At 42.5% G+C, this 72089-nt stretch overlaps 1 protein-coding gene across 2 annotated transcripts; it reads left to right on the top strand.

Annotated features, from left to right (window-relative positions):
* The first annotated feature begins 12607 nt into the window (after nt 1-12607).
* LOC147429060 (altered inheritance of mitochondria protein) lies at nt 12608-50829 on the top strand. 2 transcript variants are annotated; one of them, XM_086495331.1, is made up of 5 exons: nt 12608-12826; nt 13068-13249; nt 49719-49782; nt 50215-50292; nt 50571-50789. In XM_086495331.1, the coding sequence occupies exons 1-5, from the start codon at nt 12694-12696 to the stop codon at nt 50651-50653; spliced, it is 540 nt and encodes a 179-aa protein (XP_086351457.1). In that variant the 5' UTR covers nt 12608-12693; the 3' UTR covers nt 50654-50789. The 2 variants fall into 2 exon arrangements, with proteins under 2 accessions (XP_086351457.1, XP_086351456.1); XM_086495330.1 differs by having other exon boundaries at nt 12609-12826; nt 50215-50299; nt 50571-50829.
* The last annotated feature ends 21260 nt before the right edge of the window (nt 50830-72089 follow it).

The following is a 72089-nucleotide window of genomic DNA, read 5'->3' as shown; positions in this document are numbered from 1 at the left end:
TTAAGTAGTAAGGGACTTTTGGATCTTCCCTCTTAACTCTGAAAGGTGCTTTCCCCATAGAAGTATATACAATGTCATTGTACGCATACTCTATAAGAGGTAGATACTTCTCTCATTGAGAACGTTGATCTACTTCCATGACATAGGCTTTTAGTAGATTCAAGAATCGTTAGATTAGTTATTTCACATCAGTCATCCATTTGTGGATGATAGGCCGAAAGAGAAATGTTCCTAGATTCTCAAAGAGACCCTTCTAGAAATTACTGGTCATTCTAGGATCTTTGTCCGACAGTATGGATGTTGGCAAGCCATGATACTTGAAAATTTAAGATCTATATAGGGTTGACATTTGATGTGCCTTAATAGTCTTTTTGACATGCATAGAGTGTGTTTTCTTGCTAAGCATGTCGATTGAGACAATCCAAGTTGCTTCCCTCAATCAAATTTCAATTTTTGGTATACCACGCATTTTGAAACTTACTCTTGTATGTTTAATTTTCATGGTAGACCAGCAAAAATATGTTTCTACTCCTCAAAGAGTAGATTATGGAATCCTTCTTTGCCTTGCATAATGAGAAGCATGGGATTCATACATGACTTTCTTATTGTATGGGTGAGTAACACATAGCCTATTTCCGTTTGGAAGATAACCATCCTCCAAGGTGAATGGTTCTTTTCTTTTCTTCCCTAATGCAAAGGCTATAGTTATGTACTTAAAGTCTCGGTCAGTAGCATACTCATCTATCATAAAAGATAGATCATTATGAGTTGTTATAGACAACAGATTTACACTTGGCCATTGTGAAAGTGCATCGACCACTTGATTGTGCTTGCCAAGCAATATGAGCGATATGAAATTTAAATTACAAAAGAAAATTTGCCCACCTCATTTGTTTTTCAAAAAGCTTGGTTTGCATCATGAAGTTCTTGAGGCTTTGTGATCCATTCGTTGGATGAATGGAGCGCCCAAGAGATAGTGCTTCCATGTGTCTAGGACATGTAGAACAACTAAAAGCTCTTTTTCGTATATGCCCAAGACCCGTTCATCAGCATTGAGCCTTTGGCTTTCATATGCTATGGCATGCCCTTCTTGAAGCAAAACTGCTCCAAGGCAATCACTACAAGCATCACATTGGACCTCAAATGGCTTTGAGAGATCCGAAAGCATAAGGACTGGTTGGGAGGTAAGCTTTTCTTTGAGCTTGTCAAAAGCATTTTGTTCTTTAGCAGTCCATGAGTACTCAACGTTCTTCTTTGTTAAGTCATGCAATGGTCCTGCTATTTGAGAGAATTTTTCTATGAAGTGTCTATAGTATGCAGACTTACCAATAAAGCTTCTTAGCTCATGTAGATTCCTTGAATTAGGCCATGCTTTTATTACCTCCAACTTTGATGGATTCATACATATACCATCTTGACAGATAATGTGACCTAAATATTAAATCTCTTGTAGGAAAAATTCACTTTCCTTTTTATTAATGAAAACCTTATTCTCTCTCACAACTTGAAAGATTACCTGGAGGTGTCACTTATTCTTCTCAAGAGAATTTGAGTGGCCTGAAGATTTTTGTCCATCAGGAGTTTGAATGCGGCTGGAGCATTTGTTAGGCCAAAACTTGTAACTTATCAAATAGATCTTCTAGCCGCGAGACGAGAAATCTTTTCTTAATAGTGAGCATATTTAATGCTCTATAGTCGACACGCATGTGATATGTGCCATCTTTCTTTTGCACTATAAATAATGGTGAGCAGAATGGAGAGGAGCTAGGCCTCACCATCCGCTTTTCCACCAATTCATGCAATTGCCTCATGATCTCCTCTTGTTGAGCTTGTGAAACTCAATAAGCATGTTTATTAGGCGGTGAGCTTCCTAGTAGAAGCTCTATGGCATGGTCATCATCCCCTCGTTTTGGAGGTAGCTCACTAGGGATGTCATCAATGAAAACATATTGGAATCCATTTAGGAAATTAAACAACTCTAATTACTCTTGATTCCCTTTATTGCTACTTGTGAAAACATTAGAATCATTTACAGATTCTCTAACAAAAATCATATACGCAAAAATAGAGCTCTTCATTGACTTATCAAAAACAAGCGTGTTCCCCGAAGCATTAGCATCTATGTACATGCTCTTTTTCTTGTAGGTGAAATAGATTCTCCTTTGAGGGAACTTCATGTTGGCAGCCATGCAATTAAACCATGGTGCCCCTAGGATAACATCCTCATGTTGGAGAGGACAGATTTAAAAAAAAGTCTTCTTTGTCGACATAGATTTGGACATGATGCCTCAACTTCCCAATCAAGGGAGTAATGGAGGCTTGCTATCCCTTGAAAGCTGTCAGCATTTACAATATCTCCCATCTCAAAACCTTGAATGCCCAACCTAGTGGCCAAATCCGTTGATATGAAGTTGTGAGAATAAGGACATCATGCTCCCTTACTTTTTCCCAAGCATAGGAGAGGGATGAGCCTTTTCAATGAGTATCCTCTTCTGGAGCTTCAACCATGGAAGCTCTAGAAATGTCATTGCGTACATTTCTTTTGGGGCAAGAACAATAACCATTACTCCCAATCAAGGGAGTAATGGAGGCTTGCTATCCCTTGAAAGTTGTCAGCATTTACAATATCCCCCATCTCAAAACCTTGAATGCCCAACCTAGTGGCCAAATCCGTTGATGTGAAGTTGTGAGAATAAGGGCATCATGCTCCCTTACTTTTTCCCAAGCATAGGAGAGGGATGAGCCTTTTCAACGAGTATCCTCTTTTGGAGCTTCAACCATGGAAGCTCTAGAAATGTCATAGCGTACATTTCTTTTGGGGCAAGAACAATAACCATGTCCTTGCTCCCCACACTTAAATCATTTATTGTCTTCATGAAAGGCCTCTAATTCTTCAAGAGAGAGCTTATTTTTTACCTTTGTAAGATCATGTCTCCTTGGCCTTGTTGTTGTTGGTGTTGGTGTTGCCTTGGGAAGAGTTTTGAGCATTGCTCTTCCCTTTAGCTTCAATTTGATCCTTGTTTTCCATGGGCTTGAAATTGCTTGTGGAAATTGATCCTTAAAGCAACCATAGTGTGGTGGATGACTTCGTTGATAGTGCTAGGCCATTGTGAGTTGACATACTCGACCATTTCTTTAGGTAATACCACACAAAATTGTTTCTTTTCTTCAGCAAAGTCTATTCTTTGAAAGGTTGTACCTTTGAGATGTAAGTCCCAAAAGTTGTTTACATATTTATGGCTAGACTCATTGAAGAGCAGCTTCAAACTTCGCCATTTGGTGAGAAATTTGTCCTTGGCATCGCTTGCAAGGAATTTCTTCATGATGGAAACTCGTAGAGTTTTCCATATCTTTGGGGCCTTGCCATTGCCACGCTAGCCCACGATTGATGAGTAGATTTTTGAAAGTGCATAGCTACATGGTGTAGCTTGGAGGACTCCATGAAGCCCTCGTCTCCAAAGGCCGCATCAAATTGTTGGATGAAGGCCAATGCTTTGTATGTGGCACCAAAGTTGCCATCATAGGTGAGAAAAGAGATACTATTTCCTCCCTCTTTGAATTTCTTGAGCATTTGGGACCTTCGCCATGCAGGGTAAGTTTTGCAATGTCATCTCCTCTTGTATTCTCTAGGAGAATAAGTATTGCTTTTGATGGAAGAGGAGGAAGGTGAAGAAGAAGGAGAAGAGGGTGACCTCTTTCTTGCCTTTTTCTTCCTTTGTTTCCTCTCTTCCCTTTTGGAATGGCGAGGAGAAGGACTATGGGTTGACCATTTCCTCTTGGGAGGAGTTGGCGACAGTCTAGACTGCCGTCTTTATGGAGCCACATCTTTAGAGGGACTTACGGATTAAGTTCTTTCTTGTTCTTTGGATTCCTCCTCTCTTATAGGAGAGAGTCTTATTTTGGGAGTCTCATCAAGAGGCCTCCTAGACTCTTTCTCCTCTAGGAGAGGAAGGAAAATCCCATAAGCACGAAGCTGTTGGGTAACTTCGGCTTGGTGATGCTATAAAGATGGAAAGCTTCATGCATCACAAGAATAACATAAACTTTTCAAAAAGCATTAACTATCCCAAGCCTTAGTCCCAAGGCCTCAAACACCTTCGAAGGTGGAGAGAGCTAGCGGGGAATGAGGGTAGGGAAGAGGAAGAAGAATCATTCATAGGAGAAAGAAATAGTTTCTCACTTATCATCACTCTTCTTGCTTAGCATAGCATGAAAGCATAGTAATGAAGATGAAGAAGATGGCAAGCTTAAGCATTGAAGCATGGCTCTTGGTTGGATTTGCATTCCATAGCCAAGAGTGTTGGTGTAGGCTCTCCACCTCTCAACAAGCTTGGAGAAGGAGATGGAGCTCTTGCACTTTGCACTCCACACAATGAGAGAATGTGTATGTGTGTGGGAGAGTATAACCCCCCTCTCATGCCTGGTCCACCTCTCTCTCTCTCTCTTATTATTTAATTATTTCATTTGGATATGTATCCTCTTTTTCCTCTTTGAGAGAAAGAAATTAATTAGTTATTTTAATGTATCTAAATTCTCATTGGACCCCTTTAAAACCTATCCATAGGTTTCAAGCACATCATGAGGGCCACATGTGGAGGCTTATTTGAACATGTGTCTTTTATGCTTATTAAGTCCGACTGTTTCTTTTTGGACCCCTATGCAACCATTTCTGCTTTTGGTCCCCTGTTGAGATAGGTATAGAAGCACATACCTATATCCTAACTGTTGTTCCCCTTTTATCTTGCCATATTAAATGATCAGTTTAATATGAGAAAATCATTTGGTAAAGTTAGATATTACATTTTATGGCATAAACCCTTTGCAGTAGTCTTGCCCATAATCATAAAGAAAATGGACTCATCGAGGTGTTGGCGAATGGTCATCATAGCACGAGCATCAAGCTCCTCCCACTAATTATCAGTGTAAACACCCTCTCTACGCTCTTTCAATGGCGGTGCAAGGCCCTTATTGACCAAGACATCAATCATATGTTGCTTCCATAATGTGAAGTCTATGCCGTCAAACTTCTTGATATAATTCTCTTCTTTTTCATAAGATCTAGCCATAACTGAGAGAAAATGCAAGAGAGTAAGAAAAAAAAGATTTATGGCGATTTTTTGTGGAAATTTTGGCAAAGTTTCCTTTGCAAGAGGAGCAAAATATCAAACCGAAAACAAGAAAATCAACACATATACCATAAAACATTACTAACAAGGCATCAAATCACATATACTGCTCAAAAATCACTGTCAAAAGACTACCAACTAGGCGTAAGAAGTACCTGCACACCTCTATACATGTCTTATGGGGAGGCCACAAGTAGGGGGATCTCCAACAACTTGTATCACCAAAGATGTCTTATACATCTGAGAACACCCCAACTCAATAAAACCTCATGTAGGGCCCTCCAAAGGTGTAGGAGACTCAAGACTAGCCACAGTCTCAGAAAGAGCTCTTCCGGACCAAGTCTCAAAAATAGATGGGTAACTGCCAAATCAAGCCAAATTAGGCTTGACAATGGTGTACATAGGTAGTATCTGCAACACAATGTGCATGAGCCATATAGATCATTGCAAGATACAAGAAATGTGCTTAAACAAACGCCAATAGATATGCAAGCAACGAAATCACTATCTCATCAGGGATCCACTCTCAAAAGAGCTCACAACACTAAACCCATGCCATCACATGCAAAACGCTATACGCATGAAACTTCCACTGGAATCGAGATGATGTAACAATTTGTGTCAACTTGCTGTAGACCTTGTGAGTGTAAGAGAGCTGCAAATTTGGAGATATAGAGATTGCAATCTCAAAAGTAAACCACAAGTGTATACATCATGTCCAAAACGCATATGGCATAACAAAATCATTGTCACACCAAGAGATAATCGTGCATCACTGAAGCACAACTTGTATGTGTGTGTTCCTGCATCTATCTTTGACATCATATAATGAGGCCGTAGAGCTATACACGCTCTCTCTATGTGTAGTTGCAACCGAAGAGCTATACCCTCGCTACATTAAAGTCGTTGATGTCGAAAGTGTTCGAGAGTTTAATCTAGAGAGAGTCCTATCCTCTCTCTCTCTCTCTCTCTCTCTCTCTCTATATATATATATATATATATCCCATTGCTCAATTGTGTGTGTCCTCGAGGCCTTCAATCTCCCATTGCTCAATTGTGTGTGTCCTCGAGGCCTTCAATCTCCCATTGCTCAATTGTGTGTGTCCTTGAGGCCTTCAATCTTGAACTTGAGATGAAGCTATCTCTTTCTCTCTCTTACTCAACTCGAATACACATTTTTTATTTTTGGTCATACCTACACTCCAAATCAGCTGATAACCTCTTCTACAAAGTCGTAAAGCTCAAAGAGAGCTTCATTTTCATAAAATTTATTTTTTAGTCCGAGTTTTTAAGCTTAAGGTATGACAAAAATAGTAACCTGTTGTCAATCTGCCCTCACTGAGTGAGTTTTTGAATCCGATTTTTTTGTGATCAAACTAGTTTGCCTTGATTGCTTCACTAAGTATATGGTAAGAAGTAAAATAGTGATAGTGGTGTGGATTTTACCGCATGGCATAGCTCGTGATGATGGCTCCATAGCATCTCCTCCTTGAAGCTTTCCGCCAAAAGCTCTATGACCCCGCATCACAAATGAGATTTTGCATGAAAAGATGTATGAATGTAAACATTTCCACATTATAATAAAACCAAAACGAGATGCAATTTGTGCATTTGCGATACTTGTGCTCATTATTTAAAAAAAACCCATATATATGTATGTTGTGGAGTTGGCACCGTTCTCCACATTTATAAGAATACCGTAGGGAACGTGCCCTTCCCCACCACTTTTATCCCCTCTAGTGTTGAAGGGGGACTTATGCTTCTCCTCCCGTGTGTTGGAGGGACTTTTTATTGTAAAAATACTATAATTGTACAAGGAAGAACTCATTATCGATGTTTTATAGAGACATGTATCATTCCACGTGGCCATAGCTTGGTGTATTGTCCGTGTGTCCCTTTGTTGGGCATAAGAAGTCCTTGTCACCTTCATTTGAAATATTTTCAATAAAGATGATATAAATTTATCGCTTTAATCAATACACGAAATATAAGTGTACCTTTGCTATTGGTTGTCTGCATTGAAGCACACTGTTGGATGGATTAGCTGTTAGACCTCCCTTGTATTGTTGCATCACCTTCCCACCTATATGTGTTGTGTCATCGTTATCCCTTCCGCGACTTTTGCCAACATGTCGACTGTCACATTTACTTTTTCTATTATGCCTACCGTTACCTGCATTGGTAGGTTGAATCTGTTGGATTGTCCGTTTGTAAGCTCACATATATACACATACACATACACAAACTACCCCATCTTGCATACATATCGATCAAAGCACGATCAAGCATGACATCTTTCTCCAAGAACCCTTGATTCACATATGTTGAAAACAACCTAGAGGTTTCTGGCATTGCCCTCGTGCAGAAAATCCTGCAACCAATCAGGAAAGAGGCCATCGTTTCGCATATGCCGAAAACTGCCCCAATCCTGCAATCAGTGCATTCTAGCTCCGAACGGAAAGCTTTTCGAGAAGTTCAGGTGCTCTCTAAATTGCACCACATTTAGCAAACATGTCAATTAAGGCATTGCCAAGCACATCATTTTCAACAACCCCTGCATAATAATATTAGCGTGAATTTTTATGCTCATACCAACATCTTGCATAGAGCCACATGCTTTCAAGATGCACGCGTACGTGATTGCGCCAGGAGAGAGGCCCTCAATTTGCATCGGCTGAAATTAAACTAAAGATTTTTGCCCTCCTCGTCTTGTGCATATCTTGCAATCAATACACTTCGAGAGACGAAGTTCTAGACATGAAGCTCCTCAAGCACTTTCTGTGCTTTCTGAAGTGCACAACATTTGGCATATATATCGACCAAGGCATTGCCAAGCACGACATTTTTTGCAACAACCCTCAGACTAACAATATCAAAAGTGAATTTTTAAAGTGCACCACATTTAGCAAACATGTCATCCATGGCATTCCCAAGCATGACGTCTTTATCAACATTCCTTGACTAACAATATCAATGTAAATTTTTATGCACATATCAACATCTTGCGTAGAGCCACATGCCTTCAAGATGCACGCGTATGTGATTGCATTTGGAGAGAGGCCATTGCTTTGCATCCGCTAAAAACAAGCTAGAGATTTTTGGTCCTGCTCATGTTGCACATATCTTGTAATCAATGCACTCTAGGAGAAGACATTACAGGCAGGAATGTCCTCAAGAACTTGTTGTGCTCCCTACAGTACATTAAATTTACCCTACATATCGGCCAAGGCATTGCAAAGCACGATAGTTTTTTGCAACCCAAGACTAACCGTATCAGAGTGAATTTTGAAGCCCATATTGGCATCATGCATAGAGCCACATGCCTTCAAGATGCACGCATAGGTGATTTCATCTGGACATAGGCCCTCACTTCGTATTCGCTGAAAAAAACCTAGAGCTTTTTGGCCCTGCTCTTGTTGTGCGTAACCCGCAATCAGTGCTTGGCATACATATCGATTGAGGCAAAGCGAAGTACAACATCTTTTCAATAGTCTTTAACTAGCAATAGAATTGTGATTTTTTGTGCCCACATCAGCATCTTGTGTAGAGACACGTGCTTTCAAGATGCATACGTAGGTGATTGCATCTAGAGAGAGACCCTCGCTTCGCATCTGTTGAAAACATGTTGGAGCTTTTTGGCCCTACCCCTGTGTGGCAAATCCTTCAATCAGTTCTGTGTGGCAAATCCTTCAATCAGTGCATTCGAAGTGTCCACACTCCGAAAAAAAAGCTCCTCAAGCACTTTTTATGCTCTCTTAAGGGCACCACATTTAGCAAACATGTCAACCAAGGCATTGTCAAGCACAATACCCTTTTTCGACATCCCTGACTAACAATATCAACACAATTTTTTATGCCCATATCAGTTTCTTGCTAAGAGCCACATGCCTTCAAGATGCATGCGTATATGATTGCACGTGGAGAGAAGTCCTCGCTTTGCATTTGCTGCACTGAAATCAACCTGAAGCTCTCTGGCCATGCTTCTATTGAGCATATCCTACAACCAACGCACTCCAAGAGATGACATTCTAGACAGAAGGTCCTCAAGAAATTTTTGTGCTTTACAAAGCTCACCACATTTGGCATACATATCGACCAAGGCATTGCCAAGCACAACAATCTTTTGCAACAGCCCCTCACTAGTAGTATCAAAGTAAATTTTAAGCCCATATCAATATCTTGCGTAGAGTCACATGCCTTCAAGATGCATATGGACAGAGGCCCTTGCTTCACATCAGCATTTTGCGTAGAGCCATATGAATTCATATGTAGGTGATTGCATCTAGAGAGAGGCCCTCGCTTCGCATCTGTTGAAAATAGATTGGTACAGAAGGTCAAGATGCATGCGTGTGTGATTGCACCTAGAGAGAGACCCTTGATTTGCATCCATTGAAAATAGCCTTGAGCTTTTTGGCTTGCTCTTGTTGCACGCATCCCACAATCAATGCACTCCAAGAGAAAACATTCCAGATAAAAAGCTCCTCAAGCACTCTTCGTGCTTTCTGAAGTGTACCATTGGCATACATATCAACCAAGGCATAGCAAATCACAAAAGTTTTTGGAAATAGCAATGCATTCTAAGAGATGCTATTCCAAATAAAAGGCTCCTCAAGAACTATTTGTGCTTTCTCAAGTGCACCACATTCTCTGCTGGGCATATCCTACAATCAATGCGTTCCACAAGATGACATCCCACACAGTAAGCTAGTCGAAGACTTGCTGTGCATTAACAGGTGCACTGCACTTGACATACATACTGACCAACATTTTTCCAAGTATGCATTCTTTTCAAGTTATCCACTATCATCATGAATCCTACAGCCTTGGTACAAAACCTTCTCCTTAGCATAGTCTTTAAGTGAGCTCACAAAAGAAAGACTCGTTCTCTTTCTTGTCTGCGAAGCTGTGTGTGTGCCAATTCCTTCTCTTCTCTCTCTCTCTCTCTCTCTCTCTCTCTCTCTCTCTCTCTCTCTCTCTCTCTCTCTCTCAAACTATCTCTACGCAGTCGACGGGGACGGGTGCATTATATGCTTTGGTGTTAGATTTAGGCTGATGCTCTCATTGCGACTGATTTAGGGGGGTCCTTTCATCCACTTTTTTTTAACCATTGTTTTTCCCACTTTCTATGTACACCAATGATTTTCCTAGTGTCTCTGTCCAATCAAGGGAAGACACTGTCCAATCGAGGGAAGCCAAGTGGCACTGCTCTCTTTGCTCATTTCTTCAAATCAATTTTAGAGAATCAAGGTAAACAGTGACCTGTTGTCAATCTACCATGAATTGAGCGACCTACTTCTCTCTCTCTTTGAGCTCACAAAAATTTCAATCTCTCTTCCCTTGTGGCTTGTGGAGTTCAATCCCTTGCCACCTTGATACGTGAGCTCCATGTGCCAGGCTCACAATGCCTCCATAGCCATAGATCTACAAGCTTCGATCCATTGCCGATATGAAGCTTGTTGGGAAGAGAGAAACTTCGGGAGAGGAGTAGCATCACAACCTTTTGGCTCTGATACCACTCGAAGAGTGCACGTGCACGGATGCGTGAGTGTAGTGCTGTGTGAGGATGGAGAGCACGGAGTGGGTGAAGCAGAGAGAGTGAGTTATCCCCTCACGCTCCTTATTCTATAATCAAGTAAATAATAAGTGACTTAGTAATGATGGGTTAGTAATGGTCGTTTGACTAGTTGTCCTGAGTCCCAACAATATATAGATATAAATAAATAAATATATCTAGAGAGAAACTTCCGTGCAATGCCCTTACAGAGCTGCAACAAGAGTCCTACTCGCTCCCCCAATCTTCAACTTTCGTTTTGTGTACCGTTGTTGCATTTTAGCTCGCGAGACTAACTTTACAAACGTAAATCTAATAAGTTTTATTTTTCACTTAACAGGGTGGGTGTGTAGTGGCCTCCACCTAGCTGTTTGCTATCCCCATAGGTCGTAGGTTTGCAAGCTCTTGAACCAATAGCAAATTCTTGAGAGTAGCACCAGTACCTTGTTTGTTTTTCATCATGTCTAGGTTGCCTTTGCCCCACAACCCACTTTGTGGTGCACTCTGTCTCCACCCCAGCTGGATGTTGACCTTGCCACCTTGTTTGGTGCTTGGACACTCAAAGAACTTGGTTGTATCGATGGCCTCATGCAATATAGAGGAACTAGCTTGGAGACACTCCCCAATCTTGAAAGCCAGTAGCAATGAACCTTGCAAGCAAAGGGCCCTCCCTACATTGAGTCACCCTTGCTGGTCTTCGTAGAGGTGCAAAAGTCGTTCAACTTGGCGAATCTCTAGTGAAAACTAATGGACGCGGTTGCTTTTCTTTTTGTTTGTTTGTTTGCCACCTTGTTTTTGTGCTCGATTTTTTGGTTTCTTTAAGCTTCCATAACCTTGCTCTAGTCTGTGTGCACGTGCGGGAGTCTGTGTGTGTAGAGCTTGCTTTTGCATTGCTTTGTTTTCCTCATGCTCTTAAAACTAGCTTTTCAGGGGTGTTTGTGTGTGTATATGGGTGGGTGCGTGAGTGTGGGTGAAGTTTGTTTTTATAGTGAGTGTGGGTGAAGTTTGTTGTTAGAGCATGTTTTTCATTTGATTTCATTGGTTTCTTTATTTTGCTATTTTCTTTTATTGTGTTCCTTGATTTGTTGTGTTCTTTGCTTTAGGTTGTTTGGGTTTGAGGGCTCACTGCTCTAATCTACTGTCTCTACCATGATTCTGCAAGTTGTTCACATGGTTGTTGTCATCAAAGCCTCCTTCAATGTCTACTTGGAGTTCCCTCCCCAACTTTGGTTGTAGGGAGCCACCTTTAGCAAGTGGACTGATCACTACACTGGCTGATAGCTCCTCGTCTACTCCAGTGCAACGCTGTGCTACTCACCTTGTGGCCTCCTCATGCACTCTCTTGGTGATGTCAGTCGTTTCTTCTTTCTCATCTTTGTCTCATCGACTACTCTCTCCCTTCTGTTTATCCATTGCTTTTTTCTATCAGATGATCCTAGTTCTCAAATGTTCCTTGTCCTTTCCATCGTGGTGACCTACCAAAACTAATGTTAGATCATTTTTCAGAAGGACTTGTGCTCACTATGTTAGGCCCCTTTATTGTCACCTTGTGTAATTCGCCCTTGAGGTGAGAGTGTTTATCTCAAGATCCACCCTCTTCAAGAGCTCATAGCTATTGTAAAATTTGGTACATGTTTGGTGACCCATATGAGCCGATTGCGTCGGCAGTCCTCCAAGGGCATGAAATGTTCAAGTGTGCTTTGGAATGATGAAGCACCAACTCCATAAGCCGATAATTTGTCTACACGTGTCAACGCATGCCTCAGATTGTTCTAATGTTAAATAGAATATAGTTTAGGTCTTGGCCATCGATAATCATATTTTGGTTCTATTTCCTTAATCCCAATCAAAATTATTCATTCATTTTTGATATTCCACAATAAGGTTATCAAGTGTTGCTATTGGAATGTAATAGACCTACAATAGAAAGGTTTATTGAGAGAGAGAGAGAGATAGAGAGAGAGGGAGGATCTATGCGTCTGTGCACAGAAGGCGCGTGGCAATCGGTGATGCGAGATGGTGAAAGAGGCAACTGCGGAACCTTCTTCAGGAACTGCTGAGGGCACTTGCTGCTCGGGCCTACTTTACTATTCGACTGGCCTTGCCAAGAAGAGTAAACGGCCCCTTTGCGTAGGCGTGACCCGTCCAGGTTGCGCCCTCTTCCGATTTTGTATATTATGTGAGATCATTGTTACGATGGGTATGTTGGCTGTCTTTGTGCGCGCGCGCGCACACACACACACACACACACACACACACAGAGAGAGAGAGAGAGAGAGAGAGAGAGAGAGAGAGAGAGAGAGAGAGAGAGAGGTGCAATTTTTTTGCTTCCTTGTTCATGTCAAAACACGCCATGGAAGCTGACATTTCTTTTCTTTGAGTTCGTGTAGTGAACTTGGCCTATCGCAACCCGGTAGAAAGAAATAATGAAGCGAAAAATGGTCAGGCTCTGCGCGATTTTAAATTTGCATGCATGGGCCAGTCCATGTATCGTAACAACACACGAGTCGTGAAACAGCTACCTGATGGCTCCATCCAAGGAGTGGATTTGCCTTCTTGTGAAGGCCTAGCGGTAGGTTTTCATAGTTCTTTTTTTTGTGGAAACAAATTGACATGAAAGCTCACATTTATGATATTGCAAGTTTTTATAAAGTCATGTTAAAAAATACTTGAGAGTAATTTGACATATTCTTGACTTATACAATTGAAACAAGGTGTTTTTTATGGAAGTGCGTGTGTATGCATATACATATATATGCATATCGTGTTGCAAGTGTGCGGTCTAGACTCTACTATGTTTGGAGTGTAAAGAGATAAGGGTAATAGGTTGTGGTGCTTGGTGATTTAAAGAGCTAACATTGTTTTGTGAATAATGAGTAAATCTGTGGAAGTGGAAGCAGAAAAGGTGAATCGGATGATCAACGGGGTTGCAATCGGTGATGACAACTCTCCTTAGATACAGACAACATTATGAACTTGACGACTTTATGTTGACTTCACCTCACCCCTAATCAATCTAAACAATGAATACATGCACCTTGGTCAATATCTTTTTCAAGGGATGCAATGGATAGCCTGGAGAGAAAATTTATATCACATGTGGTATGCGCGAATGATGATCTTCACCTCATCTCCAACTAGCTAGAGAACAAAAACGCGAGGAGAATAGACGCGCGAGAGAGAGAGAGAGAGAGAGAGAGAGAGAGAGAGAGAGAGAGAGAGAGAGAGAGAGAGAGAGAGAGAGAGAGAGAGAGAGAGAGAGAGAGAGAGAGTGGATGCATACTCTTTGTAGCTAGTGGGACACATCAATAGGCTCTTCAAGGGTTTGTTCATTGGAGGTGAAGTTGCTCCTTATCATGGATTCTGATGGTTTATTGATTATTGTGGTCAACCTCTTTCACAATTGAGTGGCCATACTAGAGGCATGTTGCTTGGTTTGCAAAGTCGAGAAAGGTTGGACTTCCTTGGAGCCGTCTTTCTCTTTGAGTCTTGAATGCCACATGCGCATTTCCTTGCGTCACGTGTACAAGCTATTGCTACATGTTAGCGTCAGTCTTATATAGCTTAGAATCTAGCCGGACACTTTGTGAGCCTCTAGAAAGACATGCATGATTAGTTAGGTCACTTAGTCAGAAGGCATATGGAAAGTCTCGCTCACAAACGGGAGCGCAAAACATACTACTTCAGATATGCACAAATGGGAGCACATAACAATATCAAACATACTACTTCGATCATGTTTGTTAGCTCTCATTCTTTTACTGCAATGCCTTTATTTATGTTGCACTGATACCATTTATGACCCATGGGACAAAAAAAAAAGCATAGATATGGTGTATCCTTTCGCATAAAGGAGAGGGGGAATGGTTGATACAATTAGCGAAGGGGGGCTTGAGGGTTTACAAGATTGGGTGATACACGGGGGCTCGATGAAGCAACCTTAGGGAGATAAAAAAGAGGGGTCGAAGGGGGGGGGGGGGACTAGGAGGGGTGGGCGGTGTGTGGTGCAATGCTGGGGGGCCTAGGAGTCCGAAACTCTTGGATGATGGCTTGCCCGTCGTGATAGGTTGCTCACTTACCCTTTGCATGAGCCTTTGCCACCTTTTCGAGCTCTTCCTTTGTTTCTCAGTTGTGAGAGGTTATGTTCTTCTACAATCTATACATTGGTATCCTTGAGGAGGCAAGATTATAGAAGTAAACAAAGGCGGGCCGCTCAGGATGGGCTCGTTGTGTTGGTGGCTGTTGGTGCTGACGCTTGACAAGTTGTTGGCGTGGTCGTATTTTTGGAATAGTATGTGTAACAGGAGCACACCAAGTGACAAGCGAAAAAAAGAAAACTCGAATAGACTTTTAGCACTTCATAACAATTGATGAGAGAGAAGTCCACATGGTAGACACAGGCGGAGTTCCACTCCTTGAGCATTGGCCTTAAAACCCTTGCGCACCTTGTGATATTTCTTTTATATTGTTTCACAAAGGTACAACTATTAGGGAGATCTGTCCTCTTCTTCGGCACACGCGAGAACACCAGAGTGAGGCCCCAATGCTCATATTTAAAGGCCCTTGGCCCAAAAGCATATTACATGAAAAGTTGTCTCTCCAAAAGCTCTCAGGTCTAAAACAGGACGTCCAAAAGGTGTTCCACAAATTGCGGGCCATCTATAGAGCTTCTACCCCGACAACATGAATCTCCGCAAAACGCGGGCTAGGTCGTACTAGTTGCCATGTCAGCAGTTTTTAGGGTTTGGGTTTGTATGGCATCCATAGTTGGGGTCCTTTAATTGCTCTAAACCCCCTAGAATATATGCCACATCACCAACTTGTGACACCTCTTGAAAGAGGAATAAGCGTTTGCGATTAGACTCTCAAAACCCAAGCAAACACTGCCTTTATGCATACATGCCAATGCCCATCATTGCGAGACATTCTCTAGCATGCATTACACCATACAATTTTACAATCAGTTTTTTGATCCAGTCATCTCCTCCATATCAGAGCTCTTGATATTCCAACGTAGCAATATATCACACTCGGACCCTGTTAGTCCTATTAAGGGGTGTCTCGATGTACTAAGCTCACATGCCTAGTCAACCTCATCCGATTTGGAACTATTGATGCACCATATTCATGTGTCACAAAATGCTTTACTTATGTAATGCAAGGGCACCACGTGCTATAATCACTTTCGACGAGTGATGGAACGGAAACAGAGAGATAAATGCAATCTACACACTTGGCAAGACTTTTAGTACTTCAATATACTTGAATAAAAGAGAGAAAAGATGACCCAACTCAACGAAATTCCGAGGCTAGATGCGTTAGCCCCAAAGACTGACGCCCCTTTTGGTATTTCTTTATTATTGACTTGCAAAGGTACAACTCTTGATGGGTCCAACTCTTCAAGCTCTGCGTCTAGATGCCTCAAAGACTTGCCCATGAGGCACTTATAAAGAGTACAAGGGTTGCTAAAAACTCTTGATGGATATTTCTTTGTTATTGACTTGCAAAGGTACACTCCTGATCGGTCCAACTCTTCAAGCTCTACGTCCAGATGCCTCTGCCCATTAGGCACTTATAAAGAGTACAAGGTACAACTCCTGATGGGTCCAGCTCTTCAAGCTCTGCGTCCAGATGCCCCTCAAAGATTGGCCCATGAGGCAGTTATAAAGAGTACAAGGGCTGCTAAAAACAGAGCCCCAAAAGCATCATGTCCAAAAGCACTTAATCTTAAAAGCAACTGCTCTCAAAAGCTAGCTCTAAAAGTTGTCTAAATCAACCAGCGCAATTTATGAAATTCTGTACAGCTTGCCACATCATCACCAGCAATGCCAAACGCTTAGTAGTGCCATGTGGCATGTCAGCATGATTTACGAAAATAAGTTTCAACGATCAAGCCTTTGACTTGGGTTTTAGGTTCCTCGGCCAGGGCTCCATAAGGTGGTGGTACCTCGTCACGGACTTGTCACATACTATTGCTAAATGGACTATTTTCTTATTTTTTGAGTAATTTTTATTTATTGAAATTAGGATTTTAAAATGTTTGAACCGTAAGGTTAGGAACTATAGATCTACTGAAATACTATTGCTAAATGGACTATTTTCTTATTTTTCTGAGTAATTTTTATTGATTGAAATTAGGATATTTAAAATGTCTTCACTTGATTTGTAAGGTTAGGAAATGTAGATCTACTGGAATTATTAAAAGCCATCAAAGACGAACGACTTTGATGTGTCGTATGATGGGTGACATTAAGCATCACGAAGGGGTTGTATCGTTAGTCGGTAGGAGAGATCGAGACACGGATATTCCTGATGCGTCATGTGGTGGGTGACGGGAGCATTAGAAAGGGAAATCCAAACTGGAAAAAGGAATACGCATAAGACACAAGCACAAGAATAAAGATGGGTATTGAGAAGCCTTTAATAAAAAGCGGAGTATTTTTAAGAGCTTTTTGGAAGAGCAAGTGCTTCCCCACAAGGAATCCGTGTTTGCATTGCATCCATGTGCCTAAGAACTGCATTCGGGGTCGCTTGGAATGTGCTTGTGTAGCATCAATTTTCAGCTCACTCAGTTTTATTTAGTTTTGTTGAGGTTCACACTTTTCTTAGAAAGAGACTAGTTGCCCACTTAAAATAAAACAAGGAATAATAATAAAAAGCCCAGCGATCTCTTCTTATGGCTGCAACAAAAACCAACGCTCACTCTCTCTCCTCCCTCTAAATTTGCTGCAAGGTCTTTCTAACCTCCGGCTATTCCTAGCGTCCCTATGGGATTTGCCATTCCCGTTGGAGATCAGCTGGCTATTCCTACCACGGCAAGGAAGCTATAAAAGCACCATACCCCCCCTCTTTGCTCTCAGAGGTTGCCAATGCTAGCAAGGAGAGACTCTGCCGCCTTGAGAACGCAAGCGTTTGTGTGAAGGAAGAGCACGAAGGTCGTTTCTCTTTTTCCGTGCAAGGAGCGACAGGTATCGATTGTGAATACGCTCTACGAGTTGTTCGTTTGTGTGTTTGCTTTTTGCAGGTACTCCATCGCGTAGAAGGAGCAAGAAGGCTGTTGCTAAATGGACTATATTCTTATTTTCTTATTTTTTGGGTAATTTCTTTTAATTGAAATTAGTATATTTAATTGTGTGCACTTGAGCCGTAAGGTTAGGAACTGTACATCTACGGGAATTATTAAAAGCTATCAGGAATGGACGATTCTGATGTGTCATATGATGGGTGACATTAAGCATTGCAAAGGGGTTGTACCATTCGTTCGATCAAAAAACGGATATTCTTGATGCGTCACGTGATGGGTGACGGGAGCATCAGAAAGGGAATATTCCATTGGTCGGGCAAGAAATCCGAACTGGAAAAAGGAATATGCGTAAAGATGCAAGCACAAGGATAAAGATGGGTTTTCAGAAGCTTTTCCTAAAAAAGGGAATATTTTAAGTGCTTTTTGGAAAAAGCTGACGCTTTCCCGCGTAGAATCTGTGTTTGCATAGCATCTGTGCCTAAGAACTGCACCTAGGGACGCCGGGAATGTGATTGCAAGCATCAATTTTCAGCTCACTTGGTTTTATTGAGTTTTGGCCAGGTTCACATTTTAAAAAAGAAAGAAGGAAGTGACCGGTCGTCACTTAATAAGTGGGCAGCCCACTAAAATTATAAAGCATGGCTATTAAAAAAACCAATGCTGGCTGAAAAACAATGATCCCTCTCTCTCTGCATTGGCCAAACACAGCGGCAACTCCTCCTCCCTCTAGTGCTATCTATTCCTCCGATTTCAGCCGGCTCCGCACCGGCTATTCTTGCCAGATGCGGGAGCCTATAATAGTAGCCTACCCTCTCTCGTAGTCTGTAATAGATTTTGCGAGCGCTAGCTTGGGAAAAGACTTTGTTGGGAAGGAGACACAAGTGATCACGAGACTACGAAGCACGGATGTCGTTTTCCCGTGCAAGGAGCGTCTGGTATCAATTGTGAATTTGCCATACACATTGTTGTCTCGTGTTCGTGTTTTTGCAGGTACTCGATCTCAGAGAAGAAGCAATAAGGCCTCGGCCTATGCTCAGAGATTCTGGGAACTGAATCGGGAACGGTCTGTAGAGCTTTTACGCTCTAGGAAGAGACGGAAATAGAATCGAGAGCTCGTCTCTTGAGAAACTCCCGCACCGGGAGGAAACTGACCATCGGGTTGGAAAGATCTAGAACGGAGGGGTCACTCCGGTTCTTGGGCTTGTAAAAAGATTCTCCCTAATAAAGATTCTCTTAACCAGCCCATCTTTTGGTCCCAAATACTGTGTCGATCTTTCTCGTATCTCTTTTGAGTTGAAAGATTATTTATTTTCAGCTTGTTGAATATTCGTGTGCGCTCCCGTTTGTGACAATGGTATCAGAGCTCGGATTCCTCTCTTTTTTTGTAAAGGAGGACAATTCCGGGAGGAACGGGAAGAACCATGACGAGCCACGTAAGAACCGCTGATGACGAACTTCAGCAAGTGCGAGCTCAACTCGCGGAGTTGCAGCAGCTTATTTCGTTGCCATCTAAAAGATTTTGGACGGAATCTAGAAGCCGCAAGGAACAGATGCCGATGGGCGTCAGGAAAATCCTGCCGGTGGAAGCAACCCGCAGGAGGATGGTGCGGAAAGAGGTGCTGAAAGGCACAAGGGATCTTCGGATCAGGAGAAATGGCCTTCCAAGAACAAGGGCGAGGAAAAAGAACTCTTTGCTTAACGAAAGCAAGTATGTCTCTATCGCTTCTCCATCATACTCTCCCGATTATACTACTGCAGCTACTTCTCATACAATATCTACTTCTTCTCCAAAGAAAAGAACTCCTAATTTTTCATTACGTAATACTAAAGAAAAGCCCCAGTTCAAGAAGGATAATCGTAGGCGTCACCGCAAGATGCGGGTTTTCAAATCCGGTGACAAGTATTTGAAGTTTGATAACTACACAGGACGAAGAGATGTCTCCAAGGATCTGTCTTTCATTATAAAACTAATTTGACTATTTTGTTTCTAATTTCTATTTTCTAGAATTAGGACCTTAATAAGAAATGTGCACAAGTTAACTAATAAGTTAAGGAATCACAGATCTGTAAGAAAAGCCATCAGGAAACAGACAACTCTGGTGTGTCATATGATGGGTGACAAGAAGCACCGTGAGGGAGTTGGCTTGTTAGTTCGGTGGGAGAAGACCAGGTAATGGTGGTCCCTGATGAGTCACAAGATGGGTGACAGGTTCATCGGTAAGGGGACACACTAAGGGTCTAAGGAGGAAATCCGAACTGAGTAAGAAAATACGCGTAAGAACGCAAGCACAAGAATAAAGATGGGTTCAATGAAGCTTTTTATGAAAAGCAGGAACAATCGTGGGAAGGCAGACGCTTTTCCGCGAGGAATCTATGTTTGCATTGCATTCGTGCATGTGGTTGCATCCAGGGACGCCTGGGAAGTGTTGTGAAATGCATTGGTTTTAACTTATAAGGTTTTATTGAGTTTTTGGGCAGGTTCAGACCAATTTTAAAATATGCCGGCCGCCCACTTAATAAGTGGGCAGCCACTTAGAAGATAAAGCAACAAAACAGCCAGCGAATTCTCTCTCCCTATTTCGGGTAGAACAGCGAAAAAAAAAAAGAAAAAAACGGCCGCGATCTCTACACGAGCAGCTATTCGTGCCATGGCCAGGGAGCTATAAAAGCACCACATGCCCTCACTCAAAGGGAGGTACCAACATCAGCAAGAGAAGACTTTGCCGCAAGAGATCGCGAGACTACGAAGCACGGAAGTCGCTTTTCCCGCGCAAGAACGACAGGTATCTATTGTGGATTCGCCATACGAATTGTTGTCGCGTGTTTGTGTGGTTTGTTTTGCAGGAATCTCTCGTCTTACGGGAAGGCCCTTCATGGGAAGTACGGCTTCACGCCTAAGTCCCTTACGGGAAAGTACGGCTTCGCGCCTAAGTCCCTTACGGGAAGGAACGGCCTTGTGCCCAAGCCCTTTACAGGAAAGTACGACCTTCGGGTCTAAGATTACAGAACGGAGGGGTTTTCTCGGGTTCTCGTGCTTGTATACGAATTCTCCCTGAATAAAAGAATACTCTTGACGGGGGGAGACCAGCCCATCTTCTGGTCCCCAATACTGTGTCAATTCTCTCTCTCTCTCTCTCTCTCTCTCTCCATACTCGTCATGTTGAATTGTCTCTCTTAAATTCCCATGATATTTATCTGAGTGAGCAGCTACGCTTCCGTATTTGTGACAGTGGTATCAGAGCATGGTGTCCTCTCTTTCTCTGTAAAGGAGGACGACTCTGGGAAGATACGGGAAGAAGCAATGACAAGCCAAGAGAGAAGTAAGCAGGCGGAACCCTAAGTCCTGCAAGGAAAAGCTTGCAGAGTTGGAATTTTTTTTCTCTCTGCAAGAAGTCGACACAAGGCTTGGGATTCTCTGAGAAGGCGACAAGAGTATGATGCTCAAGAACCTAGAGAATCCAAGGAGCGGAATGCTCGAGATTCTTCAGAATCCAGAAACTATCCATGAACGTCAATCCAGAACTATAGCCATGAAATCCCGTCATTCCGGGAAGGATATGAAGAAGGTCTCTAGAGTCTAGACCTAGGAACACTTCCAGTCAAGTTTGATACTTTTGACGGAAGGGAAGATGCCCCGAAAGCTACCGCATTGATTCGACAAGTTTGAAGTTGCCTTTGCAAACGGCAATTTCTGAAAAAGCGTCGAAGATGAGGCATGTGATTAAACACCTCAAGGGGATTGCAACATAGTAACAGGGAATGGCCGTTTTCAGGTCTCCGTTCCCCGTTCCCATTCCAAGTTCCCGTTCCGAATCCCCGTTCCGTGTTTCAAACGTGAGTTCCCGTAACAGGGAATGGCATTTTGTTCCACGTTCCCGTTCCGCGTTCCCGTTCTGATTTCCCGTTCCTGGTAACTATGGATTGCAAGTACTTGGTGGTATACCAAAGCTCTGCAAGGAACTTACAACAAGACTTGGATTCAATTCAAGGCTGAATTTTTTGACAAAATTTTTTCCTCTATGCTTTGAAGAAGGCATCCAAGAAGATTGGGATCGGTTTGCCCAATAGGAACACGAGTGAGTCAAAGCAAGTAGTGGTTCACTCTTGCCAAGGTAGCTCCATTCTTGATCCTCTCTGAGGAAGGAAAGATGAACAAATTTAACGAAGGACTTTTGCCCGAATTTGTAAACCCATCTGCAAGATACTTTGTAGCAAATGGTGGAGTCAGCAATACAAAGCTAAAAGTGTACACCTTAGTGTACATAGAATCCAATCCCCGTGGTGGGACGAGAAACATTGAACACAGAAAGTTTGGAGTAAGGGAATTAAATCTAACTCCTGACTTCTTGAATAGAAGACCCTTGAACTTTAAGTGAGAGGGCAGGTTTTTAATCAAAGTTACATCTTTGAGGAAATCATAAAGTGCATTATGCTTGTTTGCTCTTTTGCACGAGGTATGGTTGTGTCTAACCAGGACAATCACTCTCGAGTGTTTATGAGAGTAAGGTTGAGTCAGAACATTGTTTATACGATGAGCTGCTTTGCTTAACTATCCGGAAGGTCCATGATTGATCTGGTATCATTATGAAGGAACCATTCTGAGTTTTCAAGCAAAGAAAAGCTTTCATGAAGCTTGAGTACTCTTTAAGCCCACACCCCCTACCCGGTAAGGGAAGATATGGTAGTGCTTTTTGCACAAGTGAATGGACACTCTCTTTACGAGGGAAGGAACAAGCGACGACTACAGCCGGTGCTCGAGGAATCCAAGGATTGAAATACTAGTTATTTAATGAGCGGGTTTTGCTCTAAGATAGAGCCAAGGGATCGTCAAGTTGAGCGTCTTCGCTCTAAGGATCTTACGAAGGGAAGGTAATTTCCCAGGCTCACCAAAACTCTAACACAGCTTAAGAATTATGTACACCTTTGGGTACATGGATAACACACGAAGATGCAGACCTATGCCAAGGAACTGGACGAGAGTTTGTTATACTCTCTTGAGCGCCTTTTTATGCGCAAGGATATTCCGACACGAGAATCTCTATTTGAGATGTGTTCGGTAGAAGGATTCTCTACAGAGAAGAGGTTTTCTGATGGTCATTGATTATTGAGTACGCTATGTGCTTTTATTATTATAGTAGCAACTTTTGGTTGCGGTATATGTTTCTCTATGAGAAGGTCAAGTAGCATTTACAGGCTGCTGGAATAAATTCGAACTATTATGTTCATAAGAATATAGCTCGCCAACCGTTTCAAAATGGTAAGAATTACATATGGGAGAACATCCCTGAGAATCAAAGAAGGTTCGCTCTATTGTGAACCGGGTTTGAACGTACGTTCAGAAAATGTTATGGCTAGAATCCTATCTGCCCGAGATTTTGCAAATCGTCATTGACGCTCGCAAGGTGAATCATTTTTTATGATTTGTAAGGAAGAGATGCTAATGGGCGTCGGGAAATCACTGCTGGTGGTAATAACTCGTAGGAGGAAAAGATTGGAAGGAAGTGCCGTCGTGCACAAAGAATCTTCGGATTGGAACCGTCTGCCTACGTTGAGCGACAGCCCAAAACAAGAACCTTCTTTAAGGTGATCGCAAACTTTGTTTGTGAAAGAAAGACATGGAGCTTAATGCTCTATGACTTGAGCATTCCCTATGTGGGAGGACACAAGAGGTTTAATACCCTCTGGACTAACAGCGCAGGATTATGCGCAAGGACAGATGCCTAGATTGATTTCTAGGAGGATTATTCTTCTCGGGATTGAGAAGGTGGAATTGAGTTAACAAATTCTCGGATAAGGAAACTTCCAATCTGTTGGAAAGACGCGAATGACGAGTTCTTACATGGCTCGTAAGTTTGATGAATGGTGAAGGATATCCTCGAGGTACTAGAGGAAGGACATGAACCGGTAAGGTAAGTATTGAATTCCTGAATTTTATTTAAATTACTTTTTAAGCTCTCTTTTGAGAAAGGACTAGCTCAACTCACCATTGAGTAAGATTTGGAATCTTTCCGGTTTCTCTCCGGCAGTTCAATTGGACCTCTACAATTGAGGACACTGTTTATAAGTGAGAGGGATGAAACTAATTTGACTATTTTGTTTCTAATTTCTATTTTCTAGAATTAGGACCTTAATAAGAAATGTGCACAAGTTAACTAATAAGTTAAGGAATCACAGATCTGTAAGAAAAGCCATCAGGAAACAGACAACTCTGGTGTGTCATATGATGGGTGACAAGAAGCACCGTGAGGGAGTTGGCCTGTTAGTTCGGTGGGAGAAGACCAGGTAATGGTGGTCCTTGATGAGTCACAAGATGGGTGACAGGTTCATCGGTAAGGAGACACACTAAGGGTCTAAGGAGGAAATCCGAACTGAGTAAGAAAATACGCGTAAGAACGCAAGCACAAGAATAAAGATGGGTTCAATGAAGCTTTTTATGAAAAGCAGGAACAATCGTGGGAAGGCAGACGCTTTCCCGCGAGGAATCTATGTTTGCATTGCATTCGTGCATGTGGTTGCATCCATGGACGCCGGGGCAGTGTTGTGAAATGCATTGGTTTTAACTTATAAGGTTTTATTGAGTTTTTGGGCAGGTTCAGACCAATTTTAAAATATGCCGGCCGCCCACTTAATAAGTGGGCAGCCACTTAGAAGATAAAGCAACAAAACCAGCAAGCGAATTCCCTCTCCCTATTTCGGGTAGAACAGCGAAAAAAAAAAGAAAAAAACGGCCGCGATCTCTACACGAGCAGCTATTCGTGCCGTGGCCAGGGAGCTATAAAAGCACCATATGCCCTCACTCAAAGGGAGGTACCAACATCAGCAAGAGAAGACTTTGCCGCAAGAGATCGCGAGACTACGAAGCACGGAAGTCGCTTTTCCCGCGCAAGAACGACAGGTATCTATTGTGGATTCGCCATACGAATTGTTGTCGCGTGTTTGTGTGGTTTGTTTTGCAAGAATCTCCCGTCTTACGGGAAGGCCCTTCACGGGAAGTACGGCTTCACGTCTAAGTCCCTTACGAGAAAGTACGGCTTCGCGCCTAAGTCCCTTACGGGAAGGAACGACGTTGTGCCCAAGCCCTTTAGAGGAAAGCACGACCTTCGGGTCTAAGATTACAGAACGGAGGGGTTTCCTCGGGTTCTCGTGCTTGTATACGAATTCTCCCTGAATAAAAGAATACTCTTGAGGGGGGGGGGACCAGCCCATGTTCTGGTCCCCAATACTGTGTCAATTCTCTCTCTCTCTCTCTCTCTCTCTCCATACTCGACATGTTGAACTGTCTCTCTTAAATTCGGCATGATATTTATGTGAGTGAGCAGCTACGCTTCCGTATTTGTGACACATTAGGCAGTTTGAAGCTGCTTTCGCTAATGAGCACTTCACGAAAAAATCCAAGTTGCGTCATGTTGGGATGTATCTCAGGGAGACGGCAAACAACTGGTGGTTAGCCAAGATTCTGGACGGCTCTTAAGCCAAAACGTGGATTTAGTTCAAAGCTGAATTTTATTAACAATTCCTTTCATTAGATTTCGAGGACATCTAGAAGGAATGGGATTGGCTCGCCCAGAGAGAACATGAGAATGTCACCACTTATGTTGACAAGTATTGGTCGGTTCTTCTAAAGATTACTCCTTTCATGAAGATTTCCGAGGAGGAAGGTGTATCCTCATAATACTTTTCAGAGGATGATGGAGTAAGCAATCATTGCTAAGGACCTACACTCTAACTACTCCAACTAGAGCAGACCATCCATCTTCAGGACCGGACACTTAAGTTTGGAAAGCTTATGCTTTGGATGCTCAAGGGACAAACGAGCAGGAATTAGCATTCTATCCCAGGAAGCTGGAAGGATATGTACAAGCACTACAGATGAGGACTATTGTTTAGAAGCCATAGGGATGTTGCTCAATGGACTAATTTTTTATTTTTTGAGTAATTTCTTTTTGTTGAAATTAGGATACTTAAATGTGTGCACTTGAAGCGTAAGGTTAGGAGCTGTGGAACTACGGGAATTATTAAAAGCCATCAGGAACAGACAACTTTGATGTGCCATATGATGGGTGACATTAAGCATCACGAAGGGGTTGTACTGTTAGTTTGGTAGGAGAGTCCGAGAGACCGGAAAACGGATATTCCTTATGGGTATATGTTGGGCACTGATGACGTTAGTGGGGATGTCGTGGTATTTAGTCAATACTATGCATGATGGAGTTGATGGTTATATTGTCTTGTGAGTGACTACCATGGGTCTACACCTTGCACTTTCCTTCCAAGGGTGAATCTGGGCTTATCCTGGATTCATCTAGGTATATTCCTTATGGGCATGCTCATAGTGCTAGAGGTAGACTTCATGCAAAGTCTCACATCGATGTGAGACTTTGCATACGAGAAGTCTACCTATAGCCACTATACAGTGTGTGGGTGGAGCAAGACTCTAGTGTGAGCTGTCCCTTATTCTTTGTATATGTGTCACGTGCACATCTAACCTTATGTGTACGTGGACAAGCTACTTCATGACATGGGTTCAGTTCAGTTAGCTTATGGAAGCGATCTGGCACTTTTGTGAGTCTGTTCGCAGACCGTGCATGTCCAGACACTTAGAGTAGATGCATATCCTCCAGTTGCACACAGCATGACCATCAGATTTCCATCAGAACCCATCAGTAGCATTTTACAGTGCATAGACCTATTCTTCCTTTTTTTTTTGGACATTTTTCACTTATTATTTTAAGTGACTTTTGTTGGAAACTAGGTAGGGCATTTTTGCTAAGCAAGTATATCAAGAAACCTAGCGCTAGCACTTTCTGGCAGAAGAGGCAGCAGGAGCACTTGCTCAACAGGCAACTTCTCAGCAGGACCCCCAGGATGCTCTAGCTTTTGCAACACAGCAGCAAGGCTAGCGTTTTCCATCAAGAACCCAGATCAGCCAGTGTTTTTGCAATTGCAGCAGCCTGGCAACAACAGATTAAGATCAGCCCTGGCGTTTTGCATTGCAGATCAGCCCCGGCGACAACAGAACCAGCAAAAGCCAAAGCCTTTTCGCAAGGAGACAGTTTTCAGCCCTAGCGTTTTTGCATCAGCCTGAGTCCTCAACGTTTTTGCAGATCTTCGTGACAGAATCAGCCCATACACGAGCGTTTTCAATTTTCAGCAGTCAGATCCCGCAGTAGAAGTCCCAAACCTCGCAGATCTCACCTTCCCGCAGCAGATCCTCGTCGCACGGTCAGATCTAGCTAAGTTTGCAGATTCAGCCCGGAAACGCAGATTTCAGCATCTGCGTTTTCAGCGCGTCGTCGTTGCATCGTCGCCATCGACATAGAGTCAGAATTCAGCAGATGAAGATTTGCAGATTTTAGCCCTTAGCGTTTTCAGATTTCAGCCCGTCTCGTCGTTGTCCTCATCGTCATCGACATCGTCGGCAAGTCCAAAGCATTGTAGAGATTTGTGCAATCAATTGTAGACCACTCTCGCCATAAAGAGTGGGGCCTTCGGAGGAGGGTTTGACAACATTCTGGTGTCGTATTCTTCTCTCTCTATCTCTTAGTCTCAGCACCTTCATTCACAGTGTCTATTCACTTTGTTTGTGTCCATTGCACTCTCTCACTAAAGGAACGGAAGGCTCTCCCTTCCGTAAGTAAAAGAAACCCTTGAGCACAGTTCGGAGCACTCATCTTGAGCAAAGTTCAACATTCACTTCCGCTGCACCTTACATTGGTATCAGAGCTTTGGCAGTGTTTTGTATCACTCAAGGAAAGAACCACATATTTTTTTATTTTTTTTGCTTGTTGCGATCGCATGTAACCCAAGTCCACTTGGGTGTGTCGATTCCTAATCGTGTTTTTGAAGAGTGACAGGAAATCCAAGAAAGAAGGGCTTGTCCAGCCTCCCCTTGTGCCTCTTTTCACTCATTGAGAGTGGACCGTGCGCTTAGCAGCTGGTCAATCGACGTGAGGCGGGAAAAAGCAACCTTGGTGTGAGTGCAAGGCCGCCAAGGGATGCGCCCGCGGAAAAGAGCAGAACTCGGGTGAAGAGAAGATCCTTCTCTAACACAGATTGCAAGCTAAAGAGGAACCTCAAGACTCAAGAACCGCAAGAACCTCAAGACTCAAGACCCCAAGATCCTCAAGAACCACAAGAACTCAAGACTTCCAAGACCCGCAAGAACCCAAGATCCTCGTGAACTTACAAACCCACGATCTCAGAGTATGGTCATTACCCGAAGCGGAATGGATACTTCGCATGGAGGTGGTGAGCATGAAAGTGGCGAAGAAGAATTTTCCCCACCAGGAGGTTTTTCCGACCCTCCCCCTTCCCCATCTATGCGAAGGATTGCACTAACTCCTATGGAGGCTTTCGACAAGAGGATGATGGACATGAAGTTAGAAAGCAACGAAATAATGGCAGCCATAGAGCGTAAATACGAAGACAGAATGGCAGCCATAGCGGGTGAGCGCGAAGAAAGAGAAGCAAAATTTGGTCGCGAGAACAGAGCAAGAATGCAAGGGATGTTGAGACTCTTTTCTCAAGTTCAGGCACAGATGCAAGAGATACGGGAAAAGGAGACTCTCTCAGTCTCTTCTTCTCCAAAGCCTAACACACAGGATTTGCATGATGATTTGAACGACAAGCATGATGATTTGCATGATGATCAAGATGTGATTTCTCACGAGCATGATGATTTGCATGATGATCAAGATGTGATTTCTCATGAGCATGATGATTTGCATGAAGATGATGTGATTGTTCACAAGAATGATGGTTTAGTTGATACTTTCTCTAGTGAAGCTAACCTCATTGCAGATTCGATCAATCACAAAGAACCGATCTTGGCTCTCAAGCCTAGGTCCAAAGAACCCATTAAAAAAGAACCCCCTCAGGAAGAACCGATCTTGGCTCTTGAGCCTAGGTCCAGAGAACTTTCACAGGAAGTATTATGTGTTCAAATGATTAGTCAGCACACATTGTTTGAGTGTTTCATTCGTGATGCTTTCTTGTATTTTAGTCACCGTCCTTATGTGATCCCTTTTCATAGGCATGACATATTGTATGTTGAGCACGATTCACTCATGGATGAGCACGGATGTATGCGGATCTCTTATGAAAAGATGAAATGTTTGCATTCTAGGAAGTCACATTCAATGTCTCTTCCTTGGCATGACACAGTATCGGAAAGAGCACAAGAAAGATTGAGCATCAAGCATGGGTATGTCCATTGTGATTTGCCACAGTTGGTTGATTTAGATCAGAAAGTCAAGATTCGATCTCATTGTTTGCATGTGTTTGATGAATGGTTTGGCACTCTGTCTATATGTTCACCTACATTGCATGCACAGTCTTTAAAGAAGACTAGAATTTTTTCACTCACTTTACATGGAATGTGTATGTTCATGTTTTTATGTTGGAAGTGGTTTTAGGAATTTTCAGCCTCGGAGATTCTTGAAGAAGGTAGACGCATGACTCTAGACGAAGTTGAAGCATTGAAGGAGCCACGAAAAGACTTTGTGTCGCTTTCGGCGCGGCCCAAAGAAGCAAGCGTTGTAGACCTTTATGAAGTTCAAGTATCGCACGACCCACGCATCAGAGTGGGCCGGTGAAGAGTCCTTCCCAGGATTCCGGATGTTGTTGGTGATCTCCCTCGACGCCATACAGTCCGGTACCAATACCTCACTTTGAAAAGGAGGGGATGTCACGTGCACATTTAACCCTATGTGTACATAGACAAGCTACTTCATGACATGATGTCACCAGCGTGTGACTACTATCTATCCTTTTTGTTGATTTCTTTCTTATTATCTATTTACTTTCACCTTTTGGAAACACCCCTCGGGAAATCTAACTGCCCTGCATTGCATAGCTAGTGTGGAACTGTCCAGAGGGAGTCCAGGCCTGAGGGCAAGAGAGCACTAAGGTTGGACAAGGACTATGGTTAGCCAAGTGGGGTCATTGACTAGCCAAAGTGGAATCCTTTGCTACAGAGGCTACATTTCAGTTTTGGATGTGGCCACAGTGTACAAAGAGGGTCGGATGACCTAGAAAGACATAATGGCAGCATCTCCTAAAATTTAGGGAACTGCTATTTTGGGACCTGAAAATGTCTTCGCGTCATTACGTGCAGTTTGACATGGGGATCATTTTGTTACTCTGTGGCCAAGTCAACAGAGGCTGCAGGTGAGATATTTTTAGACCCGAGGGTCTAAAGCGGGAAAATGCACAAATGAGTGACACTTGGCACTCTGAGGCCAGTTTACTACTTATAGAGAAGGCAAAAACGTGATTTATAGCTGGGAGGCTCATTTTTGCAAGTCTCTGTCACAGGTTAAGAGCTATGGAGTGCTTGCTTTCCCTCTTATGCACAGTGCGGTGCCAGGAGTGATGCCCTGCACGCTACGCACTGCCCTCTCTCTCCCCTTTGGCAGTATGTTATGCCCCTCTAGTGGGCTCTTCATTTGACCAATGTACAGTTGTGTGGGTTCATGCGCGATTGCCGAGGCAAGAGCCTCTTGCACAGGTACTGGATTAGCTAGCGGCTAATCCCCCCGCAGGTACAGGTGAATTCGGAGAGGTTTCACGCCAGAAATCTCGTCCGATTCAAAGGGCAAGTAGCCCTACAGGTGCGGGAGCTCGAGGACTTGCTAGGGATGCGACCGGCACGCGGAACGGAGCCCGAAACAGTGAATTACAGCCTGCTGTGTATTTTTGCAGGTTTAGGGTTTTGGCCCTAAACGGACCCTAATACCCCCAGGAGGTTCGGGGACGCAAGGGGACCGCTGTACAGGTGATCTGGCGCATTTTCAGGGCTGAAAACAGAGAATTCAGCGTGCTGCAGATTCTCGCCAGGTTTTGTAAAGTGCCCGTATGCGTCGGGAAAGTCGGCCAATGCGTGGGAATACTGACTGTGAAGGGTTCTAGTACAGTTATGCTGCCGAAATCAGGCTGGAACAGTGGAAATTCAGCCGAGTTTGTGCGGGGCAGCTTGTAGGGAACCACAGCGTTTATTCCCTCTTTTGAACAATAAAGAAATACCGAAAGGGGCGCCTAAGTTAGGGGCCAATCTGGTGTCTGTCTACTCATACAGGTGCAATCTAGCAGCCTGTATCCCTCTCCCCTTTGTTGTGTCTTGAAAGTACAGGTAAAATAGACGACTAATAATGGGTGAAAGCTAAATCAAGGTTTAAAGTAAAGTCTACCGCCCTTTTCGGATTGAACAGGCCGGTTTCATGGTTCCATCGACGGGATTAAATCACTTTTTCCCATAGAAGTGAGCCTTGGTCAGTTTTGGGCTTGAAGACACAGGGATCATAGACCAGACACAGGGAATTGTAATTATGGCTGACAGACCAGATGATGTGACTGAAGAGGTTTCCTCTTCACAGGGTCAACAGACACATGAAGTGGGTGAGTCCTCAAGACCACCACAGACTGATGATGATATATTCAGGACCCAGTTGGTTACTGCTGTGGCTATGTTCACACAAGTAATGCAGAATCCGAGGTTTTTAGCCTTTCTGCAACCTCCTGTTCCGTCTCAGCAAGTTGGGTCACTGGATCATATTCAAAAGCCTGTTAAGGCTCGAGCACAGGTGATTCATACCGCACAGTCAATGGAAACACCTGTACACTTGACGGAGAATATGCAGTCTCCACAACTTATGTCTAAGGTGCAAGAACAGGTGGCTGAGATGCCAGTTTTTCAAGCTGTACCAATTCAGCCCGCCATCTTTCAGCAGCCTATACCTGGTTCTAATGGGCAGGGAAGCAACTTACAGGCTATGCAACAGGTCTTCCCACCACCTTCAGTACACCCTGGCTATTTTGGAGGTGGATCCGTATTCCAAAGCATGGCTGGTCATGCACCTGGAAATCAGTTTTATACGCCAGGAACAGTGTTTGCGGGTGCTCAAACGATGATGCCTAACCCCATGTACAGTGTCATGGGTATGCAACCAGGGTTTCAAAGCACTCAGGGACAATTTGGGATGCCACAAGCAAATTTTGGCATGGCTGGAATTACAAATCAGCAGCCAAATATGGCATTTCCAGGTCAAGTTAATAGCGGCCAAGGAACACAGATGAACCCTAATAGTGTTCCCATGTTTCAGTCACTTCCATATGACAATTTAACGCCGCTGGAGAGGCCAACTCCGTACAAAGAAGGTGGCAAAGGTGTGTCATTCACGACCTTTACAGGGTTTGATGACAGGAAGAAGGCTCTTTCATTCCTCCAGCAGTTTGATAAGGCCTATGCAGGGGGAAACTTTACAGAGGCTTCAAAGGTCCGCAAGGCAGCCACTTTCTTGACAGGGAATGCGGGACAATGGTGGACAACTTTATTGCTTCAAGGGCAAGCTCCGTCCACATGGATTTACTTCAAGCAGATTTTTGCAGCAGCATGGTTATCTGATGATTTCGAAGCAGATGTCATGACAGAATGGCACCAGCTTAATGCTGCCACTTGCAGAAATCTGGATGATTACAATCGGAAGTTTTGGAAAGCTCTACTTCCAGTAACTTCCTATAGGTTTGTGCCATTGACAGAACAGATAGAAAAATACTGTTGTGGCCTACCCAAAGGATTGAGAAAATACTGCACAAAGACCAAAGTCACTACTTTGACGCAGCTCATCGAGGTAGCAAACACTGGCAATGGTTTGCTCAAGGGAGAAGATTGTGAATTTAACACTGGCGTCAAGGCAGGATCAGGCAAGAAAAATTCAGCCAAGAAGCACGTTCCCAATGAGGCTCCTAAAGGGACTCAGGAGTCGGCCAACGCAGGGAAAGACAAAGCTACGGCTGAATCAGAAAAAGGACCAGCAAAGAAATGGAAAAGACGTTTTCCTCGCAAGTCAGAAGAGCAAAAGAAGGTCCTGAGGACAGAGAACAAATGCTTTATATGTGAGCAACCTGGCCACATTGCTTACAACTGTCCTACAAAGAAAAGGCCAGCTGATTCTGAAGACAAGGAGGACAGGAAGGGAAAGAAGCCCATGGCTGGTCTAGTGCCAGATATGGTGGGCGACAAGCCAAATTCAGATGCAAGTGAGCTTTGCAGAGCATGGGGAAAGGTTAGGGATCAAACAGTGCTTATCTTCTTTGATCCAGGTGCCAAAGCCAACTTCATTTCCCCAGAATTGGCTTCAAAGTTGGGAATCAGACCTGAAGAGATGGGGTATACAGCAGAGGCAGGTTTGGCATGTCCTGGCCATACAGAGGCTGTGACACCCATCATTGGAAAGTTGCGTCTACATATCCAGTCCTATGTAGATGCTGAAGAATTTTACATCATGCCACTGGACGGATGTGATGTGTTGTTAGGTATTCCTTGGTTATTTCGTGTACAGGGAATCATGGATGCCTACAACAAAAAGATCACTGTACAGAGCAGGGGAAAGACTCACATTCTGGATGTAAAGCTTAAAGGGGAGTCTATTCCTACTGTATCAGCTTCTGCTATTACTTCTGTAATGAAAAAGCATCTTTCTGCGTACTTGGTTTTTGCACGTGAAGTGTCAGATTGTGATGAATCAAATTTATCTGTGCTAGATAAAGAAAGGTCAATGTTTTTACAACAGTATAGTGACTGTTTTTCCGATTCATTACCGTCTCAACTACCGCCAGAGAGACCCGAGGACCATGCGATAGATTTGGTGCCAGGCTGTAGCCCACCAAATAAGCCTCCGTACAGGGTTAGTGCGGCTCAGCAGAAAGAGATAATGGGCCAAGTACAGGAGCTGTTAGAAAAAGGGCTGATTCAGCCCAGTTCATCTCCATTCTGTTCTCCAGTATTGTTGGTGCAGAAAAAAGATGGCTCATGGCGTATGTGCATCGACTACCGTGCACTGAACAAGAATACCATCAAGAATAGGTTCCCTATACCTAGAATTGATGATATTATGGACAAATTAGAAGGAGCAGCTATGTTTAGCAGGATAGATCTAAAGAGTGGGTATCATCAGATCCGCATTAGATCAGAGGATGTGCACAAGACTGCTTTTAGAACAACGTTTGGCCTTTACGAATTTTTAGTGATGCCCTTTGGTCTCACAAATGCTCCTGCTACGTTTAATAGGATGATGGACAGAATTTTCCGTCCACACCAGCAGTTTGTTGGTACGTTCTTTGATGACATGATAGTCTATTCAAAGAATGAAGAGGAGCATAGGCATCACTTGGCCATTGTGTTCAAAGAGCTACGCAGTCATAGGTTGCTCATCAATGCAAAGAAAAGTGAGTTTTTTCTGGAAGAGATTCACTTTCTGGGACACATTGTCTCAAAGGATGGTGTCAGAATGGATCCTGCAAAAGTTGAAGCGATCAAGTCATGGCCAAATTTGAAGACGGTGCATGATGTCCGAAGCTTTTTGGGACTATGCTCCTATTACAGACGGTTTATCCGAAATTTCGCTGAGATTGCTTCACCTTTACATGCTCTTCAAAAGAAGGCAGCCACCTTTAGATGGACACAAAAAGAGATTTTAGCTTTTAATCTCTTAAAGGAAAAGATGACTTCGGATCCAGTCATTGTGTTGCCAGATCTTAGGAAGTCATTTGTGGTCCAATGTGATGCCTGCGGTAGTAGCATTGGTGCTGTGCTAATGCAAGATGGCAGGGTAGTAGCCTATGAGAGCAGAATTTTGCAAGGGCCAGAGATGACCATGCAGGTCTATGAGAAAGAGTTACTGGCTGTGATTCATGCGCTCTTAAGTTGGAAACACTACCTGCTAGGTGCAGATTTCGTTGTCCAAACGGACCATCAGACCTTGCGATACTTCTTGACACAGACAAAGTTATCTGAGAAGCATATGCGATGGGCAAATATCTTGTCCATGTTCCATTTTCAGATTGTGCATGTGGAAGGCAAGAAGAACGTTGTGGCTGATGCCTTGTCAAGAAAGCCACAAATTTCAGCTGTGTCGATTCCTTATCATCATGAACTTGATGATATGAGAGAACAGTATGCAAATGATGAAGATTTTGCAAGGGTCTTCGAGCAACTAATGGATGGACAACGTCATGAACACTATCTTCTTAAAGACGGGTTCATGATGATGCATGGCAGATTGTGTGTCACAAAGCCATTGCGACACAAAGTTATGGAAGAGAGTCATGTCCCACCGTATGCAGGGCATCGTGGTATCGATGCTACAGTGAAAGCGGTTGAGACATTCTTCTATTGGCCTACATTGAGAAGGGATGTGGATGCCTTTGTGCGAGAATGCCTAATATGCCAAAAGGTCAAGTTTGACAGGCAAAAGGCACCAGGGTTATTGCAACCACTACCTATTCCAGATAAACCATGGGAAAGTATTGCTATGGATTTTATCTTTGATCTTCCAAGAACGCAGACAGGAAATGATGGTATTTGGACCATTATTTGCAGATTCAGCAAACAGGCTCATTTTATTCCTGTCAGGAAGAAGATAAAGCCAGATCAGATGGCACGCTTGTTTATGAGCAATATTTTCAAGTATCATGGCATGCCACAGTCGATTATTAGCGACCGTGATCCACGCATGACAAGTTTGTTTTGGAGAGGCTTGTTTGAGAATATGGGCACCACGCTCAAATTCTCTTCGTCATTTCATCCTCAAACAGATGGGCAGTCAGAAGAGGCAAATTCTACTGTCCTAGATCTGCTGAAGTGCTATGTGTCAGAGCATAAAGGAAAGTGGGAGCAGTATTTGCCATTGGTGGAGTATGCATACAATAATACAGTGCATTCATCAACTGGCAAGGCACCTTTTGAGATAGTTGAAGGTGGCAAGAAAGTTCCTCCCATACTGCATACAAAGGACAAGATATTTGAAGCAGATAAGTATGTTCAAGACATGGATGAAATGTACAAGAAGGTCAAAGTGGCCTTAGAAAGGACTCAGGCAAAGCAAAAGAAAGCAGCTGATCGTCACCGTCGTGAAGTGGTATATTCACTTGGTGATTGGGTGCTTCTACGGTTTGAAAAGGCAAGGTTAAAGAAGATGAAGGGCAAGGAAAGACTCTTTCCAAAGCTCAGCATGCGTTACTATGGGCCTTTTCAAGTATGCGACATAATCAGTGATGTTGCATATAGGCTGAAATTGCCTGACAGTTGGAAGATTCACAATGCGTTTCATGTGAGTCTTCTCAGACCCTATGTGGGTGATGTGCCAGAAGATATGCCAGCTGAAGATCAGCCGGAAGTCGAGGAACTTGACGAGATCTTGGTCCCTGAACAGATTTTGGCACACAAAGAAAGGAAAGTGAAAGGCAAGGTTGCTAGGCGTTACTTGGTAAAGTTCAGAAACTATCCACCAATGGATGCTAAGTGGATGGAAGAAGGTGAACTTGCAGAGTCACCAACTGTGTTATCACTTTACCTGGAAGCCTTCGATTTGCAACCTACCTTGACCCCTTGAGTTTCAAAGCTACATGCATTGTCAGTGTGACAATGGCTTCTGAAACAAATGATGTACATGGTATTTAAAGTGAGCTCAAATGAAATACCTGTTACATGAATGTTAGAGCTGTACAGATTGTCAGTTTGGCAATTGCTCTTATGGAATGTCCAAAAGTTTGGTTAGTGCTATAGAAGTGAGTATTTCTTGTCAGTTTGTCAAGGATACAATGGTTGCTTCTATTCAGGAGTACATGTGTAACTGCATTCTTAAACTGTCGGTTTGGGTATGCTCGAAAGTGTTACGGGATCCAACGTGTACTATAAGACAGTGGCAAAATGTGCAGCTACCATTTTGTCATTGGAAAGTTAGTGACTCAAAACAATGGCAGAGTGCGAAGCTACCACTATGTCATTGGGACAGGGTTCACACGCAGGCAATACATGAGTCGACGAGGTGTTGAATACACCAGGGTTGACAATGAGCATGTATGTGTCGTATATGTGTCGACAGGTGTTGAATACATCAGTGTTGACAGTAAGCATGGACGACATAGATGCAAACGAGGACGTTTGAGATTTCAAGAGGGGGGTATGTCACCAGCGTGTGACTACTATCTATCCTTTTTGTTGATTTCTTTCTTATTATCTATTTACTTTCACCTTTTGGAAACACCCCTCGGGAAATCTAACTGCCCTGCATTGCATAGCTAGTGTGGAACTGTCCAGAGGGAGTCCAGGCCTGAGGGCAAGAGAGCACTAAGGTTGGACAAGGACTATGGTTAGCCAAGTGGGGTCATTGACTAGCCAAAGTGGAATCCTTTGCTACAGAGGCTACATTTCAGTTTTGGATGTGGCCACAGTGTACAAAGAGGGTCGGATGACCTAGAAAGACATAATGGCAGCATCTCCTAAAATTTAGGGAACTGCTATTTTGGGACCTGAAAATGTCTTCGCGTCATTACGTGCAGTTTGACATGGGGATCATTTTGTTACTCTGTGGCCAAGTCAACAGAGGCTGCAGGTGAGATATTTTTAGACCCGAGGGTCTAAAGCGGGAAAATGCACAAATGAGTGACACTTGGCACTCTGAGGCCAGTTTACTACTTATAGAGAAGGCAAAAACGTGATTTATAGCTGGGAGGCTCATTTTTGCAAGTCTCTGTCACAGGTTAAGAGCTATGGAGTGCTTGCTTTCCCTCTTATGCACAGTGCGGTGCCAGGAGTGATGCCCTGCACGCTACGCACTGCCCTCTCTCTCCCCTTTGGCAGTATGTTATGCCCCTCTAGTGGGCTCTTCATTTGACCAATGTACAGTTGTGTGGGTTCATGCGCGATTGCCGAGGCAAGAGCCTCTTGCACAGGTACTGGATTAGCTAGCGGCTAATCCCCCCGCAGGTACAGGTGAATTCGGAGAGGTTTCACGCCAGAAATCTCGTCCGATTCAAAGGGCAAGTAGCCCTACAGGTGCGGGAGCTCGAGGACTTGCTAGGGATGCGACCGGCACGCGGAACGGAGCCCGAAACAGTGAATTACAGCCTGCTGTGTATTTTTGCAGGTTTAGGGTTTTGGCCCTAAACGGACCCTAATACCCCCAGGAGGTTCGGGGACGCAAGGGGACCGCTGTACAGGTGATCTGGCGCATTTTCAGGGCTGAAAACAGAGAATTCAGCGTGCTGCAGATTCTCGCCAGGTTTTGTAAAGTGCCCGTATGCGTCGGGAAAGTCGGCCAATGCGTGGGAATACTGACTGTGAAGGGTTCTAGTACAGTTATGCTGCCGAAATCAGGCTGGAACAGTGGAAATTCAGCCGAGTTTGTGCGGGGCAGCTTGTAGGGAACCACAGCGTTTATTCCCTCTTTTGAACAATAAAGAAATACCGAAAGGGGCGCCTAAGTTAGGGGCCAATCTGGTGTCTGTCTACTCATACAGGTGCAATCTAGCAGCCTGTATCCCTCTCCCCTTTGTTGTGTCTTGAAAGTACAGGTAAAATAGACGACTAATAATGGGTGAAAGCTAAATCAAGGTTTAAAGTAAAGTCTACCGCCCTTTTCGGATTGAACAGGCCGGTTTCACATGGGTTCAATTGAGTTTGCTTAGGAAGTGATCTGGCACTTTCGTGAGTTTGTTTGCAGACCGTGCATGTCCAGACACTTAGAGTAGATGCATATCCTCCGGTTGCACACAACATGACCATCAGATTTCCATCAAAACCCATCAGTAGCATTTTTACAGTGCATAGACCTATTTTCCCTATTTTTGATATTTTTCACTTATTATTTTAAGTGACTTTTGTTGGAAACTAGGTAGGGCAATTTTGCTAAGCAAGTATATCAACAAACCTAGCGCTAGCACTTTCTGGCAGAAGAGGTAGCAGGAGCACTTGCTCAACAGGCAACTTCTCAGCAGGACCCCCAGGATGCTCTAGCGTTTTTGCAACACAGCAGCAAGGCTAGCGTTTTCCATCAAGAACCAAGATGAGCGAGCGTTTTTGCAATTGTAGCAGCTTGGCAATAGCAGATTAAGATCAGCCCTGGCGTTTTGCATTGCAGATTAGTCCCGACGACAGCAGAACCAGCAAAAGCCATAGCGTTTTTGCAAGGAGACAGTTTTCAGCCCTAGTGTTTTTGCATCAGCCTGAGACCTCAACGTTTTTGCAGATTTTCGCGACAGAATCAGCCCATACATGAGCGTTTTCAGTTTTCAGCAGTCAGATCCCGCAGTAGAAGTCCCAAACCTCGTAGATCTCACCTTCCCACAACAGATCCTCGCCGCATGGTCAGATCCAGCGTAGTTTGCAGATTCAGCCCGGAAAACGCAGATTTCAGCATCTGCGTTTTCAGCGCGTCGTTGTTGCATCGTCGTCATCGCCGTCGTCACCGACATAGAGTTAGAATTCAGCAGATAAAGATTTGCAGATTTCAGCCCTTAGCGTTTTCAGATTTCAGTCTGTCTCGTCGTCGTCCTCATCGTCGCCGACATCGTCGGCAAGTCCAAAGCATTGTAGAGATTTGTGCAATCAATAGTAGACCACTCTTGCCATAGAGAGTGGGGTCTTCGGAGGAGGGTTTGACAATATTCTGGTGTCGTATTCTTCTCTCTCTACCTCTCAGTCTTAGCACCTTCATTCACAGTGTCAATTCACTTTGTTTGTGTCCATTGCACTCTCTCACTAAAGGAACGGAAGGCTCTCCCTTCCGTAAGTAAAAGGAACCCTTGAGCATAGTTCAGAGCACTCATCTTGAGCAAAGTTTAACATTCACTTCCGCTGCACCTTACAATATGTACACAAGAATAAGGTATCAGTGGACGGGCACCCGTAGCTTGGGCGGCCGGGCAAGGCACATGTGCCTGTACCCCAGCATTCGTCATGCATCACCTGATGGGTGACGTGAGTATTGCATCTCCACCTGGCTAGTTCTAGATGTGGATCTAGATCTCGGTTGAGGAAACCTGCCATTGCATGGTCACAAGGGTCACTGATAGGTTGCCTTGAGATGGTATTGCATCGTAGAGATGATCTCCGAGCACTGCTACCGCTGGCCACCAAAAACGCTAGGGCTGAGTGTTGCCCTTTGGTCGGGAGAGAAAAATGTTGGGTTGCATGGGAAAAACACTAGGGTTTCTGTGCCCACTGCACCTCTATGGGCTGCCCCCTAGGGGCACCGTGTGCCCAAAGCCTGCACACACTACTCTCCCCAAGCGCTCCTACCTTAACCTATATACCCAACAAGGGTCAGCCGGCCAGCCAACCAACCATCATGACCATGCATAAAATGGGGGAAATAGCGAAAATAGGGTGAAGAGGCAGCAGATGCCTAGGGAAAAATACCGGCAGGGATGGGAAAAATACTCACCCTGCAGTGCAGGAGCCTAATGGCCATGGAACAGAGCCAAAACCGAAGGCTAAACATGGCTAGACACAACCCGACATGATAAACCTACCTCACACTGGTCGGGCACAGCCACAAAACAACTCTCACTCCCTAGCACCTGTCCCTGGGAGAAACTGGGGCCGAGTGGATGAGCCAAGAGAGATACCTGAACTCCAACAAGATGGCGCTTCGAGATTCTACACGTTTTTTTCCTTTGCGAAACTGGTACTAGGTCAACGTGCAGATGGAAGCTATGGAGTGGGATGAAGAAGAAACGACAAGAGGAGGAGAAGAAGAAACAGGAGTTCGCTTTACCCTAAAAAGCTCTAAAAACTTGCTTTTCAATCTGTTTGTGTGTTGCAGAGGCCTTTAAAAATCTCTCCAACGGTTGAGAATTTGGATATGCATCAGAAGTCAAAGTTGATTCTCTCGATGAGCCCTATGCCTCAACGCGATCGGATTTTGATTCTGACAATTTTAAAAAAATTAGGGTTTTCAGCAACAAATTATATTTTTCCATAATATTTTAGCATGTTTAAAATTTTATGTTTTTGGAAGCTCTTGTTACTTATGTGCAGATGTCAAGTGATAAGTGCTAGAAACATGCATTTGGAAGCATTTGGGAGCATAGAGCTAGACATCCACTCTTTGCAAGAATAATAGTCCTCTGCTTGAAATTTTGCTTGAAAGATTTTGTTTGAAATATTGTTTGGAATTTGTTGGCACTGCTGGAGGGAGTTGCTATAGCAACGATTTGATGATTTACTACAAAAGTGTGGCCTCATTTTTTGCTCGCCTATATGGCACTTACTATTTTGAGAAATTACGCGTGCGCTTCCAATCCCTTTGCTGAGAGAGAGAGAGAGAGAGAGAGAGAGAGAGAGAGAGAGAGAGAGAGAGAGAGAGAGAAGGGGGGGGTGGCGGGGTTATTGTTGGCATTGCGTTGAGCACTTTGTGCACAAGGCAACTAGAGAAGTAGATCACTTCGTGCAGCTGCCAACAAGAGGCACCCTATTCAGCCTAAGCTTCCTGCACACTACATTTGCAAATGCAACTCGAGAGTCAAGAGTTAGGAGATGAGAGAGAGAACTGTATGCTCATTGGCTTCTTCTTGGGCGGCAGTGAGTACTTCACTCTCGCTTACAATAACACTTTGCTGTCTGTTAAGACTTTCTTTGGTCTCCCTTGCAACCTTTGTAAGCTTCCCAGCTTGCTCTCTTATCTCATCTCTGCCTTGTGAAAGCTGACGGATCTTATTTAAATGGAGCTTTGGGTCATGCTGTTACTGCCAATTGTTCTATCCTTCCTTCGAATTCCTTGAAAGACCTTTTCTCAAGAGGTACTAAATATATGCTCCCTTCCTCAAACGACTCTTGCCTTCTCAAAGCCATAGAAAAAGGAATTTCTACTTTCGTAGTAAGGTTTGAGGAGTCTTTAGGAGTTCAAGGTATTTTTATCCATTGGAAGTCTGTAATCCTCAAGAAAGCTTCTTTGAAATTAGCATCTTGCTCTCGAAACGTTTCTTCAGGAAGGAATAGCTTATCTTCTTCTGATTGTGATGCTCTGAGGAAATTTCATCGTGATTTTGTAATCTCGTATGTAGATAAGTGCTCTAATAACTTTGTTGTTACGTACAAAAAGTTCTATTTAGAATGCTTGTTAGGTGAAGTAAACTCTCAGACTTACAATGATTGTGATCTTTCAATGCAAGAGGTTATCTTGAAACATCAAGACTTTTGTAAGTCTTTTGGTTTCAAGTGCCAACCTAAATTACCTTTTTTATATACCATTTGGAAGTTCCACAAGAACCCTGTAAAGCCTAGATTTATAGTTGCTTCTTGTAACACCTCTTTGACCGAAGTTTCCAAATGGCGTAGTTATTGTTTCAAAGCCATTTTACCTAGCGTAAATGAATTGTGGAAAAATATGCTAAAGGAAGCAGACGTACCTACCGATTCAAGTTGGATTTTAAATGATTCAGTAGGTGTGATTCCTGTTTTAAAGTTTTTGAACTCTTCAAGAAGCCTTAAGGAGAAATCTTCTCCTTTATGTCTCCAAACTTTTGACTTTACAACGCTATACACAAAGCTAAATTTGAAGGACCTTAATTTAGAGTCAAGTCTCTTATTTCAAAAGTTTTTGCGTACAAGCTTGAGAAGGATATGTACAAGGCATTGCTAGTAGAAAAGTCAGCCTTGAACTTTGACTTCTTATGGCTGAAAAATAAGAATGTAGATGTAGACAAAGAAAGAAAGAGATTCACCAGGATTGTAGATGCCATTGACATCATATCTTGGTTAGATTTTCTTTTGGACAATTTATATATAACCATCATTGACTCTCTTTTCAAGCAAACAATTGGTATCCCTATGGGCACCAATTGTGCTGTTTTTCTTGCTAATTTCTATCTTTTTACCTATGAGTTTGATTTTATGGAGCGTCTTGTCCTTGCTAACACTTGCCCAATATTTTTGCACAAGTTATGCAATGTAAGACGCTTTGAAGATGATCTTTTTGTCCCTGACGTTCCTTCTTTTCAAGATTTTATGTACTTGAATTCGAGTTTTGTAGGCGGAGGAATTTATCCCAAGGAGTTTTGTGAACTTAACTGTACCACAAATAGTGATTGTTGTGCATTTTTAGACCTTAAGATTTTTCAGACTCCCTTGGGATTAGAAGTAGATATCTATGATAAGCGCCTTGAACCAGAATATGCCAATCTTATAATCATCCGTATGCCTCGCATTTCTTCGAACATTTCTCTTTCAGCTAAGTACGGTGTCATTTGCTCTCAACTATTTAGATTTTCTCGTCTTTGTTCTAGTAAATCTACTTTTGTTGTTCAATCTTGCCATCTTATTTCTTTACTAGTTGAAAAAGGATACTCATTCAAGAGAATCATGAAAAACGTTTGTTCATTTTTGCATCGTAGTAAGTTTATTTTTAATGTTTCTTCCTTTGGAATGTTTAAGATAATCAGTAGTAAATTCAATAGAAGTGGGGAGCTAAAAAGCCCACTTATTGTTTGACTTAATATCACCTTATGTTGTTGTTTTGATCTTTAGCACGTCTAGTATTTTTACTATAGCTTGACAAATGCTAGCCTTTATCATGGCTGAGTATGCCCATCACCTCCGGAGGGTGATAGAAACTCAGCTCGTTGGTTTTGTAGAGTACGTTCAAAGCATGAATGACCTCTATACAAACCTGCACCTACTCTTGGGCACTGACGACGTGAGCAGGGATGTCATAGCTGTTGTCCAAGCTATGCATGATAAAGGTGATAATCCTATTCTTCCTGTTTGGACAAGCAACGAAGTTGAGATCACATATTGTCAAGTTTGGTTCTTTGCTCTTCGTAGGTTTGTAGAGTATTCATTTTTCGATTTCGTATTTAGCTTACCTGAGGACTTAAGAATGTGTTCCGTTAGAAGTTGTTGTGTGAAGTTTGATTTCTAGGATTAAGTTTTTAAGATGTCTTATCCTTCTTTTGCTTAAAGTTGAGTACTTGTTTTAAGCCAAGTAAGTTGCGTCATCTTATTTTACACATGCCTTTTCTAAGAACATTTTTAAGTTAATAATGTTTTGTTTTATTTAGTTTTGTTTCGTAGCAAACTAAGTGATTTAGTTAGTTTGTTTGTTTGTTTTGTTTTTCTTTTCTTTTCTTGTGTCCCTTGCTTTTATTGTTTTATGAGTGCTTTATTCCCTCTTATAATTCGTGCATTCAGACTATTCTGAACTTATGAAGGTATATAAAGCTGACGGATCTCGTCTAAGATGAGGCAAAGCTCCTTCCTCAGGTTAGCTATGGCATCTCTATCTGCACATGAGTGAAGGGTACTCTTGCCATTCTCTCTTGTGGAACCGTCCTTGTGCTCTTTCAAATCTTTCTCTAGCTGCTCTATCTTTGCTTGCTGTCCCAATTCCCCTTGATGTCTATTGTCTGTAAGGTCAACTTTTTTTTTTTTGTCCTGAAGTGTCCAAAAAATTCTTTGGAACATCATCATGAAAAGGACCTCTAGAGCCTCGCCGTTCGTGCAAAAACTGATATGGGCGGCTCTCATTTTTCATTGAAGCTTCCCGTAAAGCTTCATTAGCACGAGTTTGAGTGCTAGCTGCTTGCCATGGAACATTAGCAGTCTATTTGCATTTTTTTTGGTGGGATTGAGCTTAAGATAGTACTTCTCAACATATCTTCATCTTGTGTAGAGCTTGCTTCTCCACCCAATCTTGAGCATTTGTCCATCCATTACTTACACCTCCTATAGAGGTCTCCTGCATGTGTGTTGCATCCTGTTTACTCTCATCTTCCTCGCATATGTTCTTCACTTGCTCAAATCTATGCTGCATTCCCTTTAAAAAAAAAATCCTTAGCATATGTGTTTAGATAAAGTGCTTAGACTTGAGGGCTCCAATGGCTTCTTTGTTTGGCTAGAAAGTGGGGGACACCAATTTGGCATCGGCATCAACATCCTCAAGGTGCGCTTGAAAAGAGAGTACTGTAAAGCTGTTTGGAGTGTCTCCTGTTGAGAAAGGTGTTTTAAGTTCAATGAACAATTGCATTCAAATAACCCAGAAAATCACAAACAAACAAAAGATTCAATTGAATTTGTCAGATTTGGCACTAGATCGAATGGAAATAAGCACTTAAATGCAAATGCACCTGAAGTAAGTTGGTTTGAAAGGTTCTTGTGACCTTTAGTATGTACTATAGAAAACCTTAAGTTGGTTTCAAAGGTTCTTTGCGACCTTTAGTTTTGGGTCAAATCCAATTCAATGTAATTGAAGCTAACAAAGCAAGTCTTGGAAACCATTGAATGAAACCCATTACCTGCCTAGGAGAATTAAAAAAATTTCAACAGATTGGTGTTATAGGGATTATGAGCTAGGGATGTCTTCCATTGTTGGGTATATTTCCTAGGATCAGTATTGCCCTCAAACAGCTTTGAGTATTGCGGTATATTGTCCCCCCATTTTTGCCATTATTTTATGTTAAGGGTGTTCATCTTGGTTGCCTCCTCATTCTACTTAAGTAACCCTACCGCCTCGTTGTCGTCCTCCCTCAGCCTACCCCTGTGCAAGGGGCTGCCCTTGGGGGGGGAGGGGGGGGCATGAAAACACAGTCCGCCCTCCAAGCAAATAGCCTTGCCCGTGTCGTGCTCATGCACCGATCGTCCTCCGCAGGCTCACGTACCTCTGCACTGGCCGACCTCGAACTGCCTCTGCACGAACAGATTCGACTCTGCAACGACTTTCTTCACTGACCGACCCGGAGTTCTGACTTGCAGCGCTATCTCGTGCTCTCTCTCTCTCTCTCTCTCTCTCTCTCTCTCTCTCTCTCTCTCTCCCCCCCCCCCCCCCCCCCCCCCCCCCCCCCCCCCCCCCCCCCCCCCCCCCCCCCCCCCCCCCAATTAAACGGGTGGTGAACCAAGCAATCTAGCACTTGAGTTGAGAATAAACTTGCAGGCAGATTATCAGTTCAGACAAAGACAATGTCTTCCCTTGGTACCCCAATCCCCACACGCAAGAGCTTTCTTGCGATGGCAGCTACACCAAGGAAGGACCCCCTTGCCAGCCAAGATGCACGGATCATAGCTTTGGAGGCTCAAATTTAAGAGCTCATCAAGGAGAATGAAACACTCAAGCATCGAGTGCATAAGCTTGAGGACAAGAAGGTAGTAGAGAGCCAAGCTCTACTTGCAATAACAAACGCAGTCGAAGCCTCCCTCACAGAGACAGTCAAGGCAGTTCAAAAGGAAGTTGACGAGGTGACACATAAGAAGATCGACACCATGATACACGCGGCCTTACAAGAAAGCAGAATACAAGAATCTTTAGGTCTTAAAGTCAGAATCGGGGGCTCCACACATCATGGTGCACCGATGAGGACACACTTGAAGATGCAATCACCAAGCTCAACGACATTCTTCAACCCATCCACATCAACCGAAACCATTTCTTGGATAAAGGACACACATAGACGTGTTCCACCCACTCATGTCATAGTCAGATCCGGCCCTTGATGTACTCTCTGGGCCTGGCATGCTGTTGCTCTCGAGTGTCTACAGCTCGAACACTCTCTGCCTGCTGTAATGTGACCCCTCTCTGGGTGTCAGAGGGTGAAACTGGGGCAGCTCTACGAAAGAAGTCCGTCAGCTGAGACCGTTAGCCGCCACTCGTGTGAGTTGGTGATAGGAAGAGTGTCTCTCTATGTCTCTAAATCTCTAGTGAGAAGCGACTCAACCGTCTCTTGTCTCTCACCTCCAATAGCACTCGAAGTGTGGGCATCCTACGGAAATTGCCGCAGATGTATATGTACATACAGAAAGAGGCTGATTTCTAATACTTAAATCTCAGAATGCCCCGAATGGTGCCAATTCTGAGAGCAAGCACATCATTGGTTACAAAGCTAGCCCGAAGGTAACAAAACTGGGAACTGTAAGTACTGTATAAAAGTAGCCATAGGGACAAACTGTAAAAACTAAAAACCAGGAAAAAAACCTCTCCTAAAGAGAGTAAAAAGTGCCCTCGCAAGTTGAGTGGAGAGAGAATGACCGCAGCCTCTTAAAGATAGGCACTTCCACCAAAAGAAAACCAGAATAGGTCCTAGCACACAAGGAAAGGTAAGTAAAGGGTAAGCTACAAGAGCACCCAAGTGCCATTCCCCCCCGGGGGGGTCAACTTCACCTAAAAGGGGTTGGGAGCTGCAAAAGAGAGACACCACCAACCTCAACGGACGCCACCTGTGAGCCGACGCCCTTCCAAGCGGGTATGGCATTTCCTAGGGGAAAACCGTCGGGTTACAAAGGCAGTTTAGTGAGGTGAGCGATAAGTTACCTGGAGGAGGCAACTCCAAAGGGAAGACCGAAGCAAGTCCCGCAGTACCTGCGCCTCTGAACAGAGGTACTTGGTCGCTGTCACGCCCAAATCAAGTTGGCGAAATGGGTCTCTCAAGGGAATAGTCATGGCTCTAAGAGTGTAGATAATTCTGGCCTCGTAGTCCAGAGGAAACTAGTGACAAAAGCGTCTGCCTTCTGTTTCTGGGTGCATAGTCCTGGTCGTTCTTCTTGTATACTTTTTTGGTGTATGAGGAGAGCGGTCGGGCGTGCCCTACCCGACTCAGACAACAACAATAAAAGGTAAGCTGGTCCGCCGATATTTGGTCAAGTTAAGGAATTATCCGGCTCTTGATGCAAAGTGGTTGGAGGAGGAGGACCTAGCAGATCATCCTCAATTCTTAGAGCTATACCTTGACGCTTTGGTTTAGCTCGGACTATTCGAGAAATGCACATCGAATCAACGGGTTGAATCTGGTGTCGTGTGTGCTGCACACGAGGGGAGCCCTCTTTTGTCACAGATTGCCTCGATGGATTTAAGTCAAACTACCTTCTCCCTAAGATTATAGGGGTGCTGACAGGTTGGAAGTACTCTATGGAATGGCTTTATGATACATGTACATTGAAAATTGAAAGAACTTGTTCCATGTGCCCTCTCATTTGTTTTGTTTGTTGAGTATGTGTCTGAAAGATGAAATGTCTGCAACATTTTATCAGTTCACCTCAAAGGGTGATGAAAATATGATAGTAATGAGATTTAGTAGATCAAGACATCTGTGAAAAGATCAACATGCTCTAGATGTGAGATCTCGATGGTAATAATGATGTGAATGTTCAGCAACTTAAGTCTTTGTGTGAGTGCAAGATAAATGCAGTCAAATGCATGTGTGCGTAGAGTCAGTGCCTACCAAGCTATTTTTTATATCCTATGTTTGTATTGTAGGCATAATCGAGGACGATAACTCTTCTTTGGGGGGGGGGGTTATATATCATCGAGTGATGATGCACCAAAGTGATGACGTGGCAACAAAAAGGGCCTGCTAAAGACTTATTGACGAAGTGATGACATGGTTGGCTGGTCCACAAAACGTGCCGCAAATCACGGATGCTGAAGTGGTAGGTTTGGGCCACCACGAAAGTGCCTTTGGGCACTAGATTGTGTATTTGATGCTTTTTGGGCCTGGGGCCTTGAAATATGAGCCTTGGAGGAGGCCTCTGGCATACATGCAATACCAGATTTGTAGAGCGTCTCTCCCCAAACAATCGGTCTTTGGCATGAAATATTCAACGACTACCTCATCACTCCCCTGCAAATAAGCTAAAAAGGTTCGGGCCATGAGATATTGAGGACTGCTATAACCAAATGCTCCCCAGACCGCAACCTGGGTCGTTTGGAGGCTCCAAGTACACCGCATGGGTCGTTTGGAGGCTCCAAACACTTCCCATACCACCGCATGCGTCGTTCAGAGGTTTCTAGCTCACAACTAAACGCTCCCCAAACCACTAGTCTACGTCGTTCAGAGGTTCTACAACTAATATGAACACTCTTCCCAAGAAAGCCTGAGCCTAAGATATTCAGACATCGTCAAGCACAAATTTTCTCTTCAATGCTCCTCTCGGGAAAGCTCGAGCCAAGAGTAAATCACAAATCGTTGAAACCAACATCAAACCAAAATCAAGTAATCTCAAATCGGCACCAAAACAAGTTCAAAACAGATCTATTCTATTTCAAACAAGGCGTCCAAGGAAAGAAGGCACTGCCGGAGATTTGGAAAGAGAGCACAAATTGTCAATAGGAAAGTCCATATTTTTTAGAGAGATTTGGGGCAATGTGTGCCAAGACCACAATTGTTCATTGGAAATTGGAATGCCCTTACCTAGTGCCAATAATAATATAACTCTATTTTGTTTGTGTGTGTGTGTGTGTGTGAGAGAGAGAGAGAGAGAGAGAGAGAGAGAGAGAGAGAGATTGAATTATCGTCCACGGAGGTCAGATATGACTTAAGGGACCGAGACCAAAACATTACAACTGCTTCGTCGAGTTGAGAGTGTGGGATACATATCAGTTAAGGACTGAGGGTCCGTCAAGGGATAAAACAGAGGGAAAGAAAAGGAAAAGGAAAGAGCTTAGGGGGGATTAGGTGGGGAGGGGGACTGGTTTGGGAGATCAGAATTCTTGATTGATGGTTTTACCGCCTCGATAGACTGCCCATTTGCCTTCTTTACGAGCATCGTGCATCTTCTTGAGTTCTCTTGCCTTAGCCTTGAGCTGATTAATGGTCAATTTTTTGGCTCTACAAAGCTTTCTTCCTTTTGAGAAGGCGGGATTGGCATAACAGCTTCGTTTGCTCCTCTTTGTCCTTGAATGTGAGGATACAATGCTTAGACTAGAGAGAGGGAGATAGAGCGGGCCTTCTTAGGCCCTGCTGTTATACTGCGTGGACTCTTCGCTCCCTACTCTCCTATGCATGCCATACTACACCCTCTGTTTGGTATTGGATGGATTTGGCTAGCCTTTTGCATATCATGGTCGTAGTTCCCTATGCATATATCTCCAGATCCATCAGAGTTAGAGCTCCATCCCCTTCACCCCCTATATACATATACATACACTCCTATGTCAGTCCAGGTTCATTTTCTGCACTTTTGTCCTTTTTGCTGGAAACCCAGAGGACACACGCATGTACCCCATTGTGTCCTAGGCCGAATTCGACGTCTAGAAGACTCTCTCTCTCTCTCTCTCTCTCTCTCTCTCTCTCTCTCACACACACACACACACACACACACACACACACACACACACACACACACACACACACACACACACACACACACACACACACACACACACGCACCACGCACGCGTGCACACACACAGTTGCACACTCGCGCATATGCCCAAACACCCCTTGCTTATGCGACATGAGTTGTGTTTTACAGATGATAGAGGTTAAAGGTGCCACCAAACGACAGCTGGACCAGAGCAAACAGGGGAGTAACGAAGGTAAGGCTATTGTCTTGAAAGCAGTTAAAGTCAGGATTAAAACCTAGATCTCATATTATATTGATATAGAGAGTCTCTTTTCTTTGTGTGACTGAATTATATTTTTGTCTAAATGCATCCACTGTCTAATATTTCTCTCTTGAACGTTTACTTTATTGTTTTTGTGCCAATGTGTACACTTGAGTAAGATTCACTCCTTTCTATAATGGTTTTGATTTCTTCATGGTATGTCGAAAGATTTCAGGGGCCAAATTTTTTACTCTCCTTTATACCGCTGTACATTAAAACAGCTGATGTAAAGCATGGACACTGAAGAAAAGCTTAAACTGCAAAAGTTGGCTGGTTTGCGATAACCTTTGATTGTGGTTGGATGTCTGATTATACAGTTGGCACTCTAAAAATACTGAATTGCTACCGATTATGACATTCTAGGTGGACATGCTATGCCAAGACCCGCAACACAGCTACGGCCTCCAAATCCGGTCAAAGGAGTGACGCCTGAAGATTTTGGTACAAAGTACATTGCTGGTCCTCTCTGAGCCTTCTCAATTAGAAGCATTCACATTTTGCAGGAGTGTAGTTTGCATTCATTCGGTACAAGGGAATGTATGTATGTGCACGCATGTATGTTTCGACTCTTTTAGACTCCTTTAAAGGAGCGACATGCCCGGTGGTTAAGTGTCAGAAGTTAAGTAGCTTTGTTTGTGCCCACCAGTACAATTTTGAGCTCGAAGTGCTTTAGTGAGTCAGTTGGCACTTAGTAAAAGTCCTTCTGTGGAGTGTGGCAGGTTTGTTCGCAGTGCAGGTTTGGTGGCTGCTGCTCTCAAACAGAATGCTCATCGTGTTGGAAATCAGATTAAAACAATGGTAGAGGACATTTTTCACCCTGGTGGCAGTGGTTCTAAATAAATATTTCTTGTGGCCAAGCAAGCTGGGGCATGAAGTCCAAAATGTCAGATTCGAGCTGATATGACACTTCAAGACTTTGTACATAGGGCAGAAGATCCTTCTGCACCTTGCAGTCGCACTCGACGTGGGACCCTGTAAAGAGCATGCATGCTATTGATGCTTTACATCGCTTTCTTCAGTGAGGATTTTCGCTTGTGATTGCTGTGCTTTAAGTGGAGGCAACATTGGATATTACGCAACGGGTGGTGTACTTATAGTGCTTATGGTTGATGAGTCTGGCACTAGGGACAGCTCCTCAAGAATGATCTTTCTTTATATAATTTGGCCCCAAAATCAAAGGAGAAATGATATCATGAGGAAAGGTTTTTTTACTTGAGGTTTTTTTGTTAATTAATGAGTCTATTGCAGTCATGATTCCTTTTCTTCTCAGATGGTCTCCGCATGTTTGGGCCTTTGAGAACACATCCCCCCCCCCCCCCCCTGCCCCCCCCTTTTATTATCACATCTCTGAATTAGGTCTGGTCTGCTGTTGTATTCCTCTCTTTATATGCAAAATCTCATTGGGAATGCACTGTTGCGAGTCCAGATAATAAGAGCTTCAAATAATAAGCGACTTTTTGTGGATTTTAGGTTTAACTAAAAATGCGACTACCCCAAAAATCAATCTCTCTCTCTCTCTCTCTCTCTCTCTCTCTCTCTCTCTCTCTCTCTCTCTCTCTCGTGTGCGTGTAGATCTGAAGGTTAAATGAATTCTTCTTAGCTTGAGCATACAAGATGGAATCTTTGAAGACGGTAGATTTTGAGGATGCGGCAGGCCCATGGCATGAGCATTAGTGAGCTTTAGTAGAATGTCCAATAACTCAGGGAATAGGACATGGATATAAGCAGAGGTCATATCTTTGAATGATTGTCTGAACAATGGAAGTGAGAGGAGTGGGGAGTTTATCCCAAGCATCTTTATCGACACATTGCATACATGGAGGTGGAGTTGAGGTGGTGAGGATTCAGAGGAGTAAGAAAGTATAGTGCTTGGTGACTCTTGGAGTGTTCCACGCAGTCAAATCTTGACCCTAGATTGTTAAAGAGAAATGAGAGTTCTTGATAAAAGAAACACCTTGCTTGACAATGTGTCAGAACAAGTGTAGCTGCTGCAAGAGGCGCGTGACGGTCATTATTGGAGTAGCAAGAAGCACCCCAACTGTTTGCAGAATCGCCGCTTCAGGCTCCAAGTAAGCTGTGTTGAAAGCTTCTCTCTTACCGCGTCTAACGTGGAACCAAGTGTAGCTGAGAAGGGATTGGGTATTGACCGATCTTATAGGAGATGAGGAGAGGCCACGGCTCGGGGTGAAAGTTGATAGAGCCACAATGAATTAGAGAGAATGATGGCGGCCGTCCTTGGTGCAGGGTCGGGCGGCACAAGGCATGTGAATAGTACCGATCATCGAGCCTCCCTCATGAACAAGGCACCTGCTTTGACCTTGACCTCTGTTCATTGAACCAAGGACATCTTGTTTTTGTGAAAGCTGGAGGGATTATCCATGTGGAGATGTTACCATTCTACGGGAGTCCTCTTGCCTTGGGTGATCAGCAAGTCAGGGCTTGCACCATGGAATAAATGCCGTGCACTCCCTTGCAAATGAAGTGGCTTGACCTGCAAACATGCCTCTCCCTCTCTTCACCTTTTCTTTGCCATGCCTTCATGTCAATTCCTCCTCCAGCTTGAATCAGCTTAAAAGAAGGTGAGAATTGTTCTCACCTTCTACTGTTAATCACGGGTTGAAGTGCGACATTGCACTCCTTTGCCTTCTGGTGTTGATCAAGAGTTGAAGAGCTACATGTGAGGCTTCTAGCCTTCTCCACCCACTTGATGGACTTCAGAAGAGGATGCTTTGTCCCCACTTACGATGTACTATCGAGGCCCCCATTACAAGATCACCTTGTCGATGAGAATTTCAGGTATGTTACCTCATTCTACAATCAGACTACGAGGCAGGGCATGGCTTCCATTTCCTACAAAGTTTGGAGAGACACTCTACCAATCCTCCACCGTGACTTTCATACAGCACTTACTTAGGCTATACACTATCTACTTTTTTAAAAAACTATTTCTCAAAGGTTTCTATAGAATGCATAGTTAATGCATAGGTGTTTTGTCTTTTATTCATACCTCCTCAAAGGTGATATCGTTAAATTGCAAACTTGCTCAAGTGAAGGCATTACTCATAAGATCAATGCTTTGTCTCGATGGATAATTTGCACTCTTGCTTTAGACAAACACGAGTTTTGATTTTGCTGTAACAATTAAGTCTAATTGTAGCGTCAACATATTGTTTCATGAAATTTCTTCTATGTACATCTTGATATATATTTTTCTCAATAGTATCCTGCAAAAATAAATTGCTGCGACAAGATCAACCAAGCATCACACGGTTGTGAAGTCGAGCAAGTATTGTCGCTTGTGGGAAGTTTGCTTTGCAAGAAGTGTGATAAAGAAACTTTGGATAGGTCATGGAGTTATTCCTTTTTGTTTTGGAAGGGGGGGGGGGGGGGGGGGGGGGGGGGGGGGAGGGGGGGGGGGGGGGGGGGGGGGGGGGGGGGGGGGTGTATGGTTGATGGAAGTGTGCATGAGGTGGATTTGGTTAATGCAACTTTTAGCAACTATAAGTGAACAAGTGGATGAGATAGATTGTAAAGGAGGGTTCCTAGAATTGGAAGGCCACATGTATCTCTCAAATAGAAACATTGAGATGGACCATTTATCAAGGCCTAGAGAACACCACTTGCCCACGGGGTGTCATACTACGATTTTCTCCAGAGATGAATCTTACTTTTGTAGCATTGGTGTGAACAATATCATGAGAGATTACCTCAATTAAGCATAGGTAGAACATTGCAAGAATTTGTGCTCAACGTAGGCAGATTCAAGTGGGGGGTACCAAGAAGGCAATTAGTAAAGATGGTTAGGTGGTTATTGATGAGAGGACAATTACATAGGAGGTGGGGGCTCCTATTGATTGGATCGCCACAAAATAGAGGAGGCCATCAATAGTTCAGCCATGGCATTCTTAATGGACTCTCACAAGAGCTTAGACCCTACACTTGGACCAACTTTACAAATGGGTCATTAGTCTACATGGATGATATATTATGTATGAGGACCCTAATTGAGTAGACATACGTGGAGATGAGGAGGTTCTCGTGTTACTTTATACAACATTTGACCTCCTAGCCAAAGATGTGCTACTACATAATTTTGCCTTAGATTTTAATACAAAGATGACTTCCCTTGACATCCTCAAATTCTCCTCTTTGTAGAGAAAAAGAAGATCTACTTACTAGTGTAGTTACCCAACCATGCCAAATGCAATGTCTATGCCACCATAAATAAGAATATGATTAAAACCAATAAAATCACATTCCCGATGTCCTCCTCAAAGACTAGAACACACAGTACAAGGGAGGAGAACCATCGAAGACGTGTCCTCTTCCACCAATTGGTTACTCCATGAACCACAAACTAGCATAATTTATCCGACTTACTTCACTTGCACTAATGCCATTTCTGCATTCACCATCTCCAAGGTCTACTACTGTTTACATCTGCATCTTTAGCTAAAACACTCAACATTACATCACAATTAAACTTCTTTCACATGCGTTTACCTCCTTTAGATTGATGCAAATAAATGCGTAGGCTCAAAGTGAACATGAATGAAATCATAAAAATACTAGTCCATAAAGCAATGCACTCCGTTTAGAGGAGAAAAATGAAAGCATAGAACCATGATGATGATGGAGAAGGCACCTCTAGAAAAAAAGTCAAAATTCATCTCTTGTGACAAAAAAAGATAGGAACTCTATAAACAGAGCATTGGGTGTCTCCTACAAATTTAGCATTCATTTAATCACCATAGATTCCAAGCAAGTACATGGAAAAAGATCTAAACCATGTAATCTAAGAGCATTAGGTCTGTCCTGCAATTGTAGCATTCATTTAATCACCATAGATTCCAAGCAAGCACATGTTGTAAGAAAGCCTCTCAACAACGTATCTAATGTGTCATCAAATATGAAGGAACCAAAAGAAAACGTATCCACAACTTGTTTTTGGCACCATGCATGAAACCTCTTAAAGAAAATGTAAATGGTCTTTGCATATGGGTTTTTGTGGTGAGGGCCCCTCAATACACCATCAATTAAGGATACCAAGCATTATATCGACTCAACCTTCAATGGTCTAAAGGTAAGCATAATATTATTAAAGTCATAGTCCACATAGCCATTCTATCTACTCTACTTCCCACTCTACTTAGTCTAATCAACATTCACTACACGCTACATTCCCAAGCATATTGTAACCTTGGCATTCCCTTTTATTTATGTCATTAGATGTGGGTCTATAACTAAGCACGTTTGTGATTTAAGTTACACATTGTATCATATGCATTGTGATTAGAGGTCCAAATATAAGTATATTGTGTAAGCTAAGTAGTGCAATTGTGGTGCTATTTGTAACGTTTTGATGTTGCATTGTTCCTATTATGTTTTTATCTTGTGATTAAGAGTATAGATAGATATCTTTGGATATTGCATGGAGGTTGTCCACAATAGTCTAAAACATTATATGCCTTGATCCATAAAGGTTGCCCACTCTAGTCAAGAACATTATATGCATTATTCCACTAGAGGTCCTCTCATTTTTGGCACAACAATGTAACCACTTTAGAGAAGTCTCATAAGTAATAGCCATAGTAATACAATAAATTTATAGATGTCCTCTTGGAGTGGTAGCGTAGGAATAACTATGTGTACCTATGAGTGTCCCCATACAAGGTCGCTAACAACAACATGGGTGGACAATATCAAGGACCTAGTTAAGCAAAGGAGGCCTTGTTAGCAAACTTCATTGGAGATTTTATTCAATGCTACATCACTGTTCAATAGTCGCTTTATCCTTTTTATGCTCTATGGCTATGCTTACTTCCATGTCTCCATCATCCCTTTATCATATTCTACATGCCTACAATTGGCATCCCTTACAATGTCACCTTCCTTGTCCTCTCCACTTGCAACTACACCTCACACTCCACCTCTTATGGAGTATGAATTAATGATAATCCTTTCTTGGGTCAAGCTTAAACTTCCCACCGTCTAAGGCACAATTGAGAATGCTAACAACCATTTAAGGCGGTGCCTATCTCTATGTAGAGGCAAAGGCTTGAATCATTGAGATGCACACATAATTATGTTCCTTGGACTCTAGACTCTCACACAAATAAGTGCTACAACCAATTTGGCAAAGACCATTTTACTTGATGGGAAATTACGAAGACGGCTCACTATAGTGCCGTTTACTTGATCAACTATCATGAGAACATCCTCAACTAGCAAAAGAAGTTGGAAATCTAAAACTGTGACATCTTTGCCAAACTAATGGCCCAAGGTAAGGATTTTTTGGTTAAGCTACAACAACCCCTAGGTGTGTTGATGGTGGGAAATGAGTGTAAAAGATTTCTCAATAGAAGTTTCAACCAAACAAATGCTACAAACAATTTGGCAAAGACCATTTTACTTGATGGGAGAGGGAGATTATGAAGACTACTCACTATATGCCTCTAACTTGATCAACTATCATGAGAATATCCTCAACTAGCGAAAAAAGTTGGCAATCAAAAACTATGAAATCTCTGCCAAACTAATGGGCCAAGATAAGGATTTGATGGTTAAGCTACAACAACCTCTATGTGTGTTCATGGTGGAAAAATGGGCGGAGAAGACTGCTCAATAGAAGTTTCAAGGGTCTCTATATTTGTATTGTTGAAATCTATAGTGATATTCCTACCATTGGTGGGCAGCTATAATATTTTTCCTTGTTTAAATTGGATCTAGACTCCTTAAAACTCCAATAGGAATTTACAAGGTGAATGCCCTTATCTTTGTCAAGAGAAGCCTTTTCATGATAGAGACCTTACCGATCAATGGAGGGGGAAGAGCTCTGTGTGAAATTTAAAGACTACATTTAAGGAACTAAATATGTGTAATCAACCACATATAAGTAGCTTTAGGAAACAAGTAAGCGAAAGTAGCTCAAATTATATATGCATGGTATTTCCTCTCTTATGTGGGTATGCTAGTCCATTGACATAGATGGTTAATATGATGTAGCTTGGTGAATTTGAGAGGTCACCTTGAAATCACTCAAAAAATACATTGCTGATAAGATTATAAATGAATCTAGATTAGATTAGCATCTAATCCAGGGTTCACACTACATAAACCATCAAGGTTCCCTTGTTTGTATGTACTTTGATGTTCTAATCCACACATATGTTGTATGTTATCACCTAGTCAACTTCAACTTTTTTCTTAAGAGGAGTTGTTATTGTTTTGAACTTTCTTTTTGATGCACACTTCCTGGATTTCTCTTAAGCCTCTTTGATGACTATTTTCTCTTCTAGCTCTCGTTGTCTGGTTGTGTGTTCTTGTGGTTGATGGAAAACTTTCATCTTTATGGTGAATAATGACATTTATGAAACAAGCTCATTGTGAGTGAAGGTAAAAATTTCCAAATATGATAGGAGGAATTAGATAAATTTTGCAATACAATGCAAATAACCAAGCTAAAATGGATTCTTTTTAGCATTTTACCATCAAAGGGTATATGGACCAATAAAAAAATGTTGCATAAATACATTATGCTACGACTAGAATTACACCATAATAAAAGAAATCTCTTTTTCCACCACATGCAACAATATGAAAACATGATTGTCCTTTGGTGTAGGTTTTGTTACAACATACATGTGCTGGATTTACACTGGTTTTGTTTGAAAATTAAAATTTGGAAAAAGAATCCACTTCATCTAACTTTCTTTGCATTGTACATTTTTGAAAAGGGATTGTGCTGGGAAAATTTTGAGAAACTATTTATAAGACATGCAAAAAGGACCCAAACGATTGATAAAATGAAGAAACACATACTTTTGATACACCATCATAGAAGGGTTTTAGGTGTGAGTAGTAATGCATCACTAATGGAAACTTGTACTTGCCCTTTGGAAGTAAGGTCCACATGTGCATCAATTGATTCAATCACAACAAAACTTACAATGTGATAGGAGCACTATAGGAGGTGACTAGGAACCTTATTCCCTTGTGTCCACTGCATTTTTTAACATTAAGTGATGCTTTGAATTTTGATGCTTCCTTATGGGCACAATCTTTTTTCCATTAGGTAGCTTAATCACACCTTAAATTTTGCACCTATCATAGTGTTTATGTTGCTTAACAACTAGATTGTTACACATTGGGGATCCCTTTCCAAAGGATGTGTGTGCTACTACAATATCCTACTCCTATTTTTTATTATTGAAGATTTCATGTTGTGCACCAATTGATTGACCTTCGTGAGATCTAGCTTGTAAAATTGAACATACTATAGCTCAAGACAATCAATATCGATGAAAAAGGACTACCAAAATTCCGTGAGGGATACATTGTTATTAGAAATCATCATATCAATATGCATGTTGTATATCAAGGTGATATTGCATGTTGTATATACCTATCTTGGGGAGTCTTCACGTAAGCCTCTAATTTTTAGAAAGAGTTACCAACATTGGACTAGTGATTCAATTGGCTAAGTGGCAAAAAAAACCACTATATATTGTAATATTAGTGTCATTAATAAGTAGAGGTTACAAAAAAGAACCCTCAAAATAGAAGCGACCACAAAATTTTGTAGAAAACTATCAAGTGAGTTTTTTTATGTTCGAAACTAGTTATCATTAGTAGTCCAAGAAAACAACTTTATTAGATTCTGTCAATATCAATTCACCAAGATCTTCAAAATGGAACTTTATGACAACTATTTCATCTTATCCACACATTGTTCTTAGGATTAGTTCCAATTGAATTTAGTTGAGGTTATTCAAGGTCATCAAGATTGGGCCACAAGATACATCATATCATGAAGTATTCAATTAAGACCTGTCATTTTATATCATCACACATTAGCAAGTGATATCGATGTTTATGTTGGTAAGATCAAATCTTAGAGTGTCAAGGCTCAAGGAATTAGTAGTTGGTTGCTGCTCTATAGAACTAACTTTCCATTTTTGGAGTTTTTGTATGGTAATGTAGTTTTTGTATGGAGCTATGTAAACTAATTGTAGTTTAGTTAATGAAACACCTCAAACTTGTGTATGCAATTTTAAGTAGATTATTTGACAAACTTAGATTAAATTCACCAATTTACAGTGATCATAATTTTTTGTGAAGTTGTAAAAATGGCTTTGAGTTCCCTAGACTTGGACAAAAAAATTAGCTTAAGATTAAGCAATTTCACTCACTACCTCTAAAGACCTAAGTGAGAGCAGGGAGCCTATAAAATAGTAGAGGTCTAGCAAGGGAAGATTCATAGAAGCGAGATTTGTAGCACTCTGGCATTCTTTGTCACGAGCAACGGGTAGAGGAAGTAAGGGTTGATAGCATAACTTGGTGTAAATTAATCTGACTATCAACCGGCCCCTTGAAACTAGGTTCAAAAGAATAAGAGAGCATTCTTGTGTGTAGCATTTCAAATTTCTAATGTGACAAGGGGTTTTTATAATGTTTGACTACTATCGTCACTAATGAATAAGTTGGTGTTGCATCTAGTGCTCCTTTTTAATAAGCTATATCAATTGGAAAAAATAGATTCACTAATTAGTATCTTTGAAGGTTCAAGGTTAGTTATGCCCTATCAATTTGTGTGTGTGTGTACCTACACATGTGTATATTTACACGGGTTGATTTTACCTTCTAGCACTCATTTTGCAAGACAAGCCTATGTTATTGACTTTATGTTTATGCCTTGCAATGGTTGTGTGATGTATGGTTGACTAATCCTTAGGAGACCCCTAAGCTTAGCAACCTAGGACCCTATCCCACTAGCTACCTTAGTCTTGACATTACTTCCCCCTCAAAAAAGAATTTTCATCCTCAAAAACATTAGTAAAAAATACTTTCTTAAAAGCATCAATGTCTTGCTTAATGAACCAATGTTTGCAAAGTTTGAATGATGTAAAATTATGTACGTGCAAAACAACCAAATCTCAAAAGAGACTTTCTCTGGCTAAAAGGGATCTCTCACTGAATCTTAGACTAATAGAAGAGCCTACTCCAAACTAGGTGCCTTATTTGAGAAAAACTTATCTCTCTTACTCCTTAAGCAATTCCTTCTAGAAATTGGAATGATTATCAATGGTGAAAATCCTTCTAGACATATGATTTTTTTTAGCTCCCTATGTCAAAGGTCCATGGGTACATTTACTCTTCCAAAAGGAAATGGAGTAAATCCCAAAAAACCAATGTTATCCTCCTAAAAGGAACAAGTATGTGTGTGGAGTGATTGTATTGGGATCCCTCAACTTCTAACCCCACATTATCATGGATGTGCTCACACTTGTATGCATAACATCTGTACTTCCATTCCCCTATTGGGGATTGGAATGGAGCAAAGCTTTGGAGTTATTTTGTATTTTACCAAGAATGCTCGCTTGGGAGGTGAGTAGAGCGAGATTTTGAGAGGGGGTTTTTTCCGATGTTATCCATCTTTCTCTATCAAGCGAGAGGCTTAAATATCCCCCCTCATGGAGATGGGATAGGGAACAAAGAGTGTAAAAAGGGCTTCTCTCTCTCTCTCTCTCTCTCTCTCTCTCAACCATACCTACCTCTGTCTCTTTCACTCGTATCATTTCTCTCTTTCACTCTTGTCTAACTAGACTGGTCGCCTTCTCGATTAGCGTCATCAACGGTGTCGTCAACCGGGAAGTAATGGTGGGCTCACTTTCTTCAACTCACTTCTCACTCTCTCTTTTGCTCCTCTCTCCTACCCTCTCTATTTTTCTCTCTCCGTTTAAACTGATTTTTTTTTCTTGCTCTCTCTCTCTCTCTCTCTCTCTCTCTCTATGGTGATTTCTCTCTCTCTAAGCCCCCTCACTCTCTCTTTACTCTCTTTCTGTCCCCCCCCCCCCCCTCTCTCTCTCTCTCTCTCTCTCTCTCTCTCTCTCTCTTCTCTCTCTTTCAACCCTAACCCTAAGGTAAACCATAGACAAGACTCCCCACTAGGTCGTAGGGCGCCGCCTAGGCGGGGGGGCTAGCCTTAGCTTCTTCCCATAGCCAGCATACGGAGAGAGGAAACGGAGGTCTGCTGTAGCGACTTGAAAGAGCGTGACACTCAGCCTATGCAGAGGAGCGTAATACTCAGTCTATGCAGAGCCGCTCGTTGAACATAGTAGCTCGTCGAACGAGGCTCTGCCGGCTGAGAGTACTTGGCGCTCCTACTCTTTGGCTCTCTGCGCTAACGCACGTCTTGAACCTGCTCAAGCCTTCGACATAATTTTGACCCCAACTTTTCGGCCTCTAATCTCCAGCCGAGCTCCATGGCCTCCTTTGGCACCTGTGTTCACACACGCTGGAGTTTTCTTGCCATCGTAGTTGCGCCAAGGAAGGACCCCATCGTGTGTCAAGATGCATCAATTACAACCCTCAAAACTCAGATTGAAGCTCTCATTGGAGAAAAATGAAAAACTCAAGCCACGCTTGCACAAGCTTGAAGAAACAAAGGAAGCAGAGAGTCAAACTCTGCTTGCAGAAGCACACAAAGTGGAAGCACCCCTCATCAAAACGGTCTTGGCAGTCAAAAAGGAAGCACACGAAGCACACAAGGCAACACATAAAATTACAAAGAAGCTGGATGCAGAAATACAAGCGGTTTTCCACGAATGCCGATTGCAAGAATCTCTTAGCCTCGAGGTCATGATTGGAGGGCTCCATCCACAATGGTGTACCGACGAGGACACCCTTGAGGAATCAATCACAAAGCTTAATAATATTCTTCAACCAGTGAACATCAAGCCCGAATCCATCTCTTGGATCAATGACACAGATCGAAATGTACCACGCGAGCAATGTATCCTTACTCTCAAGGACAAAGAAGAACGGGTGAGGCTGCTACACCAATCATGCCTCCTCAAGGGGAGAAAGCTTTGGATTGCTGAGGAATTGACAATAAATCATCTCAAGGCTAAAGCAAGTGAACTCAAGAAGATGCGTGAAGCCCACAAACAAGGTAAATGGGCTATCTACCGAGGTGGTAAAGCCATCATTCAAGAGTTTTGAAGTCCCAAACCGGCCTCCTCCATCTGATCCTCCTTAGGTTCTTTTGTTTTCTTTTATCCTCCTAATGGACCCCCAGTCCATAACTGATGTGTACCAACAACTTCACTCAAAAACCATTGTAATGCTATATTTTTGGTCCCATAGGTCATATCTGACCTCCGTGGATGATAATTAAATCTATCTATCTATCTATCTCCCTCTTTTTATCTTTCTAACTATGTCCCCATTTCCCTCTCTCTCTCTCTCTCTCTCTCTCTCTCTCTCTCTCCCCCCATCCATCTCTCCCTCTACCTCACTCATATCTCTCTATTCCCCCTCAATATCCCCCCCCCCCCCCCCCCCCCCCCCCCCCCCCCCCCCCCCTCTCTCTCTCTCTCTCTCTCTCTCTCTCGCTCCCCCATCCACCTCTCCCTCTCCCTCTCTCCTTGTGCATCATTGGGCTCTTAGCACCCAAAGACGTAGAGAGAGAGAGCGAGAGAGAGAGAGAGAGAGAGAGAGAGAGATAATGAAGTACATTTTTTTATTTAATTTGAATCTCTCCCTCTTCTCTCTATTTTTCTCATTCAGAGAGAGAGAGAGAGAGAGAGAGAGAGAGAGAGAGAGAGAGAGAGAGAGAGAAAAGAAGAAGAAGAAGAGAGAGGGATGGACGGGGGGAGGGAGAGAGAGATAAAGTGAGAGATAGAGAGAGGAGGGAGAGAGAGAGAGAGAGGAGGGGGGAGAGAAAGAAAGGGAGTGAGAGATGAATAGAAAGAAGTAGAGTTAGATATCTAGAGAGAGTTATAGTCCACTAATTTTTTTGTGCTTTTAGAGTTATTTTTGAAGAGAAATAAAATGTGTTAAAGAGATAGAGGAGAGAGATTGAGCCTTTGCAAACACACACACACACACACAAAGATGGAGGCAAAAGATTGTACTTCTTCTTCACTATCAACTCAAGATAAGTGGTCTACAAAACATAAGGGAAAATACAACATAAAAGGGACTTAGTACAACGGTCTAGTGAGTGAGGTGAGTAGATAAGTGTTCCATCACTCCGGTAGGTAGACCAACTTGATGTAGTGCAATTGTACTATCACTGGCAAAGATATGCGTATCCACTAAGGCGCGCTAGTGATGTGTGATTGTCAATGGTAGTCATCCAAGAGTTGTACATGTTGAGCTCGATATCTAAACACTTTCGCTTTGTCTTGGCATGAAACACTCGATTTTGTGCCAATTGTATGCTGCTGAGATTGTCACAATAGATGAAAACCGGCCTTTGTACCTGTACTCCAAAGTCGTGAAGTAGCGATCCCAGCCATTCTCCCTCACATGCCGCCACTGCAGCCCCCCTATACCCAGCCTCTGTACTCAAAAGAGCAATTGTAGGTTGTTTCTTGTTTCTCCATGTGATAGCAGCACTCCCAAGTGAAAACATGAATCTGTCGGTAGACGTGCTATCGTATGCAGCACTACCAACCCAATCCGCATCTGTGTAGCCATAGAGTTGTAGCTTCACACCAGCCCTATAAAAGAGTGCATAATCCAAAGTAGCACTCACATAGTGCAAAGTGCACCTCACCGCATCCAAGTGTAGTTTCCTAGAGACTGCATAAACTGACTCACCAATCCAACTGTGTAGCTCAAGTTTGGACGTGAAATAGTCAAGTAGATCAAGCTACCCACAATCTTCCTGTACATGGTAGAATTCTCAAGTGCATCATTTCTCAACTTCAAATTCTGATATAAGGGCATTGCAATTGGCTTACAATCAGTCATACCATACTTTTTGAACATATCCAAAGCATATTGTCTTTGTGAGAGCCATACACCCTCTTTTGTGCAAGTAATTTCAATGCCCAAGAAATACCGCAAGTCTGCCAAGTCTTTCATCTCAAACTCTTGCATAAGTAGAGCTCTACTTCAGCCAGATTATAACCTCCAACAATCAAATCTTCCACATAGATACATACTACCATAATTCTTGTCTCATTCTTTTGCACCTACGATGAATGGTATGCATTCAACATCTCAAACCCCAATGAAATGAGGAATGCCAGAATCCTCTCATACCAAGATCTAGGTGCTTGCTTCAGCCCATACAACGCTTTCTTTAACCTGCATACAAGGTAACGTACCTCATATTTGCACAACCTTGTGGCTGCTCCATATACACAACTTCCTCCAAGTCTCCATTTTTAGAAATGCATTCTTTACACCCATTTGCTTCAGCACCCATTTTAATGCGGCAGCCAATGCAATAAACACACGAATGGTAGCCATCTTGGATATAGGGTTGAATGTCTCCTCATAATCAATCCCATAAGTCTGTGCATAACCTTTGGCTACAAGCGTAGTCTTGTATATGCTCACACTTCCATCAACATTATGCTTTATTTTGTAAACCCACTTACATCCAATTTCCTCTTTACCGTTTCGTAATGGTACCAATTTCCAAGTTCCATTTGCATCAAGTCTAACCATCTCTTCATCCATAGCTTGCCACCATTTTTTATCTTTGATAGCATCCTCAAAACATGTGGGTTCTACCTCCTGTGCACCTATGTAGCTTGTCTTATACACAATGATGAGCTACATAGGTGTCACAAGTCAATCTCTGCACATGATTTCTTACTCTTTTTGACTTGCGTAGTCAAGGATCACTTCCATATGCCTTGTTTCCTACTTGCATCCTTCTTGCACTCGAAGTTTTTATAGAGGGTATGCCAAACTCCTCAACTAAACTTTTCTCAGATCCACTACTATCGCCATCCTCAGGACCAACACTCAAATTTGGTAACTTAGGGGCATCATCAACTTTTTCCATCCCTTTCCTTGATTCATTTGACGAGTTAGGAGGACTCACTCTTTCACGTATCTTGTCACTCCATGGATATTCGCCATGACCTCCACTAAGTGACCCTTGCGGCCCACTCAAAACTTGTGATTGTGCACCTGTATTTTTTGCAACCACATTTTCTCTTACATCAACCCCCAAATCATCTTTTACATCAGTATACCAACTTGCCATTTCATAAAAAACAACATCCTTGCTCACCCTCATTTGGCACGTGACATGATTGTAACACTTGTGACATTTCTAAGCATTTTTTTGCTTTCAGATCAAGCTTACTTCTTAGCTCATCCAGAACATGCACATAGGCAATACATCCGAACAATGTAAAATCTGACACATTTGATTTTTCACCATTGAACTTCTCTTTAGGTGTCATATCATGTACTACAGTAGTAGGGGTCATATTCAGAATGTACACAATGTAGCAACAGCCTCATCCCAATAACAATGAGGCATGTTCTTCTCATTCATCAATGCTCTAGCAACTTCGGTAATGTGCATGTTCTTCCGCTTAACAACACCATTTTGTTGCGGAGTATACTTGCATGAAAATTATCTCTGGATTCCATGATTTTTTAGAAAACCATTAAATTCATTGGAGAAGTATTCTCCCCCTCCATCTGACCTCAGGAACTTACATGCTTCTCTATTTGTTTTTCAACCATAACTTTGAAATTCTGAAAATGCATAAACACCTTACTTTTTTGCTTCATGAAATAGACCCATACCTTTGGTGTATGGTCATCAATGAAATTCACATAGTATCTACATCTACCCATAGATGCAGTCTTTGCCGGATCCCATACATTTGTATGTACTGAATCCAATGCATTCCTGCTTACGTGCTTATCATGAGGAAAGGATGCTTTTCCTTGCTTTCCAAATTGACTTGCATTCTTGCTTACGTGCTTATCATGAGGAAAGGATGTTTTTCCCCACTTTCCAAATTGACAAGCTTTTTTGCATTTCAGCAACTCTAAATGAAGGTAAACCTGTAGCCATCTCTTTAGTCTGCATCATTTTCAGCATGTGTAAATTTACATGACCAATACGTTTGTGCCAATTCTCAATGTTTGGAACAACACCTGCACCTCGTGTAAACATGGCAACCTTCACCTCGGGCACAAAGTAAACATTTTGTCTACTTTCTTTCCTTCTGCAACTAGCCTTCCATTCTTCTTATGCTCTTTGACAAAGAAAAATGGAGGTAAACTTGACCTACAAACCATTTTCCCAATAGAAACCAAATTCTTTGTAATGTTGGGTATACGCAGTACATTAGCGAGGTGCTTCACTTTACCATCTCTCATAGAAAATGACACATTTCTTATATGCATAATGTGATGTGTAGTATCATCCCTAGTTTCTGCATTTCCTTGAACCATTCACCATGACTGGTCATCTAATTCAATGCACCAGAGCCTCTCAGGCTCATCTCCCTTCCTACCAGTGGTTGCATTATTTCCACCTTGCATAGAGGAATCTTTCTCAAGTTCCTTCTCTTCCACAATCAATAAGGAAACCAAATTTGTGAATGAAGGAATGTTCTCTTGAACATGGATGCTAGTTTTGAATTGTTTGTATTTTGGACCCAAACCTCGGAAACAGACGTCTAGTTTGTCATCATCATCAACTGTAACACCAATCAATGCAAGTGACTCACATATTTTCTTTATCTTCAACTAATAGTCATTGATGGACACGCTTCCCTTCTACACAATATCCAACTCAATATTCAACTGCAGCTTTCTTGCCTTTGTGTTGGTCAAATCCAATGACAATAAAGTGTCCCAAGCCTCCTTAGAGGTATGACCATCTTGTATATACCCAATCATAGTGTCTTGCACACCTTCCAAGCTCCTTGGTTCCAATCTTTAAACGTCTTTATTTGCAAAGCACTTGCACCTTCCTTTGGTAATGGTGGTGATGTCTCATGCTCTTCATCAATGTAGTCCCAATGACCTTTGCCTATAAGAAAATTGGTCATTTTAAACTTCAAAGCATAGAAGTTGTTCTTGTTTAGCTTCTCGCTGGTAATGTAGTTAAGCCCATCATTGTTGGATGACATGTTTCCAACCCTTCACACAGTTTTTGAGTAGCTTGCTAAACATAGTCAGTTACCACTTGTAACCACAGTCTGCATATATACATATGTTTCACTCTGCTAAATAGTATATGTGTACATGACAGCCTAACCAAAGCTTTTTGCACCATAGCTATGCAAATATGGAGATCTGCACAATCTTGAACCTTAGCGTTTTTGCATGGGAACACACTCTAACTCCAAAACGGAGATCAACACATGCCCAAATGGAAATCTGCCTGTATAGTCTCAATCCAAAGGACTGCATAGAACCCTCAGATGCACACTCTCCAGAAGGAATTACCTTAATCAAAGATTGTTGACGATGGCTCTCGAAAATACTGGGGCCACTTCCTAGGCTGCTCTTGCTTGCTACTTCAAGCTCCTCAGACACAACCAAACTCTGATACCATGTCAAGAGATAGAGAAGGAGAGAGGTTGAGCACTTGTAAGCACAACACACACACAGACACACAACCAGGGAGACAAAAGACTGTACTTCTTCTTCTTCACTAACTCAAGATAAGAGGTCTACAAAACATAAGGGAAAATACAACATATAAGGGAGCTAGTACAACGATCTAGTGTAAAGTGCTAGTGAGTGAGGTGAGTAGATAAGTGTGCCATCACTCCAGTAGGTAGACTAGCTCGCTGTAGCACAGTTGTAGTATCACTTACGAAGATATGTGTATCCAACAAGGCGCGCCAGTGATGGTGACAGTTCGATGGTAGTCATCCAAGAGTCGTACATGTTGAGCTTGCTATCTCAACAAAATGGCCCAAAGTTGGCATTGGGAGCTTTTGTTGTATTCATTTACAACGGAGAAGCATTGGGATACGGACAAATTGAGAAGACATGAAACTTAGCCCATGTGCGCGAAAGGAGTTGCCATCGTTGTTATTCTGTTTTTGTCATTGAAGCACGATGGCAAAGATGCTCCCCTTCCCCATGTCTCACTGATTTTAAAGGATCGATTGCAACCCACAATAGGCAAGAAATGGCAAGGGGAGAAAATCGAGCATAAAAAATTGTATTTAAAGTTGATTGTTGTTATTATGGACACTTCCAAACCCAAGAAAAGTTTAATGATATGGTATATAAACTGGTGGTTCCATCCCACATGATGTTACATAACACTTTTTATGTTAGCTTCTTAAAGTCATATAAAGGATTTTCTAATCATGCAATTCACCAAGATCCTCTTGAAGTAAGGATAAAACTACATTGAAAGTAATAAAAAGGGGCAAAAGAGTCAAAGATGTTTTAGAGTGATCAAAATGAAATTTAGAGCGATCAAAATGAAAATATACGGTTGGATGAGTCATTTTCTTTGTTTAGTATAGCGGGATAATTTATGCATCTGACCTAAAATGAACTACATAGTGAACAAGAATGGCTTAGAACATTCACAAGCCACTCGGGCACAAATTTTTCGAAGAACACAATGATTTAAAAATGATGCTGAAACGACATTTTTACTATTTGAGACACCTCTTTGGAATGGGGGAATGGATTAAAAGCACCAAAAGCTCAAAAGACATCCATAAAGATGTGGCGAATCATTTAAGAAAGTTGATGTAATTTTCTATTCTAGGTTCAAAAGGAATCAAAATTACTTCTGAGACTTGATTTCAATGTTCGTACGGGAACTACACAAGGCAACCACCATGGGAAATCCTTGGCAGTAAGTAACGCCTATATTTAATGCGAGGGAGAGTAATGAGATTTTGGGGGGCGGGATCTTGAGACGCACTAAACCTGGCAAGCGGAAAAAACGAGGCGCGTTGTCGGAAAAATGAGGGGCACTAAACCTGGCCAACGCGAAAAACGAGACGCATCATCACAATTTGAACCCGTGACATCGGGGTCCACGTTTTAGGGTCACATGGGCTAACCACCTCACCCGTGCGCACATTGTGAATCTCAAATCATTTTTACGATGTAATATTGTGAGTTGATATGCATTGCTCACGTTGTCTAGGTTTAGTGCGTGTCCAAGGTTTAGTTTTTGAGTAGTCCAAGTTAGTGCGTGTCCAAGTTTAGTTTTTGAGCAGACAGCGATCTTTTCGCTCTTCGTGCTTGAACCTCCCCGCTGTCGATCCCATTACTCTCCCCCGCATTAAATATAGGTGTTACTTAGTGTTGAGGATATGAAATGGATCTTATGGTACGTACTATACAGCTCATGAGCTATAGATCATTCATGCATAGCCCAAAAAGGAGGGTCAAGCCACTAAAGTACGAAAAAAGGCAAAACGTAGAGGTTTTGGCTCGACATGCCAGGTGCTTGTTGATACCAGAGCTCTTTGGCTATTTTTGGACGTCATCTCTCTCTGGGAGAGAGAGAGAGTGTGTGTGTGTGTGTGTGTAGAGCATGTCTATGCAATTTGGGTATGATTAGATTCATCAAAAAGAGCTCTCTCTCTCTCTCTCTCTCTCTCTCTCTCACACACACACACACACACACACACACACATCTATTCTTACAATTACTAAGCATTTAGTCTATCATGACATGAGAGGGATGAAGAACTTCTCATTTAAGGTGCATAATCATGATTATGGACTTACCTTTCAAATCTGACCTCTCTCCCTCTTTGCAGGCCTACTTAATGTGCATAATCGAATGCCTTTGAGAAGGAGCCAATATATATTGCAGGTGCATTTGGATTTGGAAAGTTTACATTGGAGCATGGCCTTGCCAACTATACTACCTAATCTTACACCTCAGAAAGTGTATTTCTAAGCACACAAAAGGACCGATATATTGGATGATTTGGTGGATGGCAATGGCCAATGTATTTCATTTTCGTATTCCTCGACATTGTTTACCACTCTATTTGGAATCGAACAGTGATTGATTTCCAGCCTTTCTGCCAATTTCTCCTTCGATTGCCCAAGAGAGAAGTTGATTGGAACCTTTCCTTCTCTCATATTTTAGCTCCACCTAAATAAATGTGAACTTACAATCCCGATTTTGTGAATGAAAGGTAAGAAATTGCTTGTGGCACATGCAAAATGCTTGGTGGAACAAATGCCTCAAGGGTATAAGGATAAACCATCTCCCTTACAAGGAACGTTTGTACACTAAATGTGTGGTGGACACCAAACACAAATATCAACTTGTCAACTTGTGTGTGGACACCAAACACAAGTATCAACTTGTGGAGGAGACTCATGCAAATTTGGTTTGGTTCTGCCCATCCTCTTAGGCATTGCTTATGCACATTAATGTAAGTATTGCCAAAATGTGTGTATGTGTGTGTGTGTGTGTGTGTGTGTGTGTGTGTGTGTGAGAGAGAGAGAGAGAGAGAGAGAGAACGAGAATTTTAACGTCGTAGAAAACTATCCCAAGAGACCTTAAAGATCTATACGACGAGGAGTGTTGAACTCAAGACCTGTTGTTCAAGAGGGAAATGGCATAACCAACCTACCACACTTGGGTGATAAAAAGGTTTTACCATTTTCCTCTTCTTATTAGCACACACGCGCACACACACACACACACCCTCACACAAGAGAGAGAGAGAGAGAGAGAGAGAGAGAGAGAGAGTATCTAGGCCTTTTCTACAATTTTGCAAAAGCCATTACCTTTCTACAAGGAATGATTGAATAGGCTAGCCCATGGAAACAGCTTTCATTTAAAGAGGAACCACATACGAAGGATTATCACCCTCAGAATTAGCTAATTAAGTTTAGAAAATAAGCCCTTTTTTTCAAGTCCCATCATACACTATTCAGCTGCATTTGCCCTTTCACATTCATCTATCCAGTCACTATACCTGCATTAGGTACCAAAAATATAATAAGCTTCCTTTAACCCAAAAAAGACATAAATTCGTACTTCAGTGGTACTTACACATCAATAGGTTAACTCAAAGCTGCAACACAAGCATTATACAACTCAAATTGATGGTAAGTTTGAGCAATCTTGGAATTCTGACACGAGCTTTCAAGTTTTTATACTAACGATCACTTCTGGTGCTCCTGGCAGATTCTACAACAAACCTCACCGCCGACAGAATTCTTTCGGTCCCTACAAAAAAAGGGTCATCAAGCACTTGCCAGATATCAAAATATGCATTGCAAACATAGCTGTAAAAATCCAGTAAGACCACGAATTTTGAATTTTTGTATTAGCAATGTCAGTCATTCAAACCGGGTAAATTGTCCACCTATCAGATGTACCTTCCCATACCTGACTCTTATACATTGCAAACTATGTCACCAAATGATGTTATGGCAAAACTGATGAGGTGGCTGGTGTGACATCGCAAATCTTATGATGGCTGACATGCTACCCCCGGTACACACATGGTGTCGACACAAAGCAAGAGTTTTTTACAGAGCTAGTTTTATTATTACAAGTCGTTACAAACTGATGACGTGGCATGTCCAACTTATGGACCTTTGCCGAAGGGCCTAGGTGCCATTAATAAGAAGCGAAGAGCATGTTGACGTGGCTGCTGTACGGAATTCCGCGATTTGCGTGATTTTCGTTGGCTGGTTTTGGCAGCGATAGCTTTTCGGAGACATCGCTTTTGAAGTTTAATGCTTTTGGGGCTCTGCTTTTAGCAACCCTTGTAAAACCTTTACAAGTGACCCAAAGGGGCTCACTTCTCAGAGCATTTGGACGCAGAGTCTGAGAGGGAGCAACTGCAGGGCAGTTGTACTTTGCTCAAAGATTAATATAAAGGGAAATACCGAAAGGGGCGCCAGTCTTTGGGGCCAATATCTCTTGGCACGGAACTACGCCGGGCCGTGTCGACTCTCTTTTGATTTATGAAGTGTTTTGAAGTGAATCTCTGCTGTGTCGCGGTAGAATCTTGACTTGGGGTGTCCAAGTTTGTTGCATTGGTATCAAAGCACAGAAAGATTCTTCTTCTACGGAGGATCCGATCCTTTTTGCAGCACACGCAGTTTTTGTGAGAGAATCTTCGTTTTCGTGGCCCAACCCCGGACTTATTAGGCACCCCCACCCTTCATACATCGCGCATTGGGCGCACTCTCGTCTTCATCGCTCTGTCTTACTAGGCATAAAGCCATTAAGAATCCCAGATTACACGTGGGTTCTCGTGAAGAATCTGATGGAGATAACACCTCTCAACGGGGAGGTAAAGAAAAGTTGAAATCCGGCATGGGAATTGAAGATTTGGGCAAATTGTTTTTTTTTTTTTTTGTGGAGAAATTTGCCAGAGCAGAATACAAGCATCCATTGCAGGTTGATATGGGTGTGACAAGATTGATGAAGTACTCCAGAGACCCGAGATTTGCAAAACACTTGAAGATTACCTGATTGATGAGATTCACTCGAG

Source organism: Adiantum capillus-veneris, chromosome 22 (genome assembly GCF_014529385.1).
Source record: "Adiantum capillus-veneris isolate H3 chromosome 22, ASM1452938v2, whole genome shotgun sequence".
NCBI classification, from domain to species: domain Eukaryota; kingdom Viridiplantae; phylum Streptophyta; class Polypodiopsida; order Polypodiales; family Pteridaceae; genus Adiantum; species Adiantum capillus-veneris.
This window is presented reverse-complemented; position numbering and strand designations above follow the sequence as displayed.

What these genes read in the sequence shown, in the direction of transcription:
- LOC147429060 (XM_086495330.1), top strand. Translation starts at nt 12,694, where the DNA reads ATGGTGAAAGAGGCAACTGCGGAACCTTCTTCAGGAACTGCTGAGGGC. An exon ending in CGTAGGCGTGACCCGTCCAG is followed by an intron (nt 12,827 to 13,067) that starts GTTGCGCCCTCT and finishes GAGTTCGTGTAG; the next exon opens with TGAACTTGGCCTATCGCAAC. An exon ending in CTTCTTGTGAAGGCCTAGCG is followed by an intron (nt 13,250 to 49,718) that starts GTAGGTTTTCAT and finishes TGTGTTTTACAG; the next exon opens with ATGATAGAGGTTAAAGGTGC.